Consider the following 72,089-nt stretch of genomic DNA (forward strand, 5'->3'; position numbering starts at 1 on the left):
ATAACTATTGAATGAAGCCTTTCCAGGGATGTGGATTGGTCTTGGTGGTCCAACTTTCTGGCCTCCACATTCCCCGGACCTTTAGCCACTAGATTTTTATTTGTGGGGGAGAATTAAAGAAACAAGTTGATAGTACTCTACCCATTGATGTACACAGTCTGATAGCTCACCTGCATGCCGCTTCGGCAGTGGTGGACACTGGTGTTTTGTATTGGATCCAGATAAATGTGATCCAGCACGTGGCGAAGTGTTTGTAAATGGAGGGTGGTCGCTTTGAACATCCTCTCTGAAGTGAAAGTCGTTTGTAAAGTACGTACCAGCTCTATGAACACATGCGTGGACATCAGAATTACAAAACGGAATTATTGTGCGTAACACAATTTGGAATCTAGTGTAGCCTACCTATTGTGTTCGGACAAAACAAAATGGTCGTTTGGTTCATATGGCTCTGAGCACTATGGGACTCAACTTTTGAGGTCATTAGTCCCCTAGAACTTAGAACTAGTTAAACCTAAGGACATCACAAACATCCATGCCCGAGGCAGGATTCGAACCTGCGGCCGTAGCGGTCCTGCGGTTCCAGACTGCAGCGCCTTTAACCGCACGGCCACTTCGGCCGGAAAATGGTCGTTTGCGCCCGTAAGAAGATCATATTATGTCTTAACGTTTAAATAACGGTAACAGTAATAGAAAGAAATACATAACATACTGCATTCCCTTTGACATTCCCTAGTCTTACTGAACTAATGAGCTAGCTCAGGCACAGCGCAGAGTTCGTACTTCCTTATCTTGGCCATACTGCACGCAATTACAACATTGCCAGAGCCTCAGTTTTTAAGTCGTATTTCTGTTAAATCTATTGGTGGGACTAGGTTCTCCTAGAACTTGGGTGAAGACTAGCATACCGGCAATCAAGTGTGTCATTTTTTCTTCACCCTGCATACTTGCCTTACTGCGTCACGTGCCCACTGCGTTAGCAGGCGGCATACAGTCTCCCGCTGGGCAGTGGTCGTAATATTTCGGCTCATCACAGTATTCAGCAGTCCTTCATTATCATGTTTCACCATGTTCGATGTGTAACAGGCCATTGTTGACTGTTTTTCTACATACATGCTTGTCCTTACCCACTTGCCTCATTAAAATTGGCTATCCTCTTCTTTACGAAGGTCATCGCATCTGCAAAGTTTGGTGTGTGGTGGAAAGGCCTAGCTCGGTGGGTCGCATCTACACGTAACTTCTATCCTGAGAGCAGACCAGAGCAGAGAGAGAGAGAGAGAGAGAGAGAGAGAGAGTTGGGAAGAGCACGCTAATGGCCACATAATTGTTAGTTCTTCGATGTATCACACGCCAAAAAGCGGTTCGCCTCATATGGTGCCCCATATCGGTGATTGATACAATCTGATTTCAAATACCATGATACCGTTTAAGTGTAGATCATCCCATTTGCATTCTCTCCATAGCTAGAAAATTTGATCGAGATTTGGTCTTCATTTATTTTGTGTTCCTTTCAGATTAATGCCACTTTGACGCATGGGGTGTCTTTCTGTTCGTTTCAGTAACGCGTCATCTTCCTCACGAAAGTGCATTGTTACGAGCTTTGCCTAATCTGCTAATTAACTCTGTGATCTTACGCGTATAGCACAGGCCTCGTATCTTGGAAATTGAGTTATGGGAGATCTCACTTCACGTGGTCATCCATGGGGTTACTAAACAGTTAATTATAGCGTATCAAGCGTCATTCATTATCAAAACAAACTCCAAACAGCCCTTGAAGGCCCAACGGTATCGACCGGCCGCCATGTCGTATTTAGCCCTTAGGCGTCACTGGATGTGCATTAGGAGGGGCATTTGGTCAGAATACTTCTCGCCAGTCTGTTGTCAATTTTAGTGATCAATGCCACTACTTCTCAGTCAGGTAGCTCCTCAATTTGCCTGACAAGGGGTAAGTGCACCCCGCTTGCCAACAACACTCACAAGACTTGGGCGGTGACTCATCCAAGTGCTAACCAAACCCGACGACGATCTGACGACGAGAATTGGTGTTATCACTGTGGCAAGGTCATTAGCTGTTGCTGATTACGGGTTTTTATAATTCTTCCCGTGCTCTGTGTTGTATATAGATTAGTACATAAAGGGTCGCCCGCCCGGTTAGCCGTGCGATCTAACGCTCTGCTTTCCGGGCGGGAAGGCGTGCAGGTCCCCAGCACGAATCCGCCCGGCGGATTAGAGTCGAGGTCCTGTGTGCCGGCCAGTCTGTGAATGGTTTTTAAGGCGGTTTTCCATCTGCCTCGGCGAATGCGGGCTGGTTCCCCTTATTCCACCTCAGTTACACGATGTCGGCGATTGCTGCGGAAACACTGTCTCCCTCACAATACCCCTGGGTTCGGTGTAGAGCGGCGGTGGGGTGAGTAGACTGCTGTAGCCTGTTGTGGGGTTGTAAACCACTGAAGGCTACGGCGGGGACGAAGCTTCACCGTTGTTTCTAGGTCCCCAGTTCAATACAATATAGAGGCTGCTACAAATTTTTTCAAATGACCTTGTCCACATCACCTACCCAGACTGCCACAGTGCATAATGTTCATTATGTCGTAATCTTTATTTTGTGTCAGTCATATAATTTTCTTGTGTACCAGTTTTTCAGAAAATGGTTAAGTTAATTTCAATATAGAGAGTCAGTCATTGCAGAGCTCAAAAACAGTCGCAACCGTTGCGTGTAAACTAATAGACCAGTTCATTTCTTTTCATTTATCAAACTAAACTGGTGCCCAAAATTAAGGTAACAAACCGCTATTTCCCCGTCTCGTGTCTAATTCACGATATAATTATACATATTGTCAACCACAAAAAATGGTTCAAATGGCTCTGAGCACGATGGGACTTAACATCTGAGGTCATCAGTCCCCTAGAACGTAGAACTACTTAAACCTAACTAACCTAAGGACATCACACACATCCATGCCAGAGGCAGGATTCGAACCTGCGACCGTAGCGGTCGCGTGGTTCCAGACTGAAGCGCCTAGAACCGCTTGGCCACTAGGCCGGCGTCAACCGCAAGTCCGTACGATCGTGTTCTGCACGGAAGATGGCATTCCGGACAACCATGCCAACGATGACGTCAGGGCGCCTATGAGGCGAGGTAGTGTTCGCCGGATCGCTCCAGATCAATAATCGATGTGTACACAGTCACAGGCGGTGCAGTATGGCACTTACTTACCAGACACTCTGCGGTGGAGAGCCATGGAAAGAAAGGAAGCAGGACAGTCGCAAACTGATTTGGCTTGATGGCTTAATGTGAATCGTTCTGTCGTTTCTCGTATATGGCGACAGTTTATAGAAACCGAAACTGAATACCGATGACCAGAGCAGGGCCGACCGGGTGTAACTTCTGAATGGAGGACCGTTATTTGGCTGTAAGGGTACGACAGCACAGCAACTGGCATGTGTGCTCGCAGCACCCACTGGACGTGCTATGTCGAGGCAAACGGTGTGCAGAAGGCTTCGGCAGAATGGCCTTTAGTATCGGAGATCTGCTGTATGTATATTTCTGACCCGTCGTCTCAGAAGGGAGCGTATAGAGTGGAGTCATCAACATGCCACGTGGGCGGTCGAACAGTGGGCCAATGTTGTTTTCACAGATGAGTCCCGATTTAGTCTTGAGAGTGATTCTGGACGGATTCGCATCTTGAGGGAACGTGGAACACGATTTCGGGACCCAAACATTGTGGAAAGAGACCGACATTGAGGATTGCTTATAGTGTGGCAAGGGATTATGGTGACCACTCGCTCCATGAAATTGTACGGTTGAAACGGCAAGGTTGAACTGCTGTCAGGTATCGTGATGAGGTCTTGGGACCTTCTTCGCCGTTGCTGCGAGGTGCTCTGGGCCCAGACTTTGCTCTGATCGACGATAATGCTCGACATCATTGAGCACAGGAGGCTGATGTTTTTTTGGAAACGGAAGATATTGCACGCAATATATGGCCTCCACTCTCCCCACTATTTGAGTCCCATACAGCATGCCTGGAATGCAATAGGGAGACGGCTTGCATCACATCAGCATCCAGCAACCAATCTCCAAGACTGCGAGCAGCTCTGCAGGAAGAATGGGCGTTATTACCTCTACAAGAGACTGATGATACCATTCATTGCATTCGCCGTCATTGTGAGGCCTCTACTGCTATCAGAGGTGGTCACAACCCATACAGAGCACATGAACCAGTTGTCTGAATGTGGGTGCAGATCCGGTAAGTTGGAAAAAACCGCAGAAAATTTTTGTCTACTTTTATGGAAGTTGCAGTTGTTTACGTTCTGTATTTTTTACATTGTTTCTACTTTACTATCACCTGTTTAAATTGTTTTCTGGGAAAATAAACGCTACCTTGCAAAATTTCCGTTTGTTGTTTTAATTCTGAAGAGCAGTGTAGTATGGACCACACCAGCAGTCATGCCGATGGACTTATAGTAATTCAAAGATTTTTTTTAAACTAATTGGTTTCCGGGGAATCACAGATTTAGTGGCACATAGCACATGCACATGCGCATTTACGTTCACTAGATCTAACGATATAACTTTCACAATAGTGCATTGCAACGTGATTTTAAAAAATGGCGAGAAATGGCGTGTGGAGCCGAGAAACATCGAAGAAGATGCGTGTCTTTCTAGTTCACGTATATAGAATGGAAACTGTGTCAAAGAACCTTCAAACACATCTGAAACGGAAAGGAAGCTTTTAGTGGTGTTATACATTTGATTCGACAGTCAACCAACAGTAATTGATCTGTTGTAATATGTGGTGGCACGCATTGGCCGACTATATGTGACGTCTAAGTCTATGGACTGGGACTTACCAAGGACAGTGTTAACATCGTCAGTTACAAAGATACGGGTGAGCAGGAGGTATAATTCCTACATCTGCTGCGTTAATTGGGCGACGAACAGATGATACCACTGATATGTGTGACTGACATATAATCCACCTGCAAAATATTATCACTGGGGACGAGGACTAGTCCAATATGTCGGATGGACGTAGGGTAAGAAACATCGGGGTCGCAAGTACTGAGCTGCAATGTACGACACATAAAATCAAATCTTCGTGAACACAGTAATTTAGTAACAAATACTGACAGGTTTGTACTATACCCAGTAGAGATTACTTCGAAGGCGAATAAAGATGATTTGTTGGTATCTTCTAGTTTCGCTCTGTGATATGTTATAGATGCATCTACACTACTGGCCATTAAAATTGCTACACCACGAAGATCGGTGATACAGACGCGACATTTAACCGGCAGGAAGAAGATGCTGTAATATGCAAATGATTGGCTTTACAGAGCATTCACACAAGGTTGGCGCCGGTGGCGACACCTACAACGTGCTGATATGCGGAAAGTTTCCAACCGATTTCTCATACACACACAGCAGTTGAGCGGCGTTGCCTGCTGATACGTTGTTGTGATGCTTCGTGTAAGGAGGAGAAATGCGTACCATCACGTTTCCGCATTTGATATAGGTCGGATTATAGCCTTTCGCGATTGCGGTTTAACGCATCGCGGCATTGCTGCTCGCGTTGGTCGAGATCCAATGACTGTTAGCAGAATATGGAATCGGTGGGTTCAGGAGGGTAATACGGAACGCCGTGCTGGATCCCAACGGCCTCGTATCACTAGCAGTCGAGATAACAGACATCTTATCCGCATGGCTGTAACGGATCGTGCAGCCACGTCTCGATCCCTGAGTCAACAAATGGGGACGTTTGCGAGACAACAACCATCTGTACAAACAGTTCGACGACGTTTGCAGCAGCATGGACTATCAGCTCAGAGACCATGGCTGCGGTTACCCTTGACGCTGCATCACAGGCAGGAGCGCGTGCGATGCTGTACTCAAAGACGAACCTGGGTGCACAAATGGCAAAACGTCATTTTTTCGGATGAATCCAGGTTCTGTTTACAGCATCATGATGGTCGCATCCATGTTTGGCGACATCGCGGTGAACGCACATTAGAAGCGTGTATTCGTCATTGCCATACTGGCGTATCACCCGGCGTGATGGTATGGGGTGCCATTGGTTGCACGTCGCGGTCACCTCTTGTTCGCATTGACGGCACTTTGAACAGTGGACGTTATGTTTCAGATGTGTTACGACCAGTGGCTCTAACCTTTATTCGATCCCTGAGAAACCCTACATGTCAGCAGCATAATGCACAACCGCATATTGCAGGTCCTGTACGGGCCTTTCTGGATACCGAAAATGTTCGACTGCTGCCCTGGCCAGTACATTCTCCAGATCTCTCACCAATTGAAAACGTCTGGTCAATGGTGGTCGAGTAACTGGCTCGTCACAATACGCCAGTCACTGCTCTTGATGAACTGCATGGGCTGCATGGGCAGCTGTACCTGTACACGCCATCCAAGCTCTGACTCAATGCCCAGGCGTATCAAGGCCGTTATAACGGCCAGAGGTGGTTGTTCTGGGTATTGATTTCTCAGGATCTATGCACCCAAATAGCGTGAAAATGTAATCACATGTCAGTTCCAGTATAATATATTTGTCCAATGAATACCCATCTATCATCTACATTTCTTCTTGGTGTAGCAATTTTAATGGCCAGTAGTGTGGTATAGCGTGCCCTACAATGGACGCTTGTAACTATAACCTAGAAAAGTCGGCAACTTGTAGACCTATTGGTCATTGCAAACTAATCATCACCTGTTCTGTCATTGTACCTACTTGAACAATGAGGACTCTCTCCTAGTTACACAGCTTAACGTTATTAACATTAATTACAAATACATCAAATGTGTTCGCAATTGTGAACTGACAACGAGCAGCTGTAGAATGGAATGATGACGGTGAAAATTTGATGCGGATTGTGACTCGAACCCGGATATCCCGCTAATCGCAAGTGGTCCCCTTACCATTTCGCTATCCGTGAACGACTGATGGTCAGACCGGAACTTCCGTATGAAGGGCTTATTTCAATAGTGGTACAAGCCCATTTTTGTTCATATTGAGATCCAGAGTCCGTATGTTAAATGGGCGTTGAAAAATCTGCTGTTGAGACACTAGAAATATTCAAACATATGGCTTCTTGCTAGAGATGAAACGTTCTTTCTGTTTGTTTGGCTCATTAATTTCAGAAGGATTATAGACAGGAAAGTCGACGTAATGGACTTGTACCACTATTGAAATAAACGCTTCATATGTCATGAACCATGCGTCTACAACCTGTAGTCGTACATCCATTATGTATATTCCTGCGCAGGTGAGACATCAACAGCTCATGGTTGCCCACATTCGCAGCTGCGAATGAATTTAATGAACTTCATAAGGTCTTTAGTCGCAGTGTCTGTTCCTTTGGACATGCGTGCATGTAATTCAGAAATACACAGTTACTGCAACACCGTATTACTTGTAAATTGATGAATCTGTTTGTATCTTTAAGTTATTACAAGAGCTTCGCTTCCTGTTCACTTTGCGATTATTTCTTGCCGCACTGCATTGTAGAAAAACCGGTGGAGATGGATCACTTTTATTTCCAGAAGTAGAGATGGTTTTTCATGAGATACCGCAAATGGGTCACATGATTTATGCGGTAGAGGAAACGGAATACATCGTTGTATATGAGCAGTGTACGCTTAAAGCGATTGTACAAGCACAGGAACATACAGCGAAAGCGATGTATGGGCCGTGAATATCGTAACACAAGCCAACAACATTTGATGGAAAACGCATCGTCCATTTTGGGATTGTAAGGACCATGTGGCGAAACAGTCCAAAATGTTAAAATGTCAACCAGAGCAGAAGTTAGAGTAATAGATAGCTGTCGATAATGACAGGACAAGGTAGGAAATATAGAGATTGCAGCGTCCAGAAACTGGGGATCCAAACAGCTGATGAAAGTTTGTAGTGGAACACATAATTGTGCACAGTGGTTTAATTATTTGCTAAATTTTGCTTGCAGTCGTGGTCGTGCCCCCATTGAAATTTCTACTGGCAATCAGTGTTCCCATGCTGGAATTATCATCAATACACTGGTAGGTACCTCATCAGTGGCTGTAGAGGAATCAGGATGCCTCTTCGCCTCTAACTGGCTATGTACACTCGCAAACACTTCAGTGTGAACCTACTCCTTTGAGAAGGAAGCTGCCAGGGTGCTGAGTCCAACAGAGGCCACTTTTCCAGGTCGTCCACTAAAAGCATTGGCTGGGTCCGATGACATTCTAATCTATCGACCTCGAGAATGTCAGTACTAACGCACTGCAGGAGGCGATTGGATGATACTTGCAGCGGCGGCCGAAGACCTCGGACAAAATTAAGATAGTTCATGATGTGTTGACTGCAGCCAGCAGAGGCATGCCCATTTTCATAGTAACGTCAAGGATCTTGTCACACAAAGACAATGTGTAGACGGTGACGATGCATGTAAATAACTATCTGTTCACCGTCTGTAGGCCCACGTCGAGACAGTTTTTCTTCCATAATGTTTACTGTTGTACTACGCTGTTCAGGTGCTGTTGCTAGCGCAATACTCCAGAAGGATTCGAGAATGAGAATTCAAGGTGTCACTGAGTTGCGGCTAAATGGAATTTGTGTCATTAGAATGAAACTTTCACTCCGCAGCGGAGTGTGCTCTCATATGAAACTTCCCGGCAGATTATAACTGTGTCCCGACCGAGATTCGAACTCGAGACCTTGGCCTTTCGCGGGTAAGTGCTCTACCAACTGAGCTACCCAAGCACGGCTAACGACCCGTTCTTCCAACTTTGTAAGGTAGAAGACTAGGTACTGTCGGAATTAAAAGCTGTGAGGACGGGTCGTGAGTCGTGTTTAGGTAGCTCAGTTGCCTGCTGAAGGCAGAGATCCCGAGTTAGAGTCTGGATCCGGGACACAGTTTTAATCTGCCAGGAACTTTCACCTGTGTCTGTGATTTCTATAAAGTCAATAAAGTCAACTCCCTCATTATGCACATCGTCCCCCCCTTCCCCCTCTGTGATTCAGATGTGATGTGACACACTGTGCGTAATGGAAGCGATTGGGAAATTAATGTTCCTGATAGATGAGTCGTAGTTATGATGTTTATCAGAATCAGTAGTAACGAATGGAGCTGTAGGGGTTCAGCTAAATACTGGAATCAATTATAGGTCCTCTCTGAGAGACATTTATCGTTATAAAATTCAAAGAGAAAATCGAAACGTGATTTATAAACGAAATAATAACTTCTCCAACTTAACAGATGTAAGTGAAAATGGGATGTCAGCATTTGTATGATGCATACAAATAGTATATAATAAACACTGAGCAACAAAGTCAGCGTTAAAGGGAAGGAGAATGCATGTGGCATTGACTCGCAGTACACCGGAATAAATTAAGCACACGATTTCGAACAGGACGTGATGAGCAAGCCATCGAGCACAGTGTAACTCAATATTGGAACAAATCATGCCTGACACTGACTCGATAGCTTTATTCCGCAATTCCACTGGCAGTGTGAACTCACCATGATGCTGCGGTCTGAGAAGGACTGCGCAATAAGTACCTGCAGAGGCCGAAGTAGAAGTCATAGCCACAGTAGAAGCGCCTGCAGGAGAGTCACTCGAAGAATCCGCAGAAAAGTAAGCCGAAGATGTTTCGAAGAAGAGTCTCGAAGGAAGTCCACTCCTCAGACCTCTACACAGAGAAGCCGCCAAAACTATCTGCCAGTATAGTCCATGTAGCCATCCCGCAAGCACAGACACACTGGAGTACATTTGGCAGCGTCTTGTCAATGCGTTCATGGTGTAACACTTTCCATTTCTGTCAGTGTGTAAGGCTACTGAATATACCGGTCGGTACACTTAGGGGACAAAAGTCGTGGAATAGCGACACACACATACAGGGTGCGGCGCTTAAGTCTGGACAAATGAAACTTTTTTTAAAAAGCAATTTTATTAAAACAAAATAAAAGTGAAAATATTAACCGTTTTACATATAAATAGTCGTATCTTTCAAGCGTAACATTACTCAATGTAACCCCCTTCAGCCACAATGACCGCCTCCAGTCTTGTCCTGAAGCGATCGCATGCACTCTTTAAAATGGGCGTGCTGCTTCGATAGCGAGGATGCGTAGGGATGCACATTAGGGTGCCTCGTCTTATTGTTAACTCTTTCGACTACGCTCCAAACATAGTAGTCGAGGTGGTTCAAATCCAGCCTGTTCTGGGGCCATAACTCTTTGATCAGAACTTTCAGCGTTATCAGCGAGGCAGTTTTGGACTAAATGGCTCGTATGAGGTTCTCTTCTGCCAACTGACGTATTGTTGGCTCGCTGACATACAATACTGACGGAAATTTCCCCGGCGATTGCTCCGGGTCCTCCGAAATCACCTCCTAAGCCTTTTCCATGACTGCCGCAGTTCGTGGCACGCTTTACCTCGAGTGAGGTTTCCTGACGGAGTTAGCGAAACCTTCTCCAGACTTCTTCGAAGCGCTGTACTAGCCACTATAACGCTGAATCGAACTATTTCAGTGCGAGAACGTCCAGCGCGAACACTAGCGATGACCGCGGCTCTTAGGTTGTACTCCTCACTTGTCCGTAACGTCTTGGCCATTTCGACTTTCTGACTCTTTACTAGATGCCTATGGATTTCAAGAACGTCAGTAGCGATCTCCGGTGGAACTAGAACGTGGCGGGAAATTCAAATTGAAATTTGTCCGGATTTAAGCGCCACACATCTGTATACAGATGTGGTAGTACCGCGTACACAAGGTATAAAAGGACACTGCTTTGGCAGAGGTATCATTTGTACTCAGGTGATTTGTTTTGAAAGGTTTTGGACGTTATTATGGCCGCACGTCGAGAACTAAGAGACTTTGAACGCGGAATGGTAGTTGGAACGATATGCATGGGATATTCCGTTTCGAAAATCGTTTGGAAATTCAGTATTCCGAGATCCATAGTGTCAAGAGTGTGCCGAGAATAACCCTTCTCAGGCATTAACTCTCTTTACTGACGACACTGTGTCTCACTGCCCTCACTTAACGACCGCGATCAGCGCCGTTTGCATGGAGTTGTCAGTGCTAACAGACAAGCAATGCCGTGTGAAATAACCGTAGAAATCAGTGTGGGGTGTACGACCAACGCGTCCGTTAGGACAGTGCTACGGCAGCAGACGACCTACGGAATTGCTTTTGCTAACAGCACGACATCACTTGCAGCTCCTCTCCTAGGCTCATGACCACATCGTTTGGACCCTAGGCTACCGTAAAACTGTGGCCTGGTCATGTGAGTCCCAATTTCAGTTGGTAAGAGCTGATGGTAAGCTTCGAGTGTAGTGCAGGCTCCACGAAATCATGGACTCAAGTTGGAAACAAGGCACTGTGCAACTTGGTGAGTAGCTCATAACGATGTGCGTCGTGTTTACCAGGGTCCACCGGCCCAACTGTAGCAGTTATTGACTGCAAATGGCTATGTTCGGCTTCTGGGAGACCATCTCCAGCCAAACGACGACAGGATTTTTGTGGATGACAATGCGCCATGTCACAGGGTCACAGTTGCTCATGATTGGCTTGAAAAACGTTCTGGACAGTTAGAGAGAACGATTTGTCCATCCGGATTGCCCGACATGAATTAGATCGAACATTTGTGGCACATAATCGAGAGGTGAGTTCGTGCACAAAATCCTGCACCGACAACACTTTCGCAGTTATGGACGGCTACAGAGGCAGCATGGCTCAATATTTTTGCAGTGGACCTCCAACGATTTGTTGAGTCGATGCCACGTTGAGGTACTGCACTAAGCCGGCGAAAAGTTTCAAATGGTTCAAATGGCTCTGAGCACTATGGGACTTAGCCGACCGGAGCGGCCGAGCGGTTCTAGGAGCTTCAGTCTGGAACCGCACGACTGCTACGGTCGCAGGTTCGAATCCTGCGTCGGGCATGGATGTGTGTGATGTCCTTAGGTTAGTTAGGTTTAAGTAGTTCTAAGTTCTAGGGGACTGATGACCTCAGCAATCAAGTCCAATAATGCTCAGAGCCATTTGAACCAACTATGGAACTTAACTTCCGAGGTCATCAGTCCCCTAAACTTAGAACTACTTAAACTTAACTAACCTAAGGGCATCACACACACCCATGCCCGAGGCAGGATTCGAACCTGCGACCGTAGCAGTCGCGCGGTTCCAGACTGAAGCGCCCAGAACCGCTCGGCCACAACGGCCGGCTGGCGAAAAGGAGATCTTACAGGGTATTAGGAGGTGTCCCACGACTTATGTCACCTCATTGTACTTTGATACTAAAATACAACCTAACGATGTTGGAGGTTTAGAATGCACTTTAAATATATTCTCTGGCCCACTACCCTAACTTGAGTGGAAGCGTTATCCATATCCCCTCTTGGACGTCCTGAATAATTTGCTATGCTGCAGACAATTTAGTTGACATCGGCTGACTTTGAAGGCACAAGCGTAATGGTCTCCAGGGCAGAGCAGCGGCCAGAGCGCTGCGCCAGCCAGTCTCCGGTCCGTGGCGCCCTCCCTGTGGGACTGCGCTCACAGTAGCCAGAAACACCCGCTGCCTCTCTGCCACTGCGACGCCAGCGTAATCCGGCCCCCACTAATGCAATCACACGCCGGATTTTGGGACGTGACGAGACGCCTCGCTGACGCCCTGGCGTCTCTTGTGCGCCCGCAGGCACACCAAGGAAGACGACGCAGACACTTGTTAGATTCGGCTTCGTCTCTGTAGTGTAAACGCACCCAGGGAAGCAAACTACGATGCTGTACAGGCTTCCACCAGTGCGAATACAACTGCATTATATCCATGCTTGAGGCTGTACACTGAGGCGACAAAAGTCGTGGGATAGAGTTATGAACATACACAAATGGCGGTTGTTTCGCGTACACAGAGAACAAAAGGGCAGTGCATTGGCGGAGCTGTCATCTTTACTGAGGTGATTTGTGTGCACAGGTTGCCGACGTCATTATGGGCGCGCGACACAAATTAACATACCGGGTGATCAAAAACTCAGTATAAATTTGAGAACTGAATAAATCACGGAATAATGGAGATCGAGAGGTACACATTGTCACACATGCTTGGAATGACATGGGGTTTTATTAGAACCAAACAAATACAAAAGTTCAAAAAATGTCCGACAGGTGGCGCTTCATCTGATGAGAATAGCAATAATTAGTTTAACAAAGTAAGACAAAGGAAAGATGATGTTCTTTACAGTGTAAGACGTGTATATTCCTGTTGTCTATTGTCAAACCACAATTTATGATAGATGTTTATATTTTATTAATAGGATTAAGTAGGAATAATTAATATTTGTCATGTTCGAAATAATTGTGGTAGCAGGTAATGTCTGCACCAAAGTATTGTTGACAAGAGAGACCGCAAATTGATATAATTTTAAAAAGGGCGGGAGAGACTGCGTATGGATACATTTTAAGAAAAGAGCGGGAAAGACCGCGCATTGATACATTTTGTAATGGTAGCAGGGATTGTCTGCAGCAGAAAGCATTCTTGGCAGGAGAGACCGCACTTTAGCGTTCGTAGGAAGTCAGTAGTTAGCGAGAAGTGAAGCGAGTCGGTAGCAGGTCTGAAGCGAGAGGTTAAGAGGAGCGGTGTGCCTGCCAGCCACTAGTTATGATTTACAAGAGACTATAAACGGATGTACAGGGACATCAGATAACTATTATAATAAGAGGAACTAATATTATTGAATAAATTTTTTGAGAAACTCAAGACTACTGAAGGTATGTTTGCGCGTTGCTAGTTGTAAGATTATTGTAAAAAGTAAGTCCCATTTGAACGTTTGTAAACTCATTTCATTCTGAATATAGTTAACTTTTGCCAGTAATATTGCATTTCTAATTATAATCCATCCCAAAATGCATCAACATAAAACTTTGAAAAAATTTTATTGTTGTCAAGAAAAAGTGTAACTATGAATTACGTATCTTCAGTCAAATTAATTACAGAATAACGTCAACTTTGCTATTAGAGAATAACGTCAGCTTTGGTAATAAATACAGCCACTTATTATGATAGCTCACTAGCGGTTAATAGAGTATAGTAAACCAGAGTAAGTATATTCATGTCTCAGTTCGATGTAGCAGTCAGATGGCGATCCAGTAACAGTAAAAAAGGTAAGGAACAGTTTTGGGTTATTGCAGATAACGACTGAGGGTCACACGACGACGACACATTCTATGTTTCGTCGAAATAATCGGAAAATCAGTTTTAAAAAGCAGCAATTGAATTTGTATGCGAACATTGAGAAAGAGAATAAATTTCAAAGGGAAAATTTCATTTGTTATTATTAAGCAAGAGATAGAAATCCTAAGGTAAGGTTACATAGGTTATTGTAAAAGGGAAGGTTATCATTAACAAAAGAGGTATAGAGGAGACGGGAAGGTTTCAACAGGAAATGCTCAATATGTCCACCATCATTCCTCGACAATAGCTGTAGTTGAGGAATAATGTTGTGAACAGCACTGTAAAGCATGTCCGGAGTTATGGTGAGGCATTGCCGTCGGATGTTGTCTTTCAGCATCCCTAGAGATGTCGGTCGATCACGATACACTTGCGACTTCAGGTAACCCCAAAGCCAATAATCGCACGGACTGATGTCTGGGGACCTGGGAGGCCAAGCATGACGAAAGTGGCGGCTGAGCACACGATCACCACCAAACGACGCGCGCAAGAGATCTTTCACGCGTCTAGCAATATGGGGCGGAGCGCTTGGTTCCAAGAAAACCCCATGTTATTCCGAGCATGTGTGTCAATTTTTACCTCTCTATCTACATTATTCCGTGGTTTATTATGTTTTCAAAATTATACTGACTTTTTGATCACCCGGTACTTTGAATGCAGAATGGTATTTGGAGCTAGACACGTGCGACATTCCATTTCGGAAATCGTTAGGGAATTTAATGTTCCTGGATCCGCAGTATCAAGACTGTGCCGAGATACTAAATTTCACGCATTTCCTCTGACCGAGGACAACGCCGAGGCCGGCGGCCTTCACTTAACGACCGAGAACAGCGGCGTTTTCGTAGACTTCAGTGCTGACAAGCAAAACTGCGTGAAATAACCGTAGAAATCAATGTGGAACTTACGACGAACGTGTCCATTACGACAGTGCGACGAAATGTGCTGTTACTGGCAATGGCAGCAAACGACCGACGCAAATGCATTTGCTGACAGCACGACTTTGCCTACGGTGCCTCTCCTGGGTCGTAACCATATCGGTTGGGCACTAGACGACTGGGGAAACTGTGGCCTGGTCAAACGACTCCATATTTCTGTTGGTAACAGGTGATGATAGGGTTAGAGTGCGGTGCAGAACCCACGGAGCCATGGACCAAAATTGTCAGCAAGGCCCCTTGGGTGGGGCGAGAGGCCACTTTTAAATCTTAAATGGAAACACCCATTTTTTATTGCAGGCTCGGATTCTCCATTAAAAACGTCATCAAGTTTGGTCTGAAACATTTTTTTAAACCATAGACATATGGCGCTGAAATCGAGAAAAAAATTAAATTGGGCAAGAAATCTGATTTACTTAGAATTATCGGAGAAAGACGCATCACACCGACAAAAAATGTGCAGCAATTCTATCGTTACGCCAAATTAAGCTATTTTTGTTCAAAATGTACTGTATCCCACTTTGAGCGCTACCCAGGAACAACGACATGGACGTAATAGAATGATGTACCCATGGGTTGCTTCATTACTGTGAGTCCCCTTACGTCTCACATGTTGGAATGCTTCATTAGTGTGAGTCCAATTGCCTCTCACAATCTGGGGTGCTTAATTAATGCAGTTAGCCACGAAGAAATTGTTAAAAAATATCCCCATTTGCTTCATTGCATATAGTCTATTGTCTGTGAAAGTTGTCCACAGTTTTGAGCAGCACATCCCGTGGTATGGCTGCACACGCTCTTCGAATGCGTTGCTCCATATCGTTTCGAGTTGGGGCTGTCTTTCATAATCAATATTTTTTCAGTAACCCCACAAGACAAAATCAGGAAATGTTAGGTCCGGTGAACGTGGAGGCCACTGAATTGGTCCGCCGCGTCTTGTTCACCGACCAGGGTACCGTAAATTTGAAACGTTCCGCACATTTTTAGCATAATGGGAAGCTGCTCCGTCCTGTTGCAAGCACATTCGTTGCCTAGTTTCTAAATCAACATCTTCCATTAGCTCCAACAAATCATCACGGAGAAGTTGAAATAAGATTCCGCAGTAACGTTTCGCTCAAAAATATATGGTCCTATCAAGTAACTGTTTAAAATTCCACACCAGACCATTAACAACTATTTGTGTTGATTGTCAACGGGTCTGTGTCAGTGTGGATTGACAGGCGACCAATAATGACAATCAAGACGATTTAAATCGCCATTGGTTTTGAATGTGAATTCATCCGAGAACATAACGTATCTAAAAAAATCATTGTCCCCTCTTATTATTTCCAAGGCCCATTCGAAGAAATGCACGCGTATTTGCGTATCTTTCGGCGTTAATGCCTGTGCCAGTGTGATATGAAACGCATGAAATTTATGTGCCTTCAAAATTCTCAAAACAGTTGATTCCGGTATTCCAGTTTGTCTCTGAATCATACGACTATTCATTTCGGGAGCCAGTTGAACACAAGCGATAACGGTAACGATGCGAGCGTCATTTTCATTGTATTCGCGATGACGAGGTGGTCGGTGCATGTATCCATTTCGAGCTCGTTGAGTGCAATTTCGAATAATGTTTTCGCTTGGATGTCGTCTAGTTGGAAAACGATCCGCATACAATTGCGCAGCTGCAGCGTGATTGTTATGGCGTTCACCTAAAATTAACATAATGTCAACAATCTCTGTAGGAGGATAGTGAGCCATGTTTTGCTAAAGAATGACTTACTTTCGTCAGTTAATGTCTACAGTTCACAATCTGAAAGCGAAGTGACGTCTGATGGCATTGAACTGACCTTTATAGTGAGCCATAGTTCGCAGTTTGGCCACGATAGAGCCACAGTCGTGTGAGTAATGTAATTGGAACAGTTCCCTAACGAGATTTTAATACCATTCCACCTCCCTCCATCAAAAACTGTGGAGGGTAGGATACATTTTGTAAAAAAAAAATAGCTTAATTTGACGTAAAGAAAAAATTGGTGCAAATTTTGTATTGATTTGATGTGTCCTTCTCGGATCATTCTAAATAAATCGGAGTTTTTCCCCAATTTAAATTTTTCTCGATTTCAGCGCCATCTGTCAATGGTTTAAAAAATGTTTCAGACAAAACTTGACTACCTTTTTATGAAGAATCCAAATCTGCAATAAAAAATTGGGATTTCCATTAAGATTTAATAGCTGCCCCCCGCCCTCCCAAGGGGGTGGGGTTGGGGGTCAGGTGTAGTATCATTTGATGTCCCCCTTTGAGCCTACGAACTTGTCTTATCCACTATTTTTACCCGATGCTAGTTTTCGGAATAATCTCACCCGAATTTTCAAATGGACCACCCTGTATTCAGCGTCACCGTGGCTCTGCACGCCTACAATGGAGCCAAAACAAAATGTCGCAGCCTGCTACTAAAGTGGAGTTAGTGTGAAAGAGAATAACGCTTCATGCTGAAAAGAAATGATTCGCAAATTGCAATCATGATACCGTAACAGCTGTAAAACATTTGAGAGCAAATGAAAACTTGTGCCAGAAGGGGACCCGAACCTTGATTTCCCACTTCCCGCGAGTGGTCGCATTAAATAGTTTTTTTTTTAAATCTCATTTTGTTCCTTATTAATCGTTGCATTTGTTAGGTGCAGACGTCCAATGACACCCGTTGAAGATCATCGTTGATCCATTCACTCAGTTGCCCTATCACAGAAGGCAACTAACCCTCTGACCGATATCACTTAGACTATACGAGGACGCCTTCAGAAGTGGCCCAAGCCTGCTGTTCTTCTGGTGTCTGCATTTTCTGGTGTTATCACTATACTGGCGTAATTCCTGAACCGGTTGACAGTCATACTGCTCTACTAAGGCATGAAATACTATGTTATAGTGCACTGTCTGTGTTGTACTACATGATCCGAAGCAGTAGAGGTGTGCTCGAATAGCCATAGTGGTTAGGGTAACAGCTGCGACAGGCGGGAAATTCGGGCGTGGATCATGGTCCGCCACAAATTTTCAAATGTTCTGAAACATTCTGCTCCTGAGACAGAACCATAATCGCTATTTTCGAATAAATTCTTAATTGAAATGTATACACATATAAAGGAACGTTGGAATCCTAAGACAAGTAGAGGGTCTGGTGGTTGAAGAGCCGAGGTGATAGTGATAAAAGCGAAAATCTGCGTGGATCACAATTCGGCACCTTCTACGACAAGTCGAACATGTCAAAGGCCGCTGCCCATTGGTATCCGCGACTGCTCGTACCCATTTATAAATTTCGCCCAGCCGAAGCAGCAGCAGAAACATTACATCTTTTGCATGCCAATTCAGATTACTTCTTCAGGCACCTGATCGCCATAGACGAGTGTTGTGAGCTTAATTGTGATCCCCGAGACAAAGCAGCAAGGCAGTGTGTGGAAAGATGTGGATTCACCATCTCTGAGAAAGGAAAAGAGCCAAGCATCGCTGGACAAGGCGTTTTGCCGCTGATCGATGTTAACTGATTATGATGCTAAGGGGCCAAACGTCACAAAATTACTGATTCAAAATCTCCTGACGAGGCTACTCTATCTGTTGAGAGCAAGCATAGCGGGAAGGCATCGAAGAGTGTGGTTCGCTCCACGACGAAGCGTCATCTGATTCTGTGTAGGACACAATCACACATGCTGCTCCTTCGGGCTGTTCTCCTGACACCACAGCCCAAGGCTTCCTGCCTCTTTCCTGGGGTGAAGAGAGCATTGGTTGGGAAGCGTTCAGCCTCTCAATACCAACAATAGTTTTCGTACAAAAAATTCGTTAGTCACTCTACTAAATAACAAAACAACACTGACAAACTGGCATAATGTGAAATGTATAAAATCAGATTTTATACATTTCACATTATGCCAGTTTGTCAAAACTCCACCCATTCGTGTAACAGGTAAAGGCGGCATGAATTTTAGAGTGAGTTTTAATGAACACCTTTAAGCTTCCTGTTTTCCACAACCAAATGAATCAGCACGAGCTATCCATTTGCTTGAAACAGGTCAAACTGATCACAAAACTGAAAACAACTCGAGAATTCTGTTTCTTGAGGGAAATAGACAAATAGAGGCTATTCTAGGGAACTAAAAATTTTCAGACACAAAATTACGCGACCATCTACGTCTACATGATTAGTCTGCAATTCACAATTAAGTTTCTGAAAGTGTGTCTGTTAACCACCTTCAGGCTACTTCTCTACAGTTTCACTCTCGTACAGCTCTCGGGAAATTCAAACACATCAAAAAGTTACTGAAAGAATAGTTGGGAGTTCTCAAAAGTTTTAGGTAACTTTGGCCTAAAGAATCCCAACTAATGTAGGATCTTTTTTTCATTTCTTTCATACCTTCTACTGCTCCTTCTAAAATCATCTTGTCATCATTGTTGGGTAAGCATTTAGATAATAAAACTTCATTCTTTCGTTTCATTTTTAACGTTACTCGTAGGTGTGTGGAAATAGTAACGTTTTTTATATGAATCCACTTTTCCCATGTCAGTATTGACTAGAAATATGTGAAGCACATATATTTGAAACTAATCAGCCCATGTAGCCCATGTTCGTACTTTATTTCTTTAGATTATATCAGCACAATCAGTTTCATACTGGCGCTCAGTTCCATTTATTTAACAATAAATCCTTCCTCAGGGGCAAATGCTTCGCCGGACCACAAAGTCTCGTTGGAAAATTGTCAAAACTGAAGATGAAATTTCAGGTCCTGAAATGAAATGAAATGTGCTTGTGGCTAGGGCCTCCCGTGAGGTAGACCGATCGCCTGGTACATGCCTTTATAGTTGGTGCCACGTAGGCGACTTGAGTGTCGATGATCATGAAATGACGAGGAGGACAACTCAACACCCAGTCGCTAAGCGAAGAAAATCTCCGACCCAGCCGGGAATTGGACACGAGTCTCTCGCGTTGTATTCTGATTTGCTGACCACTCGTCTGTGGAGGCGGACGTTTTAGCTCCTAAATACGTACAGGCAAATGAAAAGTCGGAATGGTGGCACTAGACAAGATTTTCATTCATACATCTACTTTTATGTCTTTATCATGTGCTGCGACGTAGTGGCAGGATACGTTAATGGAGGGCAAACTCCACCCACCACCTATTCGTTTTAAAATTTGTCTTTAAATCAGTGTACGAATTTTCTCTGCCATACAGTCGTCAATGTCCATATGCCTCACATTGGTGTGAACTTCCTTCCATGTATGTTCATATTTCAGGAACTCGTATTCTGCATTTCTGAGATGTGAGGGAAACCAGCCTTGTCTTAACATAGACAGATGTGGGAAGCCGCCAGAAATTCCTGACCGACGGTTGTCTCGGGCACACGGATCTAATGAGTTTCTTAATCATCAATCCATTTGTAGACGAGAGCGCAGTGCATCAATAAGTCGGTGGATCGAAAAGTAATGTCTGTTTCGATGTAAAAAATCCAGCAGTGAACATAGAAGAGTGGGATTAGCACATATAGTAGGTTGAAGTCTCCGCTACACAACACTAACCGTTCAACATAATCATCATGCATTTTCACACTTTTGCGTCATCGTTGAATGCAGGCATCGAAACTGGTTTGGAAAAAATCATGTTTTTGCTTCTTGAAACATTTTTCCGAGAATGACAGCGTAATGTTGACTGTAAACTATAACGCGCCTGACTGCACGTATGACGTCATCAGCTCGTCCTCTACTGGTATTTGTGACAGACGTTGGCCAGCTGCAGTGCGGTTCATCTGTAACGTTCATTTCTCCGTTACCAAACTTCCTCACCCAAGGCTGCCCAATGCTGACGTTCATTACAGCGTCTTCATATACTTTCTTCATTGTTGGGATACAACAGCTTTAGAATAATGGGTCAAGAAACAAAAACCCTAAATTTTTCCAAACTGGTTTTAATGCCTGGGCTGAACGATGGTGAAAATGTGTGCAAATGCATGGTAAGTTTGTTAAACAGTAGTATTGTTCAGAGGACAGTTCAGGCTATGATCTGCACTAGATCGCTGTTATATCTTCATCACAGATTTTTTTTTATAGCACAGAGGCCATTACTTTTTGATTCATCCTCATATGTATTAGCAATTCCTCTATCGGCAAGGCTACATGAGTCATAAAATCTCAACGCATACTATTTTCAGTACATGATTAGCTGGTCATATGAACATTGATGTCAGTAACTGATGAAACCGCAGCAAATAACAAACCAGAAGTTTATATAATATATGTAGATGCTTGATACACGAAAGTAGTTTTTTGGTAGTTCCCATATTTACCTGTCTGTGATGTACGTATATAGTGTTTTGAAACTAACGAGCCTTTGTTTGACATCATAGTCAATAATATCTAAGCACTGAACCCCAATTTATGTTGATTTAATTGTTGCAGAGGTCGATGTAGGAGGTGAAGTGTTAAAGCTTCTTTGGGTTTGCTTGAAGTTAGTTAGTTCATTATGTGCCCTGTATATCATAGTCATTATAAATCTTATCGAATGGGGCAGGCAAATAGAACACAGGTTTTTCAGACTAAAACATGTTTACACTACATGGCATCTGTTTTTGCTTTTTAAACACTCTTAGTTTAATGCTTCATTCTGTTTAAGAGATAGTTTAAAGTATAGAAGGAATTTTTAAAGCGAAAAACAAAAAAACAATTTGCATTTGAATAACCCATTGGGGGCTGTTAGGTACTTTATTTCCATCAGTGTATGTTCAAAGAGCTCTATGATTGTGTATTTCGCTCCTTTACGAGTTATAATTAGATTCAGTAAAATGTAGTACACATTATTATTATCTGCAGTATTATATGTATGAATTTATATATTATTCAACCACGTATCACTAATGTAAAAGAATTTTAGTAGTGATTAAGTATACTGTGAGTCTGTACATAAACATAGACTTTCAACATTTGCATCTGCCGATCCCACATAATTCTCATTCATATCTTTCGCGCAATGTCTACTTATTTTCTTGTAAACCTATTATGAACACTTTCGCCCTGTGAATAAGCACCTATTAAAAATTCGATTGTCCATTAAAGCTTCAAACGATGCTATCAGTTCTTCAGATACTGTTTTAGTCCCATGAACTTTTCCTTTCGATATTCCTGTGTGTATAGACGCTCACTCACGGAAATAATGATTTCAAATTCCACAGACAATTCGTTTTTGTTTTATTTGTTCGTACGGTCTTCTCTCCACTGTACACAAGATTGAAACAATTATATTTGATATCCTGAAAAAGATACAGAAAGTGTCCTGTAGCCACCTTTCATTAGTCTGGTAGCCCATTTTCACTAGCATTTCTTCTTCTTTTCCTTGATTCTCTTTCCTCATAACTCTCATAATGGTGCGATTGAATGAATGTGGTTGTGTGTCACGTTGCTAGACGGTGGTGTAGTCTGCTGCAGAAAGTCTGCGATAGTCATACAGATTCAGCAGCAGTTGTACAGAATAGCCAACTCTCGTAGTGGTCAAATAGGCAAAGAGGTTTGCGCTACTTGTGAGAAATCCACCTGCGTTAGGCTGGTGGCGGAAATGGCATCTTTGGGTTTTCCGGGCCACGCAGATCGTGGAAGAGGCTGGAGAAGTAAAAGGGAGGCAGTCTGCCGCCGGTACTGGAAGCGTCCACAGCTGTGCTCAAGTCGAAGAAGGGTGAGTTAGACTGACCACGTGGCGCGTTGTTACTTGGCGAGGGGAGAGCTGTTAGCTTTTGGCCTCGCTTTTCAACTACGAAAGATTGCTTTGCCTTGTCGCAGGAAGTAATGCAAAACTTTGGCAGATTTTTCTTTTAGTAAATTTCTATAGCAGACTTGGATCCACCGGAAGAGCGCCACACAAGGGTGTCGATAAGAAGTGAGCACTCGCTTCTGTGTGAATGTCTGTTAGCCTTCAGCTGTGCCTGTATAAGCTTTCATTTTTCTAAATATTTATAGCTTTGCCTTCTCGTAAATTTTCCTTGCTTTATGTATCTTTCGTCCGTGGGGAGCCAACCACGTGGTTGAACTTTAGAGTTTGTTGAGCTACCATCATCACTAACTGTCCGATCTCATGTTTGTCTTAAAGAATGTTCGTGATTGTGTGATGAGATATTGTTGCAACTTGGCCACGATACCTAGAAATTGCGTCTCCACAAACCACGTGGGCACGCGGGTGTACTGCGAAACGTGTACCGTTTCACGAATTATTGTGATCAGTTATCAGGCAACAGCAGTTGTATGAATGATACACACCAATGATTTTAGGTGTAGATTATAACGGTGTATGTTTCGATGCCTTTATTTAATGTTTTAGGAATTAATGGCATCAGGAATTGTGTACATGCCTCACATCCATATCTTAGGAATAAATGATTTTATACACAATTTTCTCTTGCATTCCGAGGTTACGTTTCTGCACCTAAGCCACTCACCTCGTAGCTTTCCTGTTAGCACATCCAACGCGTTTCCTTACGCACAGATCCAGTGATTAGTTTCCCTCTTTTATTTTAAAACTAATGCTTTAGATTAAGTCTTATTTTCAGGTGTGTTGCTGGGAGCTGATCTTCTGCACAGTGTTCACGCATCTACTGTTTTATTTTAAATGGTTGATTCTCGTGGACAGTGCACGGGAAATACTATTAATTGCATCGCATCTCCTATGAGCGATATCACGACGTACGTATTTTTATGAGTTTTTGGTCTGTGATCAAATTAATTTATTTTCCGACTCGGCCAAACCTTTGATTAGTTGTATGGTTAGAGTCGGTGGCTGTCCTAATCTTCTCACGTTAATTTCACAATCAATAAGCATTTCCATTCCCACTCTTAACGTAATAACCCGTAGAAACAGGTTAGTTACAATACTGCTGTCGGAGATGCTTCAAAAATGGAAGTAGCTTTAGCTAAATGTTCCACAGATGTATACAGCAGCAAAGGTCTTTAGAACTAAATCCAATTTTACCTATCGTTTAATGAACGTAACTGTTTATAAAACAATATGGAATAATGCATAACTTTTACATGTGCGATTATTTATTTCCAAACATACAAAACGTTAAAGTACTGCTTGTACCCTAATAACACACACTTTTGAACCGCTCTGGTATAGCATAAATAAGGTGACAATTGAAATTAAGAATGGTGTATGAGATTTTGTTGCACTGTGGGTTCTCGGTACGTAAATAAATAACGCAACAGAACGTGTATAGGAATTGTAATACTGCACATTTTAATAATTTTGGTTGTCTAGCTGTTAACTGTGGCGTAATACCTAACAGGTTTAGTAGGACATGCTGATAGCTTATCACAAACATTTCTTATTTTTCTGTTGCACTTTTCGTTCCCTGCGAGGGATTAAAATAAACGCATCCACTTTCTTTTAATTCCCTGCTCGAAGTCAGGCAGTGCTGTTCGAGACCCAGCCCGTTTCAGGTTTGGTTGTTTTCTTCGAAATATCAGGCGAGGTAGGAGTGAGGAAGAGGCGGTCTTAATTTGGAATATTTGGGATAGGGATTTCCAGATACGACATTTGTCTTAGATTCAAAGAATCTCCCATTTTTGAGCCGGAGGACCAGAGCTATGTTTGAACTATATTTGAGACAGTATGTTCCTCCAACAATATGACTGCCTAGAGTTGCGGATTCGTGTATGCAAAACGATTCAGCTAGCATTGAGAACTACTGATACTTCGTTGAATGCTACGTTTAATTAATTTCAAAGCATACACATACAGGAGAGTCATACAAAGTCAAAGAACCACTTACTAATCACGGATGTTATCACTTCTTTATCCTCCCCACCTTGTTCGACCTCTAACAGGATGAACAGCTGAAGGGCACGTGTTACTGTGTTCCAAATAAGAATGTGCAGCATCGGACGCGTATTTTTCCGTGTCGCACGTTCAGCAGCTTCTCAGTACCATCTCGTTTCCACATCTGCCGTGGATGGACATCCTCTAGCTGCAGAGCCGTTTTATCGGTTTAAATACACTGTTACAAAAAATTTGTACATCTTTTAGAGGTCACCAGTTCATTCAGGATTTATTGTTACAACAGTGCATATGGAGTACATGAAATGATTACATTTACAGATCAATAGCACAAACGGTTCTAAGGTACCAGGTAGCGACCCATGCTGAAACACCCATATTCGTGCGTGGTGTAGCCTCCACGGGTGGCGATACAGGTGCTGACTCTTCCATCCAGTCAACCATACAGATAGCGAATACTGTCCTGGGTTACGTTATAACTCGCCTGCTCGACCTGTTCACGTATTTCTGTAAGAGCTGTTGGTTGACAAGTCGTACGAGTTCTTCTAGTCCCATCAGATTCCAAACGTGCTTCCCCCTGCGGGTTCGGGGGTTAGACTAGGCCCGCGGTATTCCTGCCTGTCGTAAGAGGCGACTAAAATGAGTCTCCAATGTTTCGGCCTTATGTGATGGTCCCCTCTCGGGTTTGACCTCCATCTTTCTAAATTATTCCGAAGAGCGAGCCAATTGGGGAAGGGCGCCTTACATGGTGCACTGTATCCGTCGTGCAATTAGACCTTTAGCCGGCTTTCTCGTCGTTGCAATGGTGTCCCGCTCGTTTTCGATCTCTTGGGCGGGGATACGTCCCTGGGTGCGATTACCACGCTGCACTCTGGAGTGTTTCTTTTAACTGCGACGACGACCTTGGACATTTTTGCACCTAAGATCCAGCACGGTAGCCAGTCCGTTGTGGTGGGGCCGCCATGTACCCTCTTGGTTGTAGCCCCCTGACAACACAGGGATCGCTCTACTGATGCCTGCGCCGTTAACTCTCCACGTATGCCAAGGAGTAGATGCCTATCCTCCTGGGGTATCGGGACTCCCGGCAACGGCCATCCTGCCAGGTGGCCTTTGCTGTGGCTGGGTGGCGCCCGTGGGGAGGGCCCTTGGTCGGAGTAGGTGGCATCAGGGCGGATGACCCGCAATGAAGCGTGGTACATCATCTCGCGCTGGCGGCCAGCCGCCAGCAGTCTCTAAGCGTTCTCGGGCTCAATTTAATGCTCAGAAGTACGATCCGAAAACGTTCCCCTCCCTGGCCAGGCCGTGGGAAGAGCGTAAGTCTCAGGATGGAGGTAACAGTTATTCGCCCCGATTCTTAGTTTGCACGAGAGCTGATGGGGAGTCTTTTCTCTCCGCAAAGCCTCAGTTCTTCGTCGAGCATTTAGAGGACAAGTTTGGGGAGGTGGAGGGCTTGTCTAAAATGCGCTCTGGGTCAGTACTGATACAAACGGTCTCCTCCGCCCAGTCACGCCGGTTACTTGCTTGTGACAAGTTGGGGGATGTTAACGTTACTATTACACCACATAAGAGTTTAAATATGGTCCAGCGTGTTATTTTCCATAGGGACCTCCTTTTGCAGTCTGATGACGAGCTGCGCGCCAACTTAGAACGTAGAGGTGTTCGTTTCGTCCAGCGCGTCCATCGGGGTCCGAGGGACAATCAGGTTGCTACCGGTGCCTTCATCTTGGCCTTCGAGGGTGATACGTTACCGGAAAAGGTCAAGGTGATGGTCTACCGATGTGACGTCAAGCCCTATATCCCTCCCCCGATGCGGTGCTTCAAGTGCTGGAAGTTCGGCCATATATCTCTTCCCGCTGCACTTCCAGCCTCACATGTCGAGATTGCGGACGCCCATCTCATCCCGATACTCCATGTGCCCCGCCTCCCATCTGCGTCAACTGCGGGGAGCACCATTCACCTTGCTCGCCAGACTGCAGAGTGTTCCAGAAAGAGCGCAAAATCATGGAATATAAGACCCTGGACCGACTGACTTATACTGAGGCCAAAAGGAAATACGACCGATTACATCCAGTGAGAATGACATCTTCCTACGCCGCTGCTACAACACCTGTGTTCGCCCCATCAGTTTCGCGACTACCGGCCGGATCGACGAATGGTACAATTCCTCCTGCCCCCTTGCCAGTGGGGCGCTCTACCCACCGGGTTGCTCCTGTGCCACCTCCCTCAGGAGCAACACCATCCCCCCCATCGGGGACGTCGGTCCCCGCTTCTAAGCCGGCGAAGTTTATAACTTCTTCGGCTTCCCACGCTCGCAAGGGGTCCCTTGGGTCCCTCCCTTCCCAGGTTTCCACCAGCGGGAAGGCTGACGACCGACAGTGGCGTAAGTGCCCACAATCAGCTGGTCGACGGGCTTCACGATCCTCCTCAGTCCCGGAGACTGAATCAGTGAAGCCCTCCCAGCCAGTTAAACCCAAGGAGCAGCGTGAGAAATCAAAGAAGAAGAGCACTAAGCCCAAGGAACTCGCGGTGGCAGCCACCCCGCCGCAACCTTCCAGCTCTGCGTCTGAGGACGAGGTGGAGATTCTGGCGTCCACTGAGGACCCCGATCTCGCCAGTCCCTCAGACGCCATGAATAGCACTAGCGCAGGTGCTCAATCGGAGGCAGCAGGTGACCCAGTGGCGTAATCTGCCTTCCCTGTCCTGTCACGCCTTTCCCAGCCATGGACAACACCATCCTCCAGTGGAACTGCTGCGGTTTCTTCCACCATCTAGCTGAGCTCCGCCAACTTATCAGCCTTCATCCTTTCCTTTGCATTGCTCTGCAGGAAACTTGGTTTCCAGCAATGCGAACCCCCGCCCTCCGTGGCTATCGGGGTTATTTTAAGGACCGGGCAGCTTATGAAATGGTGTCTGGTGGCGTCTGCATATATGTCCTTAACTCTCTTCACAGCGAGTTTGTACCTCTACAAACAGCTTTAGAGGCTGTCACTGTTCGGGTGTGGACGCCACAGGCTATTACCGTCTGTAGTATTTACCTTCCACCGGATGGTGCTGTCGCGCAGCGTGTCCTTGCTGCTCTGATAGCCCAACTGCCGCCACCTTTCTTGTTGCTGGGCGATTCAATGCCCACAACCCTGCATGGGGTGGGACTGTCTCCGATGACCACGGTCATGCCATGGAGCATTTGTTGGCTCAGCTCGACCTTAGCCTCTTGAACACCGGTGCTCCCACGCACTTCAGTGTAGCCCATGGCTCGTTCTCGGCCATCGATCTCTCTCTTTGCAGCCCCGGACTTGTCCCGTCCCTTCACTGGAGAGTGCATCCTGACCTGTGCGGTAGTGACCATTTTCCCATCTATTTGTCACTGCCCCAGTGTCATTCTTCTGGGCGCCTGCCCCGCTGGGCTCTCCACAGGGCTGACTCGCCGGGTTTTACTTCCGCGGCAACCATTGAGTGTCCCCCGCAGGGTGACATTGACGAGGTGGTCCGTGTGTTAACCACGTCAATCATTTCGCCGGCCGAGGCTGCCATCCCCCGCTCTTCTGGACTCCTTCGGAGGAAGGCTGTACCCTGGTGGATTGCTGAGGCTATTCGCGATTGCTGAGGCTATTCGCTGAGATTGCTGAGGCTATTCGCGACCGTAGGCGGGCCCTCCAGCGTCATAGGCGGCACCCGTCTCTCGAGACCCTCATCGCCTTTAAGAGGCTCCATGCCTTCGCCCGTCGTCTTATGACACGGCGTAAGCAGGAGTGCTGGGAGCGGTATGTCTCATCCTTGGGCTCCCGTGCCTCCCCCTCGCTCGTGTGGTCCCGGATACGGCGGATTTATGGACACCAGACCCCTATGGGTGTCCCTGGGATCTCCTTGGACGGCGCGGTCTGCACGGACGCTGCCGCCATTGCTGAACACCTTGCTGCGCACTTTGCTAAGAGCTCTGCGACTGCAACTTATCCCCCCGCCTTTCGTTCTCTCAAGGAGCGAGCCGAGCAGACGCCGTTATCGTTCCGCACGCGTCATTCTGAAAAATACAATGCTCCTTTCAGCGAGAGGGAACTCCTCGCTGCCCTTGCCGATTGCCCTGATACAGCACCAGGACCGGACTGCATCCACGCACAGATGCTGAAGCATCTCTCCAGGGACTGCCAGAGACACATCCTCACCATCTTTAACCACATTTGGAGCGAGAGCGTGTTCCCGTCGCAATGGCGAGAGCGTCTTATTGTCCCCATCTTGAAGCCCGGTGCGGACCCACTGGCGGTGGACAGCTATCGTCCCATTACCCTCACCAACGTTTTGTGCAAATTGCTCGAACGTATGGTGGGGCAGCGTTTGTGTTGGGTCCTTGAGTCGCGCGGTCTCCTCGCTCCATCCCAGGGTGGCTTCCGTCAGGGCCGGTCTGCCACGGACAATTTGGTGCAGCTGGAATCTGCTATTCGTACGGCCTTTGCCCGACGTCAGCATCTCGTTGCTGTATTTTTCGATCTGCGGAAGGCGTATGACACCACATGGAGGCATCACATTTTCGCCACGTTGCATGAGTGGGGTCTTCGTGGTCGGCTCCCGGCTTTTCTTCAAAGCTTTTTATTGCGCCGCTCTTTCTGGGTGCAAGTCGGTGCCGCCTCTAGTTCATCTTATATACAGGAAAATGGGGTCCAGCAGGGCTCGGTGTTGAGTGTCTCCTTATTCCTAGTGGCCATTAATGGTCTGGCTGCTGCAGTGGGGTCGTCAGTGTCTCCTTCTTTGTATGCCGACGACTTCTGCATCTCGTTTAGCTCCACGACTACGGGAGTCGCCGAACGCAGGCTGCAAGTCGCCGTTCGCAAGGCAGCATCATGGGCTCTGACTCATGGTTTTCAGTTCTCTGCTGCCAAGACTCGTGTTATGCACTTCTGCAGGCGTCGGACCGTCCACCCTCATCCTGAACTTTACCTCGCCGGCCACCTGCTTGAAGTGGTGGACACTTGCCGCTTCTTGGGACTCGTGTTTGATGCCCGGCTCACATGGGTTCTTCATATTACTCAGCTGAAGCGCAAATGCTGGCGGCACCTCAACGCCCTCCGCTGCCTTAGCCACACGTCTTGAGGTGCAGATCGCTGCATGCTGCTGCAAGTGTACAGAGCCCTTGTGCAATCCCGGCTTGATTATGGGAGCCTGGCCTATGGGTCTGCATCACCCTCAGTGTTGAAGTTGTTAGACCCCATACACCACTGTGGGGTTCGGCTTGCAACTGGCGCTTTCCGTACGAGCCCCGTGGATAGTCTACTGGTGGAGGCCGGGGTTCCCCCGCTGCGGATTCGCCGCCGTCGACTGCTCGCCGACTATGCTGTCCACGTGCATTGCTCGCCTGGCCATCCCAATTATCGCCTGCTTTTCCCTGCCGTGGTCCTCCATCTGCCCGAACGGCGACCTAGGTCTGGGCTTTCCATCGCTGTCCACATACAGTCCCTGCTGTCGGAACTGGGCTCATTCCCTCTTCTGCCTCCCTTCCGGGTCCGTGCACCTACGCCTCCCTGGTGTTTGCCCCAGCCGTCCGTCCGTCTGGACTTGGCACAGGGACCCAAGGACTCAGTTCCGCCTATGGCCCTCCGTCGCCGTTTTCTTGCGCTCCTCGCCTCATTTCCGGACTGTGAGCCTGTCTACACTGATGGTTCCCTGGTTGATGGTCGCACTGCCTACGCTTTTGCTCACGCTGCCCATGTTGAACAGCACTCCTTGCCGGCTGGTTGCAGTATTTTTACTGCAGAGCTGGTGGCCATATTGCGCGCTCTTGAGCATATGCATTCCTGCTCAGGTACGTCCATCGTCATCTGCAGTGACTCCCTGAGCAGCCTCCAGGCCATCGACCGCTGCTATCCCTCTTCTCCCCTGGTGTCCTCTATTCGGGAGTCTGTTTCCACCATTGCCCGCTCTGGTCGTTCGGTGGTCTTTGTTTGGACGCCAGGTCACGTTGGCATCCCGGGGAACGAACGTGTTGACAGGCTGGCCAAAGGGGCGATCGACGCCCCAGCTTTGGAGATCGGCCTCACGGCTCGCGATCAGCAGCTGGTGTTGCGCTGTAAGGTGCTTGGGATGTGGTCTGCTGAGTGGCGAGGCAAGACAGCCACTAATAAACTGCGGGCTGTCAAGGAGACGACCGATGTGTGGCGCTCCTCCCTGCGGTCTTCTCGCAGGGACTCTGTCATCCTGTGTCGGCTCCGCATCGGCCATACCTACCTGACGCACGGCCATCTTTTGCGTCAGGAGGATCCCCCCCTGTGTCGGTGTGGGTCCCGGCTGACGGTCGCCCACATCTTGTTAGAGTGTCCCCGACTGCGCACCCTCCGGCAGTCTTTTAATCTCCCGGGCACTTTGTCTTTGGTTTTATGTGACAATGCTTCCATGGCTGACGATGTTTTAAATTTTATGCGTGCTAGTCTTTTTTATGGTTCCATTTAGGGAGGTCCTGCACCTTTCCCTTTAAGTGTCTCTTGTCCTCGAGTCTCTCATATTTGGATGCAGATTTTAGTGTGTTGTCGGTTGGTTGACTCTTTCCCTTTTTTGTTCTCGTGGTCAGTCAATCAGTCTCCGGTCTTCTTCTTTTGTTCTGTTTCTTTTTGTCTGGTGTCTTCGTGTCTGTAGTGTTCGTTACCGCATTTGTGTTCTTTTAGGGCCTGGGGGGGAGTCTCCTTCCCCTTGGTGTTTTACCTGCTTCGTGCATTTATGTCTCGCCTGTTTTGGAATGGGGGACTGATGACCTTAGCTGTTTAGTCCCCCTTAAACATCCCAACAACCACCACCACCACCACACGTGCTAGATTGCAGTCCAGAGATCGTATTGGCCAGGGAAGTTGCTACATGTATTTCGGAGCAAGTTGAGTTTCACGGGCAGTGTGTTGGCGAGCATTACGCTGTTCGAACAACACAGAACGCCAAAAGAACGGTTCTAACAACATTCTGCACGTACCGAGCGCTGGTAAGCGTGCCCTCCAGAAACACCAAATGTGAACGAGAGTTGTAGGTTATCGCACCCTAGACCATAAAGGACTGGGATGGGACTTGGAAGAATGCTCTCTATGAGGCAGTGCTCAACAGGTCTACGCTGTATTCGCAAATGACCATCACTAATGTGCAGGCAGAATCTGCTTTCATCGCTGAAGATCACGGGACGCAATTCAATCTTCCAAGTGGTTCTCTGTCGGCACCAGTCGAGTCGTGGACGTCGATACTGTAGCGTGTGTGTGTCCATAGTCCCACAGGTAGTAACAGGTTCTCAACAGTTCGTGCTGACACGTCTGGGCTCACAAGCCCTCTTTGCTGTGGTAGCTGTACGATCTGCTACTGCTGGCCTCGCAATACGATAATCCTGACGGGCGTCTGTGCTGCGTGGACGTCCAGAACCTCGTCTACGGGTGTGAGAATGTTCACGTGGCCACCGTTACCAGCATCGTTGCACAACTGACCCAGCACCACCCAAATGTTTGGCAGTTCCCGGAATGAACTGTCCGCCACTCCGAAGGCTCCAATTTGACCCATTCCAAACTGGCCTAGTTGGCTGTTGGAAGCACGAGTGATTCTTCGTGGTATGGTTGCCTGCTTTCTTCACACGTTTGCACCACACTGAGCCTTCCAGCTGTGAGCCCTATTACAGGCCACACACCGATAACCTCTGGTAGCTATGCCACTATGCTATCTGTTGGCGGTCGACTTTGGAACAATTACCAATACGTCCACTATGCCACAAGTGGCATATGCTGTCATCGTATCAAAATCGACACCGTCTTTCCAGGTGTATTTTTGCCGGCTGTGTATACTACGTAACGCTAGCTCTCTCTGTGACCTAACAAAAGGATCACGATCACCTGTCTGTGTGTGTTGAGGTATGTTGTTTACTTTACTCATACACGTGGATATAACACTTATTATAATCTCACGTTGTCTAAGTCTCTTTTACTTCTTGGCCCAATAAAAATATTACGTCCGTTACTCGTACTAAAGATGTTCCTCACAGCTATTGAGATGCTGTGGTAAGCGTAGTGTGAAGATGTTTAAATTCCTGGTGTGATCATTTCAGCGTTTCACAGCTTCATTTGCAGCCAGTAGGAGCCAGGCCAAGTACACGGCTACCAATAATAGTGGACGCAGTTCTTTTGGTGCAGTTCGCTCGTGGCTGTTTGGTGGTGGAAGTATGGCTCAGCAGACTGTTTGACCTGCAGTTATTCAGAACTACTTACCCAGTATTCACTGCCTGTCAGAGTACAGACACTGATGCGACTCAATTGCGAAGACAGCGTCTTCAACTGGGTGGCGACAGGCAGTCTGTCTGGGAGCTTGTGACGAGACACTGCAAGACCTAATAACAGCGAGTAGAGGGAAGCACTACGGAAGGAACTGCACGGATAGACTAGTCGAAGGGGGATTGTCCTACATTAGGATATTGCGACATGAAAGAATGAGAGAGAGGGAGAGAGACAGAGAGAGAGAGAGAGAGAGAGAGAGAGAGAGAGAAGAGTGAGAGGGCGAACGAGCAGGGAGAGAGGGAGGAACGGAGAGAGATGTAGGGGCAGTTAAAGATATCTAGGGAAACGTAGGGTGGGAGAGGTTGGGAGGGAAAGAGGGTGGGAGGGAGAGAAGGAGAGATCTAGTTTAATTGCATAATGTGTGACAGTTTGTTGTGTATTTATCTAGTTATTGAAAAATGCTCGATTCCCTTAAAAATGTAACTAAACTGAGAGGCGTAAACTCATTGCATTGTGGTTTTCCTAGAGATTGGAGTGAACTGCGGTATCCATATTAAATTCTGAAGGTGGCTGGTGACGGCCGAAGTCGGTAATTTCATTTAAAATTTGTGTGTGATATTGCAGGAAAATAAGCTATTTTCCAAACAAGGATTGTCCAATTTGAAGGTATGGCATATACGACGTCCGATGGTTGCGGCTAGATGCTAGCGAGTGTACACACGATATTTGAGCAGTCTGTTACAGGCATGTGTGAAATGGCCATGGAAGCACGTAGCGGACTGTCCTACTTTGAATTTGGGATGATAATCCATGCAGGATTTCGAGATCATAGCGTACCGAAGTTAACTCGGTGTTTCCAAGATAAACAGTATCGAGGATGGATCGCAAGGACTGTGTTTCCAGACACGTAGATTGCCGGACAGAAAGACCGCAGGTGTTCGACGAACGAACGGATCGTCGCTTCCGCATAGCCATACGGGGCAATAGACTGTCTACTGTGTATCAAATCGAGGTCGATTAGAATGTGAGACGTCAGGGACCCATGCCTGCGAGGAATGTATGGAGACAAACGCACCACACAGCCTTAGGCAGCCTACAAGACTAGCGCCCGTTTGTCCTTCCATGAATTTTGCCCACTCATTGTAATTTAAAATGTAAAGTGATCATTGCAAGATGGCAATATCGTACGTAGCACAAAGTGGGTTCGTATTGAATCAATAATATCAGTAATAATAAAGACAGCCAACAGGTTTTCGGATTAGTGTTTTCTAGCAAAGACACTTTAACAGTTGCTCACTGAGCAAGAGATCGCCGCTGCCTTTTCAGTAGTCGCTTTCTTTCGATCGCCATAGTTCTTATCATTGTGTCCAGCCAATAAGAAATATAGAATCGCAGTTCGAGCTTGTGGAATTCCTCTTTTGGTATCATGTATTTTAACTATATATCTTTTATATGTAGACATAAAGGCAACCCTAGTCTTGGCTGCAGACCTTTCAATATCTTAGTACATATTTGGAACTAGGTAACATGCGCTATAAAATTCTTATGAGTGGATTTCATTCCCGAAGAGTTTGGAAGAGGATGTCAGTGAGCTCTGCCCTTCTTCCTTATAAAGGGGTTCAGCCGTCCACTTATAACAGGGTGTTATAGAACTGTTATTCAGCTGAATCTTCTATGGTTAAGTAGCATATGAATTCAGGAGCAGTACATCATGTGTATCTTCGTGTTATCGCGATGCAATGGCTGACCCATTAAATTTCTGGAATGCAATCAATAGTGGAGCAGGGTACATACGGGGATCAAATTCAAGGTCACAATGTAATCTAATATCTTGGCCACATCTCTCGGACAACTGCGTCAGTTAAATTTAATGTCGCTATGTAAACTGACACCTGTCGCATGCTAACATAACCCATTTCTGTCGCCCACACCTCTTGGAAAATTGTGTGACAAGAAATGCGTGGGTAAATGAAGATCACCTATCACGTGTGCCGATGATTTAAAAATGACGGGCGAAGAAGTGGTCTCCCCACCCCCCCACCCCCTTTCTCTCTCTAGGCCAATTGCGCGGGCATCGTCACTCGAGGTCTGCATTACCCTGGTTAACGGATCATCAGAGAGATCAGCCACCAGCCCTCACAGGCATACACACAAATTCTACTGTGAAATGTAAATATTACTAACCCCATCCTCTAGTTACAAAAACTGTGTTAAAATCAATGTCAGTTTCTGAAAACTTTCGAATGTATGACACCTTCTATTGCTATCTATAATTTCGAGATAATTTGTTAAATTTTTTATCAGTTTTCTCCTACTTTTTAAGAGCACTATCCTAAGAAACAAACAAACCTTACAAGAGAATGGCCCACTGCATTGTGTCGAAACCCACCCTGATATTTTTTACGCTGGAACAATACCACGAGAGGAATGCACTGTCTAAATTTTAGCTGCTAAGGTGAACTGCAAGTACTTTTTAAAAATTGTTGAAGATACCAGTCTTTATCTCAGAACCATCTCCTTATAGCAGCATTTTGTACAGTCCTTCCCGCCTAGCTCGCTATTGGCCTTGACATGAGGATGTAGCATCGTATAATACAAATATCTGGAGTGACAAAAGTGAATCTGAAGTACCTAAACGATAAAAAATATACGATTAATGTTTTGATTAAGAGACATTTCACATCCAGAGATAAACTTTTGCATATGCCATTGTTACAGAGGTGGCTAGCAAAGAAAAATGCACTGAAGAGCCAAAGAAACTGGTACATGTGTCTAATATCGTGGAGGGCTCCAGTGAGTATGCGAAAGTGCTGCAGCACGACGTGCCATAGACTCGGCTAATGTCTGAAGTAGTGCTGGAGGGAACTGACACCACGAATCCTGCAAGGCTGTCCATAAATCCGTAAGAGTACGAGAGGGTGGAGGTCTCTTCTGTACAACACGTTGCAAGGCATCCGAGATATGCTCAATAATGTTCACGTCTGGGGAGTTTGGTGGCCAGCTGAAACGTTAAAAGTCAGAAGAGTGTTCCTGTAGGAACTCTGTAGCAATTCTGCACGTTTGGGGTGTCGCGTTGTCCTGTTGTAAATGCCCAAATCTGTCGGAATGCACAATGGACATGAATAGATGCAAGCGATCAGACAGGATGCTTACGGACGTGTCACACGACAGAGTAGTATCTAGACGTAATAGGGGTCCCATCCTAGTCCAACTGCACATGCCCCATACCATTACACAGCCTCCGCCAGCTTGAACAGTTCGCTGCTGACGTGCAGTGTCCATGGATTCATGAGGTTGTCCCAAACCCGTACACGTCCATCCGCTCGATACAATTTGAAACGAGACTCGTCCGAGCAGGCAACATGTTTCCAGTCATCAACGGTCTAATGTTGCTTTTGACGAGCGCAGGCAAGGCGGAAAGCTTTATATCGTGCAGTCATCAAGGGTACACTAAGGGCCCTTCGACTCCGAAAGCCCATGTCGATGATGTTTCGTTGAAGGGTTCGCACGCTGACACTTCTTGATGGTCCAACATTGAAATCTGCAGCAATTCGCGGTAGTCTTTCACTTCTATCACGTTGAACGACTGTCTTCATTCGTCGTCGGTCCCGCTCTTGCAGGATCTTTTTCTTGCCGCAGCGATGTCGGAGATTTGATGTTTTACAGGATTCCTGGTATTCGCGGTTCACTCGTGTGACGGTCGTACGGTAAAATCCCCACTTCATCGCTGTCTCGGAAATGTTGTGTCCCATCGTTCGTGCGCCGAGTATAACACCACGTTCAAACTCACTTAATTCTTGATAATATGCCATTGTAGCAGCAGTAACCGATCTAAGAACTGTGCCACACACTGTTGTCTTACGTAAACGTTGCTGACCGCAGCGACGTATTCTGCCTGTTTACATATCTCTGTATTTGAATGCTCATGCTTATACCACTTTCTTTGGCGGTTCAGTGAAATTCAAAGCAGTGCTTGATGTTAGATAATAGACGATGTCCATCAATAGTGACTTTAATGTAGTGACTGAAATATTTCTAACACATACATCATTTTATAAGGATTCCTGTAACAGAGTTCTCATAATTTTTAAATAATGTGTATTTTACTAACAATGAGCTGCTTGTTTATTCCCTATAGTCATCACAATGAAGTGAAGTGTCATTTAAATGACAAAAACAAACGTTTTCATTTGACTACGCACACCTGACGAAATAAAAATTGATGGTTTGAGGCACTTCACTGTAGTTATTGACTTCATTTGAGTATAATTGCGGTGGAGTAAGAAATGGTCTTAGCCGTTGCTCTTCTTATTGTGCAGCATACTAGGCATACTTACAGCAATTCGTAAAACATGACGATGCTGCCTGATAGTGCACAAACGAATGAAATTTAAAAACACTGTTCTCGTGATAAGCCTAAAATGATACGGAGCTACCGGAAATTGTATTCCCCGTCACAATTTCCTTAATTATAATTAAGGAAATTGTGACATTGGAAAAAATTCTTTATCAAGAGCCACACTGATTGTTCGTTGGAATCTGAATTGTACAAGCAGTCTTTTCGTCGCCCTGCTGAAGGACAGAGGTATCGCTATGTCCAGGCGAATAATCCAACAAAAACAATGAATAACGTGAATTAAATTCTGCAACTGGTCAGAAACTGTTTCGAATAAAATTTTAAAATTTATTCGTTCCATTTTTCCAGAGTATGGTAAATCAATTATAAGATTTTTGCCGCTAAACAGTACGCTCCCTGTTTTTGGTTCTAATATGCATTGAGGACCTGAAGACAAATATAAACCTGCGGGAATAACAATCCACGCTTACTTGTCACTGCCATTGTTGTATATGAATGTGCCACAGCATTAATCGATTGCCCAACAGAATGTGTCTTTTTCAGCTCCAAATAGTTAAGTGCGGTTTGCTGCAAATTATTTCACAAAATCTGACTGATTACCGTTAGACACAGCTGATGTAGGGATAACGGTACGCTTCGTTTTTCCGTAAGCAACAAGTTAGTGGCATCTCCTGTACACGTATGTTCAGTTTTGCAACTTCCTATGTTGTATGACTTTTTGAATCTCCAAAACAGGTCGAAGAACACTAGAAATCAGCAGTGTGCATCTCAGTTACGACTTTTAGTACCCAGTCTCATAGATCTCCATCGGCAATGAAGCGTTTCCTCTCACGTGCAGCGCTACGTGGTTCATATATCAAAAAACTCTTCTAAAGAACTACTGTTCATGTTAGTTATGTTTAGGGCTTGATGTTGGTTCTCAGTGGGAGTAACGGGGCTTTTGTGGCTACCCTGTACAGAAAATCTTTTAGACAGAAAATTTTTGAGACAGGTATTTTTTCAATTTTAGCTTGTAAATATTACTTCGAGCAAATCTTTCTTACAATTATACAGTTACAGTCACATTTTACGAAGCAAGATCAGATTTTCACACTTCATAACATTAAGCTTTACACACAGTTTTATCTCCATTTTTAACATTTGCACTACTGAAAAAGCAAATAGGTATTACTATGGATATTATGTGAGCTGCGACTTTGAGCGAACAGTATTTGCAGACAATTGTTTCAGAGAAACTAGCAATGAAAACTGCAAGTCGCTTTACAAATTACAGTCGCACCAAATCGTCTTCTCTGTTTGCCGATGCGCTGGCAACCATAGATGTGCTTCTGCCATGTTGCACGTGCGCAGTCTGCTACACTTCCTGTAGAGGTATACATTTCTCCATCCGTCTTGCGAGCTGTAAATATGGCTATTTTCAATATTTTGTTTGAAATACTTGTTTTAATCAACTTCCATTGTGCGATATTTTAACAAATTCACCGGTATCCCACGTTACACAAATAGCATAGTGCGATATTTCAACAAATACGTTGATACTCAACTTTAAGCTATTAGCAGACTGCGACAACTACACTCTTTCTATGTATGTAGTCTGTGAGAACCTTATCCCTGCACTATTAGTGGGTTAGCCCAATGATGTCATTAATAGGATGTCCTACACAGGAGTGAGACACTACAATGCTATAGTAGACTTGTAAGTAAAGGTGATGAATCTGAAATTGGAAATTTGTGGTAAGGTCTCATGGGACCAAACTGCTGAAGTTATCGGTCCGTAAGTCTGCACACTACTTAATCTAACTTAAACTTAGGCGAAAGACGACACACACACACACACACACACACACACACACACACACACACACACACATCCATGCCCGAGGGAGGACTAGAACTTCCGACGGGGAGAGCCGCGCGGAGAAAAATCTGAGCAGGAGCATTTGTACAGATATTTATTTTGCATTAGAAGAACACTCTAAATTGCACTGTAAACAATTTTCTACACAAGTACTGTTACTGCCAATGCTGCCATTTTGCAGGAATGGTAGAGGAGGTCACTTTATTTGAAACAAGCAAATGAAATCTTTTGATACGTGCTCCGCAAGTGTACATGGTCTTGGCGCTACCCCTGCCTGCATATCTAGCGCTGTTGGGATCGTGGACCTTCCACTGCAATGCTAATTACAACTTGAGTGTGGATGAGGTGGGGAATTGGCGCTCTCTACTACAGAGGCGGGAGTGTCCCACATACGTGACAGGCATAATGGTACTGGAGAGAAGGAGTGAGATGTAGAACAGCCTCTGGGCACTCTCTGTAATATGGCCAATTGCCATAAGCTTCCCATACACTTGAGGTAAATTACCAAGGATATTTATAGTAGTGACTCATTATTAACATTAAATCGTTTTGACATACTACTACCAATAGCAGAGTTATCCTTTACAGTAACCATTTAATACATTATATGAAAAGTAATTGTATACTAGATGAGAGAGATTTAATTTTCCCTTGTTTTCCCACATTTTCCCAGCTATAGAAGCCAAGTTACTACCATAATCCATGACGTTGTGCTCCATAATACAACGAAAAATTTGAATATTGCCAAATTGGGCCTATCTCCTTTCCAGTATAAATAAAAAATGTGGTACCATTGTTGTTCTACAACTTGTATACTGGGGTAATAAGAACACACGAAGGTTAACCCGTGTAGAAGTGTTCATTCCAAACAATCAGGACTGGGATGGTTCTGTAAACTTTGCTCTGCATGTATATAGTATTAATTATTTCTCATAAACTATGTAGAAGACTATTTTAGACATCTGATTCCGTTCTCTGCCGCAGTACTGGCTATTCTTCTTAAGCAAATGTATTTCAAAATCAAGAGGACAGAAATTTAGAGTATATATGCTGTAGAAGGCTGTGCTGAATAAACACATAAAATATTCTACTCCATTACGTAACAATTACCTGTACCATGAAAATAATATAAGCTTATATTTTTAATTATGTACCTATAAACTAGGAGGAGATTGTTACCAAAATGACATAGGTATTATCCACATGTGCTACATTAACAATGGAGAAACACATTTTTTTCAATACATGAGCTTGTCACATGGTATCCTGCGTTACAATACAGTACAATGTATCAAAATTCGGTGTTGAGTTGGAAAGTACCTAAAGGAACCAATGTCTCAAGCAAACTTAAATCATTCCCTATTAAAGATTTGCCTGCAGAGAAGGAGTAAGGGTAATATGGAAACAGGAAAGTTGACTAGTGTAGAGATCCACCTTCCAGACAAACAAGACCAAGAAAGGTTATACACTAGTTTTAGTCAGCCTGTGGCTTTAATTCCTCTCCTCTAAACTACATGCAGGTTGTTAACACAGACTCATACAAACATGATGATACATGTATTATACGTGAGTGGACCAAACATATTGTTCTCAGTCTAGGACAGCGTTGTCTGATAGATATTCAGATGTAGATGTTATTGAATTAGGGTTGATTTCTACAAATAATGTTATTACACAGGTCCTGAGAAGAGAAGAAAAGTATGCAACACACTTTATAAGATAACCTATCAAAGAAATTTCACCTCCGAGTAAAGTTAATATATGTACAAAAAAGAAAACTGTAATTGGAGGTGCTCAAATTAAATAAAAGGAAAGTGGGATATGTAGTGTAAAGAGTTGCCATGAAGGAGGAATAAATATAAATTATTATTGGAAAAATAAGTGGCTCTTGCAAGGCCCACAATAACTTTAAACACAGTGTATCCGAATGTGAGTGGGGTGAACAAAATATTGATACGAGTATTTACTGTAAATACCCACTGAATGTGGTCATACATTACAATGCTTGCAGAAATCAATATGTCGATGGACATGTACTGTATTAAAAGATACACGAATTTTTTACAAATATCCATTGGTGTTTGAGTCAGCTTAGGATAGTTACAATTTATCCAAATTTAGTGGACTGCTTGTTGTATATCTTGCACAGAAGAGTATTTCGCAGATTTATAAACCGGTGGAATAACTACATTTTATAGGCATCAATTTGCAAAAATTGTAAACTCAAAATTTTTATGGAAATTCAACAAGAAGGTGGGGTTGAATGGCTGTCAACATACACCCAGGAAGATTTGGCATGTTTTAAGATCAGTGTAATGCAGGAAATATAAGGCATAATTAAAATTCTTAAATGCTCTCAGCTAGAATACTTGCAAAAAAGAAAATAGGTAATTCATATAGCCATAAAAGTGACATCCCACAGGAGGAAAGTTAGAAATGTATTCGAACTAAATATTTCAGAAACTGCACCAAGCAAAAAAGAAAACAAAATACCGATGTGTTGTACTCTGTGTAAATATACATGCAAAACTGTATCCAGACATTTGCTTTCTTATTCGCAACACTGCCAAAAGAACAAATCCTAAAAAATCTTCTACATACGGTAGTATGTATGTGTCTTTGGATGATGATATTAAACAGTAGTCGAACTTCAGTTCTTACTATCAAATGAAACTATTTAATTTGTCTCGGTGAAACATGGCGTTACGGTAAAAACTGCTTTTATTGTACAGGAGAGAACAATGTGTGAGACAGTGGGAGGAAATCAACCAGTGTGTAATCATAAGTTCAGCAGTAAAGCTTGTTCAATCTCTGGAGAACTGCTGGTCCAAACCCCCCTATGTTCTCACCTTAAAGAACTACTGTCTTCGAGATAAGCAGCACTTTTACCCCTTTAATTTTTACATTACAGTTTGGTGATCGTCCATCAGTGCACCTGACTTGTACTCTGTGAAAGATACTCAAAATTCGACATGACATGCTGGTAGCCATAACATCAGAGTAACTATTAGCAAGTAATCCGTTTTCAAAAAAAAGTGGAGCATTATAAGATGGTATATGAAATGCATTTGTTGTAAAGCAGGAATAAGCGTGGTGGGGGTGCTGCAGAATCACGATCGAATTGGGAGACACATGGACAGGTTAGCGCTTTTCTGTGTTGAAGTTCTGGCTCTTCTTGATGTTTTTAATGTTTCTGTTAATACATACTGATTAAATAAATAGTGAGTAACCACATAAAATTCCATTTTAATATAATTTTGCCCATAACAGAAAACAGTGTAGTGCAGTCAGTCGTATTATAGATGTGATAATATTTGTTTGGGCTGGCTACAGCTACAAATTGGGAATATCTACCTAAACGACTATTTTACAAAGGACACACTGTATTTCCGAATGCTTCGATAGTGGTAGGTGTCCACATTATTCTCATCAGAAATGTATGGTGCTGTAGTTACGGAATATTAGAAGCATTACATAACGTTCCTCCAGCACAATACGGGGAAGCACTGGGAAGCATACTGCCATCCCGAGTCTGACATCATATATTCCTGGCACACTCTCATCTAATGTCGGATTACTTTTGATTACTTACTGTCTGTAGCTAGAGAATGAAGAGGTTTAGTATATAATACAGTTGACACATTAATGGATACTGCACAGGATAGCTCTGCTAGCAATATTAGTATGTCAAGGTGTTTGAATGTTAGCAATAACTAGTTACTGGCAATATCCCAGGAATTAGCGAAGCATGCCACCCACAACTGAATGCTAGCTTTCTGTTAATCTTATCTCATGTGTGTGGGGTGCTAATTGTTATATCCGTGTGACAGAGAGCACACAAGATGCCTTTCTTCATCTCATTTCTTCTCTCCATCATTGATCAGGTGTGTGAGACTCTTATGCTTGTGTGACAGAGAACCACCATTTCTCATCTCATTCACATTCCAGTAGTGTAACAAGCATTGCAGTGGAAGGATCGCGACACTTGCAGTACAGCATGATGTAGGCAGACTGTGGAAAGGTCACATGGACTTCTGGAACAGATAACTGAAGCTATTTTTTGTTGTTTGAAATAAAGTGGATACCTGTACCATTAATATTGAGAGTCAGTGCTAAGGGTAACAGTATAGAGAGAGTAAATAGTATAAAGTGCAATTTAGAGGCTTTTCTACGAGGGTTATTCCAAAAGTAAGGTCCGATCGGTCGCGAAATGGAAACGACTATGAAAAACCGATAAAGCTTTGCATAGATGTGTTGGGTAGTGTCTCTAGTATAACCCCAGTTAGCATCACGTCGCTCTTCTCATTTCTGAGCTCGCAGTGAGTGCGTAAAGATGTCTAGAAAATAGTGTCTGCCGCCAAGTACGAGGGCCTGGTGAGAAATTTCGCCTGAAGCTATGCAGCCAACATTACATAACTGTCGTGCTGTTTCGTCTTCACGACAATTCTCAGCCGCATTCTGCAGGGTCAATGAAGATGCTCCTGCATCGTTTTCAAATGGAAATGTTAGATTACCCACAATACAGTCCGCAATTGTCTCCCCCTGAGTTTCATCTCTGGTCACATGAACCGCTGTCTTTGACGACAACATTTTGACACAGACAACGAGGTGTAGGCCAGCGTGGAGAATTGGCGGAAAGCACTGGCGGCTGCCTTCTATGATGAGGCTATTGAAAAGTTGGTACAACGCTATGACAAAAGTCTAAGTCAGAACGGCGACTACGTAGAGAAGTAGCTGAAAGGTGTAGCTAATTGTTACAAGTAAAACATTTCTGATGTTCACTGTGGTTTCAATTTGGCAATCAATCGGATCTTACTTTTGGAATAACCCTCGTACATACAGTACTTGTCTGTAGACATGCTCTCACTCAGATTTCCTGCCGTCAGTTCCAAGCTGACGATCATCTTAAAGTGTTATACTCAGCTAAGGCATCCTGTTTGTGATTTCGTCGTTTCTAACCTACTAATATTGCAGGGATATTCTCGGCATAGTCTTGGTCGGTAGCATGAGCTTATTGTTACAGTGAGCTAATTGTTAATTTGACATATCAGTGCATTTGTTAAATGGTGCACTGTGTTAATTGTTTAACTAGGGATAATAGTGTATTTATTAAAATATCAAACTGTGAAAATTGTTTAAAACAAAAAGCCTAGTCTTTATGTGTATCTCGGGATCACGATCTCGAGAAGTTGGAGAAAATCAGTCAAAAATAGAACAAATTATCCCAAAATTACAAATAGCAATGGTGTTATGTTGGACTTTTACCACTATTTTTAGGTCGTCATTGTTGGTCTAGGTTATTTTTGGGGGGTGGAGGGCGACTTTGGCTTTGGGGTAGGAACCAGTACACTGGATGGTTGACCTTAATTTTCTCATTACTTTTTAGTCTCACAACTGCTAATAAGGGGTGGGCAGTGGAAGAAAGTTATCGTGACACATGATAAGTGTTAGGTTTCTTCTTAACCTTTAATACAACCTCACGCAGTTTCCTGAGAGATGTAGGTTGTGTAATAGATAACATTGTGACCTTGAATTTGGTCCCTGCTCCACTACTTCAAACTTACAAACTCTGTTTCTGCTTCTGATAGTTCAGATATATTTATTTTGCCTATCTTCAGTGTGAGTCGACAGACTCTGACAGTTCACTATGAAGATGACTGACATGTTAACGACGGAAAAACCAGGCGAAAAATTGTATTTTTGGAATTGCACACCCGAAATTTAATGGATCACGACAAGTATAGTTTTCCTCAAATACGAAGAAGCTAGTGTGAAGGGAGACACTAATTGAACCACCCATCACCGAAATATTGAGCTGAATGTGTTAAGCGTCATAGTTCAGTGTATTAGTTCCTAGAAAACCGTTGCTGCAGTCACGCTTGTGGAGGACAGACATCGTTAAACCACGAGATATGTATATTGATAATCACTAATGGCGCTGTGGACTATGGTGTTGAGAGTGCACCAGCACTAGAAAGTTCTCAATCTTGAGATTCACAACCCTGCTACAGTACTCTTCTTCAACAGTCCCTCGCCTACGGATTACAGGATCTTGACAGAGTAATTTCTAACCATGGTCTTGATATAATTAGACAGTACTGTACCTGTTATAAGGCCATTGGCATGTGTTACTCGATGCGCGATGAATTTAAGCAGTATTTATTTATCAGCTACTGCTTCGTAAGCTACAGCGGAAAGGAGAAAACGACTGATTGGATATTTGTCGCATGTGCTGTTGTGTTTTGTTTCACCACAGTGGTCTTTATGTCAGTGACAGAAACGCCGTCTTCGTGACAAATTCGGACGGCCATTTCTACCTTTCCCTCTTGAACAGCGTGCAGAGCGGCTGTTGACAGGGGCTCGCCTGTCAGTTGCAGCGCGCTGCCGCCGCGGCGGCGTTCGCTTCCCATTAATTCGCCCGCGTCTGCACCTGCCTGAGGATTAATGAGCGACCTGAGACGTGCTGACACCATGTCCACAAGCCTCGCGGCCGCCTCTGATATTTTAAACATCTCAGCGTAATCCACAGAGGTGGCCTTTCTACGCGATGATGCACAATTTTCTCTCATTACTTCGACTCACCCCGTTGTAACACATTCTGCGGAATCCTGTAACAAACACATTTGGCGCACGTTTATAAATGTTACACCTGTCGTCCCTGGCTTTGAAACGCAAAAGCGCAGTTTCAAGCGAAGAAAATGTCTCTCCGAAGGCATAAGATATCTTTTAACTTTATCTGAACATAGTGCATAAATGGCGCCGTAATTACGTAGTGTATCTTATCTGTCCTCTTTAATCCCCTGTCACTCCCACAATTTTTACCTGAGTCTGTAACGATACAGGTTACGTGGGGAGACAGTGATATTTTGCTGGGGCGAAAATTTTCACCATAGAGCAGAGATTATTTGATTTAAACAAAAAAACCTCAAAAATTTGTTGTTATTCTTGTGTTACATAGACATCAAGAAACGTGTGAAAATGGGGGTGTTTATTATTGATCACATTGGACTCCACAACTCAAAGAATTACTTTGAGACAAATGCAGATGTTTACTGCTAGAACAGTTTCCAAAACATTACACTTTGGTAATTAACTCTGCAGTGACACACATACAGTTCAGTTGATTTCTTATACGTATCTTAGTTCGGTGTAACTCGGAGTAATCTGCTTTCTGCTGCTGCCGCTGAAGTAGTCGTTGCCTGGGTCCATTTCATCTGCTAATTGGATCAAGTTACGTGAATTACATGAAATAATCGAGGTACCAAGTCGTTTTATAGTGGTTTATTTATGACAAGCTGCACCATTTCTTCTTAGTAGGAGCCCACTCCACGTAACATGCTACGAAGTCACAATACTCTATTACAACAATTAGATTTTTGAACAGACGTGCGGCACAGTGGTAGCGTCTCGAAACTGTCTCCAACTGTACATTCTTCAACCTTGTGCTCCACCTATTTATACTTTTTTTAACAGTCAAGTCAACAAAACTACAGTGTTAATTTATTAAATTAACAATTAAAAGATTAAAATTTTTATGAGTAAACTATCTACAAAACCCTGCTTGTTTTATGCTGAAACTGGCGTATACAATAAAAAAGACTTTTACGTAGGATATACATTATATTATATAAAGTACTGAAAGATAACAATGGTAAGCTAAATTTTCTTAATTATGACTTCATTTGTAAATGCAAAATATTGGGAATATAATTCGGACAAGCTTGACCTACTAGTAACCAAATGGAATAATAAATTTTATGAGATTTAGTGTACTACGTGAAATCACTTCTTAGATACAATTGGAATTACGGAACTTTCAAAACTTACGGAACTTTTAACTGTGGCAATGTTCGTAAATGTTGAAAGAACCTAGTTGTCCCCCGCTTCGGAATCCACTTCAAACTGTAGACCCTCCGTTTAACTTACCGGGTAAGATCAGAGGCAAGCAGTGTCAGTCTGTCGCCAGCACGAAGTCCCAGACGAGTGGAAGAAAGCGCAGCTGTCTCCTGTATATAAGAAAGGTGAAAGGAGGACCCGCATAATTAGAGACCAAATATCCTTAACGTAGTTTTGCTGCAGAGTTCTTGAACATATTTTAAGTTCTAATGTAATAAATTTGTTTGAGACGGAAAATTCTCAACACAAATATCAGCACGGAATTAGAAAGCATCGCTCGTGCGAAATTCAGCTTGCCGTTTTCTCACATGATATCCTGCGACCCGTGGACGAAGGAAACAGGGAGATTCCATGTTCCTAGACTTTCATAAAGCATTTGATACGGTGCCAAGCTACCGGCTGTTAACGAAGGGGCAAGCATACGGATTAGGTTAGGTTAGGTTAGGTTAGTGGTGTTTAACGTCCCGTCGACAACGAGGTCATTAGAGACGGAGCGCAAGCTCGGGTTAGGGAAGGATGGGGTAGGAAATCGGCCGTGCCCTTTCAAAGGAACCATCCCGGCATTTGCCTGAAACGATTTAGGGAAATCACGGAAAACCTAAATCAGGATGGCCGGAGACGGGATTGAACCGTCGTCCTCCCGAATGCGAGTCCAGTGTGCTAACCACTGCGCCACTTCGCTCGGTTACGGATTAGGTTCCCAGGAATGTGAGTGGCTTGAAAACTTCGTAAGTAACAGCGCCCAGTACGTTGTCGTCGACGGCGACTGTTTGTCAGACACAAGGGTATCCCGAATGCGAGTCCAGTGTGCTAACCACTGCGCCACCTGGCTCGGTTACGGATTAGGTTCCCAGGAATGTGAGTGGCTTGAAAACTTCGTAAGTAACAGCGCCCAGTACGTTGTCGTCGACGGCGACTGTTTGTCAGACACAAGGGTATCTTGAGGAGTGATCCAGAGAGGTGTCACAGCACTGCTATTATTATCTTTGTACATAAAGGATGTGAAGGCGAGGATGACTAGCAATCTACGGCCGGTTGCTGATGATGTTGTCGTTTACGGGAATGTGTTGTCGTTCGACATCTGCATCCACACTCACGCTCATAAATTAAGGATAATGCTGATACATTGTGAAACAACGCTCTGGTGCAGGGTCTGCGGGTTTAAATCACCTCGGGATATGACCATGCGGTGCATTTGACCTGCAGTCGTCGCACGGTGGCACTGGCAGTAGTCCACATACGCAGAGGTGTGTTGGTGCATGTCAGAGTACGGTGCAGTGAGTAAGTGTGCAGATGTTTTCAGACTTGCTAATGGTGACTGTGTGTTGAAAATGGCTCAAAGAACGCTTATTGATGACGTTATGACGGGTAGAATACTAGGGCGACACGAAGCTGTTGAAACACAGCAGTTCGTAGCACGGGCCCTCCGTGTGCCACAAAGCGTGATCTCAAGATTATGGCAACGATTCCAGCAGACAGGAAACGTCCAGGCGGTACAGTATGGGACGTCCACAGTGTACAACACCACAAGAAGACAGATATATCACCATCAGTGCTCGCAGACGGCCACGGAGTAATGCAGGTAGCCTTGCTCGGGGCCTTACCGCAGCCACTGGAACAGTTGTGTCCAGACACACAGTCTACAGACGATTGAACAGACATGGTTTACTCGCCCGGAGACCTTCAAGGTGCATTTCACTGAGCCCTGGTGACAGGAGAGCCCGTAAAACCTGGTGTCAAGACCACAGTACATCGTAATTGGAACACTGGTCCCTGGTTATGTTCGCGGACGAGTCCAGGTATAGTGTGAACACTGATTCTCGTCGGGTTTTCATCTGGAACCAGATACCAACCCCTTAATGGTTCAAATGGCTCTGAACACTATGGGACTAACTTCTAAGGTCATCAGTCCCCTATAACTTAGAACTACTTAAACCTAACTAACCTAAGGACATCACACACATCCATGCCCGACGCAGGATTCGAACCTGCGACCGTAACGGTCGCGCGGTTCCAGACTGTAGCGCCTAGAACTGCTCGACCACGCCGGCCGGCCCAACCCCTTAATGTCCTTGAAAGGGACCTGTATGGAGGTCGTGGTTTGATGGTGTGGGGTTGTATTACGATTGGTGCACGTACACCTCTGCATGTCTCTGACAGAGGAACTGTAACAGGTCAGGTGTATCGGGACGTCATTTTGCACCAGCATGTCCGCCTTTTCAGGGGTGCAGTGGATCCCACCTTCCCGCCTGATGGATGACAACGCACGGCCCCAAACGAGCTGCCATCGTGGAGGAGTAGCTTGAAACAGAAGGTATCAGGCGAATGGAGTGGCCTGCCTGTGCTCCAGACCTAAACTCCATTATCGCTGCACGCCTTCAAACCCCTCCGACACTTCAGGAGGTCCGACAGGCACTGGTGCAAGAATGGGAGGCTATACCCCAGCAGCTGCTCGACCACCCGATCCAGAGTATGCCAGCCCATTGTGCGGCCTGTGTACGTGTGCATGGTGATCATATCCCGTATAGATGTCGGGGTACATGCGCAGGAAACAGTGGTGTTTTATAGCAAATTTGTTTTTGGACGGTTTTCTTAACTTACCACCAATACCGTAGACTTACAGGTCTGTGTCGTGTGTGTTCCCTATGTGCCTATGCTATTTGCGCCACTTTTGTGTAGTGCCACATTGTGTGGCACCCCATTCTGCAATTATCCTTAATTTAAGAACATTAGTGTATACAGGTATTCTATAAATCACACTTAAGTGCCTGGCACACGGTTCATCGTACCACTTTCACAATAGTTCTCTACTGTTCCAATCTAGGACAGCGCGCGTAAAAAACGAGCACCTATATTGTTCCGTGCGAGCTCTGATTTCCCTTATTTTATTATGTTGATCGTTTCTCCCTGTGTAAGTCGCCGTCAACAAAATATTTTCGCAGTGGAAGTAGAAAGTTGGTGTTGGAAATTTCGTGAAAAGATTCCACTGCAACGAAAAACACCTCTGTTTCAATAGTGACCACTCCAAATCCTGTATCATGGTCACAATCTCTCTTGAGTAACTGTAGGAAGATACAAGATGAATTAGACAAAATGTGTAGTTTTTGTGACGAATGGTAGCTTGCTCTAAGTGTAGAAAAAATAAGTTAATGCATATGAATAACAAAACACCCTGTTGTTCGAATGCAGTGCTATTAGTAATGTGCTGCTTGGTACAGTGAAGTCGAGTAATTATCTAGACGTGATGTTGCAAACCGACATGGAATGGAACGAGCACGTAAGGACGGTAATACGAAAGGCTAACGGTAGACTTCGGTTTGCTGATAGAATTTTAATAAAGTGTAGCTAGTCCATGGAGGAGACATCGTATAGAACATTATTACGTCCCCTTCTCTATTGCTGCTCGAGTGTTTGGGGCCCTATCAAGCCGCGTTAAAGAAAGACATCGAAGCAACTCAGGGACATGCTACTAGATTTGTTACCAGTAGATTAGATACACACACGAGTATTATGGAGATGATTCGTGAGCTCAAATGGGAATTCCTAGAGGAAAGACTACGTTCTTTTTGTGAAACAATATTCATACAATTTGGACAAATGGCATTTAAAGCTGACTGTAGAACGATTCTACTACCACCAACGTACATTTCGCGTACGTTCAATAAAAATAAGTTACAGGAAATCAGGACACGTACGGAGGCTTGTAAACGGTTGCTTTCCCCTCGCTGTATTTCCGAATGTGGCAGGAAAAGAAATGGCTTATAGTGGTACAAGGTACTCTAGACGATACACCGTAGTGTGGTATGCGGGATGTGAATGTAAACAGATGTACACATGGGGCCTACCTCCGATGGGATTAGTCGTGACGAAACCATGTGGTTCGAAAGAAATATCATCTTACCCGTATATCACACTTTGCACATTCGTTGATCCATTTCTCCAAGTACAATTTTCTCATAGCGGCTTTATGGTAGATTCATAACACACATAACGATGGCAGAAATTCTTCATGCTTCAGCACTTAGAAACAAGTTTTGTACGTTTTTCCTCGATTGTTTTGAATCTGGAAACAACAAACGCTCTGAATCTTGATAAGCAGGTCAAGTTCTCCTTATTATGTAGTAACTGTTCATATGAGAGTTTTCAGCGGCCAACAAGCTAACGAATTTTAGTTTGGAAGGCCTCTCAAATTTGAAATGAATTTTATCGATAATCTCTTCAGTTAATATCAAGCAAGAGTCTTCTCACGCTTTCCAATCAATTTTGGAGGTAATATCTTCAAAGTTAATGTCAACCAAACGTCTTGAACGTGCCAAACGTGCTGTACTCCTGCGTTTTTACCTTTCAGCCATCACGGGCTACTTCACTACTTTGAAGCTATTTTCAGACAAGCAGGGATAATTACGGTAACAATCCAAATAAATCACAATTACGTTATTACATTGTAAAGAGCCGTCAGAGTCCTTGGCTCCCTTATACCAGAATATTCAGAAGGTATTGTGATGAAGCCATGCATCCCACTTAATACGAGTATTACTACAGCAAGTAACTTCTTACAGGTTTTGATGACTCCCGGCTCTCTCGTGACAAATGTACGGTTTTTTCAATAGAGCAGATGCTAAGAGTTACGGCTACATCCGAGCGATATCACTGTTGTAGAGACAATGAAATCATAAGCAATCAAATCAACGAAATTTTGTAAACAGGTGTTATCTGCTGCTAATATAATGTCTTGTATTACTTATTGCTGATTTAGTACGTTTAATTATCAGTATGAATGAAATTCAAGGTTTTATGACAAAGGAATATGTACCAACTGTGTATGTGGAAACGTGAGATTTGTATCTACGAAGGAAGAGAGAAAATTTGATATGCGCAATTCGCCTGTTTACGGTACTGGGGAAACAGGAAACAAGTTCATATAATTGAGTTAGGTACAGAGGGGATAATTTTGATGTTTGCATGTTTTGTAAATTTGTTCGTGAAAAAACTTCGTCTGGAAAGATACTTCATAGTGAATAGTCCGTAGTAGTAGAGGCATGGCAGTGTGGTTTAATACTGTTAGCTGATTGTATGTGATGTTTCTCAGATAATCAGAAAATACAAGTCCTCGCGTACTTTTTTGGGCTAGAGAAGTGCGTTATGGAGCCTAGAGGGGACTGGGGGCACAACTATCATCGCGATCGGATTTTTTTACTTGAGCACTGAAAAGATGATGTAGTTTTGCGAAATTAGTGTCTTATATCGATTGTGGAGTGCTGCAAAGTGTTAGTGGGCGAACGATAACACTGACTGTGCGAATTCCGAATTTTCTCTGTAAGTTAATAACTAAAATCCGTATCGCGTCCTATATGAGTCGTGACTGAGGACTGTGTTCAAAGCTACCGATTTGTGCAGTATAGAGTGAGTAATAAGATGCCTTCCATAATTTAGCTATTAAGAGTGACTGTTGATAACGTGTGAATGACGAAACTGTAACTTCAGACAAGCACGAACTTGGCGGTAAAATTGTTACAACGAAGTGGCGATACATCGTAATATTCATTCCAAGACTCTCTCTCATTTAATACTGTAACTAGTTAAAAAATCCGTAACTTGGAAAGAATTTCTGATGCATCCTTTAGATACGAGTAATGCGACTGGTTCTACTATGGCTCGTGCAGTGTAGAAACGTTATGCGTTTTCTGACAGGGCAGGCGTGGTTGCGGAAGGAGAGATCACCGGAAGGTGAGCCAACATTTTCTGTAGATGAACCGAAGCATCGAAGCACTATGCCGCCGCAGTATCTCTGAACTAAAGCTGATAGTTTGTCGTTGGAGTTCACCACAACCCCCCACCCCCCCCCCCCCCACCCCCCACCCCCCCACCTTCCGCCGACGAACTTACCGCTCACTACCTCCACCATTCCCCATTCCCAACTGCAGGTTCTTCAGCTTCATAGTGAAAGTGAGGCCCTTTTTTAGTGTACGTCACCGTCCTTTTCAACGTGTTCTAAATAACTGTTTTTTACACTTTACTTTTTAGCTTTTTAGATTTTAATTTAAAAATGCTAGAAAACAATACTGAATTTCAAGTAGATAGCAACATCATGCAATCATCTTAATACAGATTTTAAAAGCGTTTTCAAACTTGTATCCTTAAATCTTGTTGTAATGTCTGTACTTCTATTGTGAAAGTTTTTGTCTGAAGAGCGGGATATTGTATCAGTGGCAGCTCACACTCTGGCTATATGGGGTCAGCGGGATGAAATAACAGTAAAGAAAAAGAATGATTAACATAGGATATTTCCAGACAAAGCAAAGTAGCCACTGTACACACTACCTGGCTCTTACATCTTGCTTTTATAGACATCAGGCTCTACCAACGAACTGAGAGCTCGACTTCTTGGATTGTTGTTGGGTTGTTTTTGGAGGAGGAGACCAAACAGCGGGGTTATCGGTCTCATCAGGATGGGGAAGTAAGTCGGCCGTGCCCTTTCAAGGGATCCATCCCGGCATTTGGCTGGAGCGATTTAGGGAAATCACGAAAACCCTAAATCAGTGTGGCTGGACGCGGGATTGAACCGTCGTCCTCTCGAATCCGAGTCCAGTGTGCTAACCACTGCGCCATTTCGCTCGGTCGACTTCTTGGTTATATGTGGATAGTGCGCGTACCATTTTCAAATGATCCTCATAGTACGGCCTGTCTCTGCTCAGCAAAAGCCCAAGACAGTTTCGTTACGTAGTTGTAAATGCTTCTTGCACCTTGCATTGAATGAGTGGCCAGTTTCGACGATAATGTACTTGTCATAATTGTTGCAGTCCGCCCGATACACCCCAGAACCATCAGATTTGACATATTCAATTCTCAAACTATCATTTATACGAGGGATATACAGATTTTCTAGGACAACGGATCGTAAACCTCTCAGAAAAGAGGAAAGCATACATAATTACTTCACAACATTTGTTTAACAAAAAAAAATCACTTTATTTAATAAATATAGCTGGCCGGAGTGGCCGTGCGGTTCTAGCCGCCACAGTCTGGAGCCAAGCGACCGCTACGGTCGCAGGTTCGAATCCTGCCTGGGGCATGGATGTGTGTGATGTCCTTAGGTTAGTTAGGTTTAATTAGTTCTAAGTTCTAGGCGACTGATGACCTCAGCAGTTAAGTCGCATAGTGCTCAGAGCCATTTTTTTTGTGAGGGACGGGCTCCGGTCAGATCAGTGGCGGCTGAATGCGGACGGCTAACCGTGTGGTCTGTGCGTCCCAGCTTTACACGAAGCTTTGTTTGTATCTCTGAACGATGTCACTCTGGGTTTATTATATTTGAATAGGTTTTAAACACATATACTTCATCAGATTTTCAGGCTCGTGTAGTCTATATGTATGAAACCAATACGTTTAATTATGTCGTTACTTATTGTTTGCAAGATACAGACTGATCAGCAGTAGCGTCTTGTTTTTCCTTTTACAACAGGTCTGAAGATAGTCACCACTGACCGAAAACGATAGTCTGAGGATAAATTTATTGTGACCATAGACTACAACAAAAGAAACAACATATACACTTTATGGATCACTGTTTATTTTCACAGCTTTGAAGATTATTCTTTATCCTGTGTGCAAATTTAATTAATTATCAAACATTGAAGTTATTATTTTGTGACCCTGTAAGTCAGTATCTACGAATTCTGCAGTTCATAAACTTCTTTCGCCGTCATCAGTCGGTTGCCTTCCACTGGGTAGAGGCCTCTTCTGCAGTTACTCTTGCGTTGCTCCTCCACGTTCTCTTGCGTTGTCAGCCCACCTTATAGTAGGGCGTCGTCTTGTTCAATCTTTTGTAATACAGCAACGAATTTCAGTGGTACATCTGCCATATATGCCCCTAATCGCATGTACCGCTGACCTCAATTGCACTTTCACTGCTATGGTTATGTCTTCAATCTATTTCCTGATCCATCTATTTGTTTTTCTGTTTTCTATAATGACTACCTACATGTACCTTTCCATTTTTAGTTAAGTAACAATCACGTATTAAAAATCGGTATTTCAATGCCATAAATCAAATATGATAACGTAAACAGATCTTTAGTGTTTCAATTCAGAAACATAAGAACATAGTTTTCGAAACGCTGTTTTTTCCAAAAGCACTTTGAGCCATTTGTCCTTCAGTGTATTTCTTTTCTTGTTCTTCCAGTCGTCTTCGTCAACACTTATAAATGCAAAAAACTTAAGAACTGATTCTATGGGTTTAGCAAAATGTTATTATGAAAACGAAGTTGGTTTTCATATGTTCCATTATCCCGTTGTGCCAGATCAAGGATCCGAAAACTTCCTCTTGAAAGCTTGTGAATAGTTTTGGTTACACGGAATCTTTATGACGCTAATCATTTTGCAGTATTTCAACGCCGTTAACCACGGTAATGGATTGAAGTCTGGTATATTTCAACGACGTTTTGCGAGATTTCGTTAAGCCGCATGCATGTTGGTAAGCGGATTCTTGTAACGATTTTATTCAAATTTATGTTTTCAAATTTCTCAGCGGATAACGAAACTAAACGGGTTAGGGTGTGTGTTGTTAGGATTTCTCAACAGAGTGTCAAATCAACAAAGATTTGAATGATACTTTTCAAACATTTGAGATACATTTTTTTAAAGTTAGCCTCACGTTTTCAAGACTTAGATAAACACATGTCTTATGCTGTTACAGCTAAGGTTGTTGTGTTATTCAATTCGAAAACTGCTCTGATTGCAGCTCTCCAAGTAAATCTATTTTATGAATATCCTTAGAACATTATTTGTGTTTTCGATGGCAACATTGCCCTGAGTAGTCTCCTGCCGTAGATGCGAATATACTGTTTCTCATCTGTAATATTATCCCCCAAGCCGATGGCATATTCATCAAGCCATACAGTACATTTCATTTCCTTGGAAAATGTAATGAATGTTGTTTCCCCTTACTTCATCTCTTCATAGTATGAAAAGAGCATGATCGTCTTGGTTAATGTTCGAAGGCCATATCGATTAATGCAACTACTGAAAAGGTAACTGTCCCTCTTTGTGAACCATATATTGCTCTGACTTATTCGTACATATCCCTTCATTCTGGATTATGAACAACTTAAATTGGAAAGAACACGCAGAAAATGTTGTGGGGAAGATGAACCAAAGACTGCGTTTTATTGGCAGAACACTTAGAAAAGATATAACAGATCTACTGTAGAGACTGCCTACACTACGCCTGTCCGTCCTCGTTTGGAATATTGCTGCGCAGTGTGGGATCCTTACCAGATGTGATTAATGAGGTGCATCGAGAAAGTGCAAAGAAGAGCAGCACATTTCGTATCATCGAGAAACAGGGGTGAGAGTTCCACTGACGGGATACAGGATTTGAGGTGGTCAACATTAAAACACAGGCATTTTTCGTTGCGGCGGAGCCTTCTCACGAAATTTCAGTCACCAATTTTCTCTTCCGAATGCGAAAATATTTTTTTGATGCCTACATAGGGAGACCCGATCATCATAATAAAAGAAGGGAAATCAGAGCTCACATGGAGAGATAGTGGTGTTCGTTTCTTCCGCGCGATGTTCGGGATTGGAATAATAGAGAATTATTGTGAAGGTTGTTCGATGAACCCGCTGCCAAGTACTTAAATGTGATTTGTAGAGAATCCATGTAGATGTAGATGTAGATGTATATTTGTATAGTTGAGGCACGCAAACTATCCCGCCACAGCAAGGCCATGGTTCGTAGACGCTGGGTGGTGAGTACAAAAATAGACTGAAAGAAGTTGATCGATGACTTCACTCAGCACTCTAGATTGTTTGTTGTTGCATCAAATCGTTTTACGAGGGCTATTCAGAAAGTAGGGAACGTTTCCGTCTGATACCGCCAGGCGCGCGCCGATCGCGCATGTTTTGGTATGTGCGTGCTTGGCAGCTCAGTCGGCATCCATTCGTGACAGCGGGAACGTCTCTGTGCGTCTGGTTCTTTAGATATTTGAATTTGAAATGTGCGCTGCAATCGAAAATTCCGGCAGTTGCGAGGTGCGGTCTGTGATACGGTTTTTGTTGGCAAAAAACCTAAAACCTACAGAAATTTATCATGAAGTGTGTGAAGTGTAATAAGCGTAATAAGTGAATGTTCCGTCCGAAAATGGTGCATTCGGTTTAAAAATGGCCGAACCAACGTTCACGATGAAGAGAAGAGTGGACGCCCGAGCATTGTGACAGACGATCTTGTCGCAAAAGTTGATGAAACGATTCGTGAAAACCGTCGCTTCACTATAAACGAGCTTTCGATTTCTTTACCACAAGTTTCTCTGACTTTGTTTTTTGAAATTGTCACTCAAAAGCTAGGCTACCACACATTTTGTGAACAATGGGTGGCCAAAATGCTTACAGAACAACATAAAGAACAGCGAGTGGGGGCCACGTTGACATTTCTGGAGGCCGTCCAAAAACGTGGTGATTCATTAGTGGATCGAATCGTAACCGGTGACGAGACTTGGATGAAACACGTCAATTGCGAGAAAGACTTACAGTCCATGGAGTGAGGGCACACAAGGTCCCCCCAAAAACCAATAAAATGTTTGCAAACCTTGTCAGCAAGGAGTCTGATGGCCACAGTGTTTTTGGGATAGGCAGGTTGTGCCTCTTTTTGATTTTCTCGAACGTGGAGCAACCATAAATTCTGCCTGGTACTGTCAAACATTGCACAGCCTTAGAAGAGTAGTTCAAAGCAAACACCGAGGAAATTTGACGTCCAAAATTTTGTTTTTGCACGACAATGTCCGACCTCACACGGCAAACCGCACTAAAGAACTCCTTAATTCATTCAAATGCGAATTTTCCCTCATTCGCTCTACAGCCCCGATCTTGCACCAAGCGACTTTCACTTGTTTTCCAAGATGAAGAAGTGGCTTGCAACGCAGTGCTTTGATGACGACGCGGAACTCCAGGCGGGCGTGACTCACTGACTGAAGTCTCAGACGACAGAATTTTACCACGAAGGTCTTCCGAAGAAGTTTTCCACCGCTATGATAAGTGCCTCAATGTGTTTGATGACTATGTGGAAAAGTAGTATGTCAGTCGTCTTTCAGATGTATATATAGTAAAATGTATTTCTTGTACTTAGTTTTTTCTTTTAGTGCCAAAACGTTCCCTGCTTTGTGAAATGCCCTGATTTATATCACGAAGTGTCCGCAAAAGTGCCGCGAAGTGGATGCCGTCGGTGGAAGAACAACTCAATACAGCGCCGTTGTGCTGCCATTTCGTTGCATTCTGCGAATCTATAAACGAGGTGCACATCGACCAACTCTTAAACAGTACATCTGTCCGTAGTACTGCTGTGTATCACTGTTAAAGCACAACATAGACCACCAGAAAACAAAACCCTAGACACAATTAAACAATAATGAATTCACACAACAACTTAACAGGGCATTACTGTTATCACCAGCAGGTACCGTGACCGAATGAAACCAAGACACACAGCGCATACCGTCTACTTTTGCACTGTTTTGCATTACTTTCACTGCAGGACAGATACAAAGTTAATTGAGGCAAGGAACCAAACGAAACACAATAACTCCGTAATAAGCTGACAGAGACTGTGCGACTTTCATACCAAAATACTCAGGAGGTATCCCTGAACAGCCTGTGAAAGTTCGTCGGTGTCGTTCTGGTTTATCCTGTATATAGATACACTCCTGGAAATGGAAAAAAGAACACATTGACACCGGTGTGTCAGACCCACCATACTTGCTCAGGACACTGCGAGAGGGCAGTACAAGCAATGATCACACGCACGGCACAGCGGACACACCAGGAACCGCGGTGTTGGCCGTCGAATGGCGCTAGCTGCGCAGCATTTGTGCACAGCCGCCGTCAGTGTCAGCCAGTTTGCCGTGGCATACGGAGCTCCATCGCAGTCTTTAACACTGGTAGCATGCCACGACAGCGTGGACGTGAACCGTATGTGCAGTTGACGGACTTTGAGCGAGGGCGTTTAGTGGGCATGCGGGAGGCCGGGTGGACGTACCGCCGAATTGCTCAACTCGTGGGGCGTGAGGTCTCCACAGTACATCTATGTTGTCGCCAGTGGTCGGCGGAAGGTGCACGTGCCCGTCGACCTGGGACCGGACCGCAGCGACGCACAGATGCACGCCAAGACCGTAGGATCCTACGCAGTGCCGTAGGGGACCGCACCGCCACTTCCCAGCAAATTAGGGACACTGTTGCTCCTGGGGTATCGGCGAGGACCATTCGCAACCGTCTCCATGAAGCTGGGCTACGGTCCCGCACACCGTTAGGCCGTCTTCCGCTCACGCCCCAACATCGTGCAGCCCGCCTCCAGTGGTGTCGCGACAGGCGTGAATGGAGGGACGAATGGAGACGTGTCGTCTTCAGCGATGAGAGTCGCTTCTGCCTTGGTGCCAATGATGGTCGTATGCGTGTTTGGCGCCGTGCAGGTGAGCGCCACAATCAGGACTGCATACGACCGAGGCACACAGGGCCAACACCCGGCATCATGGTGTGGGGAGCGATCTCCTACACTGGCCGTACACCATTGGTGATCGTCGAGGGGACACTGAATAGTGCACGGTACATCCAAACCGTCATCGAACCCATTGTTCTACCATTCCTAGACCGGCAAGGGAACTTGCTGTTCCAACAGGACAGTGCACGTCCGCATGTATCCCGTGCCACCCAACGTGCTCTAGAAGGTGTAAGTCAACTACCCTGGCCAGCAAGATCTCCGGATCTGTCCCCCACTGAGCGTGTTTGGGACTGGATGAAGCGTCGTCTCACGCGGTCTGCACGTCCAGCACGAACGCTGGTCCAACTGAGGTGCCAGGTGGAGATGGCATGGCATGTCGTTCCACAGGACTGCATCCAGCATCTCTACGATCGTCTCCATGGGAGAATAGCAGCCTGCATTGCTGCGAAAGGTGGATATACACTGTACTAGTGCCGACATTGTGCATGCTCTGTTGCCTGTGTCTATGTGCCTGTGGTTCTGTCAGTGTGATCATGTGATGTATCTGACCCCAGGAATGTGTCAATAAAGTTTCCCCTTCCTGGGACAATGAATTCACGGTGTTCTTATTTCAATTTCCAGGAGTGTAGTTCAATACATATGGAAATCAAGGTCGGTGATAGAGTGGACATCGGGTAGACGGGGACAGGTAGGAAGCGTTTGGTGGGTGAGCATGGTTGTGGTATGAATAGGAAACGACGGATAAATATCAGAGGAATTTCATTGTTATATTAACCATTTTTTTCGTAATTTCATCCACATCCCATCTTCCAATATGGGTGGGGAGGGGGGTTTGGCTGTCAGCGGTATGTTCAACCCACTCTTCATCCAAAGGACAAGTAAAACTAAATGAGACGAAAGAGAGATTTTTACAGGCAAATTAAACATTTGTAAAAGTGAAGTTAATAGGCCTTCTTATACACAAAAAATATGATTTTCTTCGTTTTTAATACAAAGCAGAAATGATAAAAATGTAACGTGGATAACAATAAGAGTACATTTAAAACAATTAAAATATGATGTAATTCATTGATCTTCACTGTACACTGGGAAAAGTTGTCTGTTGTTGAAAGGTAGAAGGTTGGGCGCTGAGGAGGATAGGAGGATGGGGCTATATGGAAGAAGGACTGATATGTCGTATCGATGGAGTAGGAGTGGATGTTGGGAGATACGAAGAATAGGTAGGAGGGGGTACGGAAAACGCCATAATTTTGAAGGGTAAAAGGGAATAGTAACTGAAGGGGTGAACAGGAAAACGGGTGCAGAAATATGGAGATTGAAGGAAAAAGGTGCCTTGGTAATGTGAAATGGGCGGAGTGAATTTATAATTGTTAGGGTTGGTAAATGTCTGGACGGATTTTATGGTGTGGAAGAGAGAATTGGTTGGAATTTTGTTGAAAGAGGGTGTGTAGGGCGCATAGACGTACCGGTGAGTTGTGTCGTTAGAGGTGCGGCCGCGTATTCTGATTGGATATTAGAACGAATACGGCCAGCCGGAGTGACCGACCGGTTATAGGCGTTTCAGCCTGGAACCGCGCGATCGCTACGGCCGGAGGTTCGAATCATGCCTCGGGCATGGATGTGTGTGGTGTCCTTAGGTTAGTTAGGTTTAAGTAATTCTAAGTTCTAGGGGGCTGATGATCTCAGAAGTTAAGTCCCATAGTGCTCAGAGTCATTTGAACCATTTAGAACGAATAAAATACGATTATTGGAGTCCAGTTTGAGGATAATGTAGGTTGTGCGAAAGTGTTCAGTGGGAGTGAGGAGTGGTGAGCACTTGATGAGCTGGTAGAAGTTCTATATGGGGATGGTAAACAGATTCGGAAAGTTAGGTGGAGTACATGAGTGTCAAGCACCTGCACGCTGGTGGAAGATAGGGTAATTGATGTTGTTAATTGTGACAAAAGGTGGGAAATTAGATAGAAAGGATGCAAAAAGGCAGACATAGTTGAATGGAAGTGTGTAAATTTGGAATTTGAAAAGGAGACCAGAATACCTAGCATGGTCATAGCATTTTATAGGTCGAGGGAAACAAAGTAGCGACTTTACAGTGTAGAGCTGTTGGAATGGAAGATGGGTGAGATGCAGTAGCAGGTCATCAAAAGGGACGTTGGGACAGTAGCCACATTGGTTAACGGGAAGAAGGTGGTGTTGGTTCTGGTGTTGATGGGAGTGCCAGGAATGGATGGATTCGAAGACCTTGTTAAACATTAAGGTGAGCAGACGGGATGGTGGGAGAGGTATCAGTAGAGGATTAGTGTGCTTTGCAGAATATAAGAATTTTAGAGGTTTTCCGCAGTTTATGACAGTAAGTTGCAAGGATGACTAGAGAGAAGAGGGATCATTCTTTGAGGTGTCAGTAGATAATACAATAGTGACAAGGGAAGTGTTGCGTTTTTTATGAAGTACTTCTTTTTTATTGTGTGCTGTGATTGGTGTATTCAACGTTGTTTGTGCTATGTTGACCAAGCACTGGAAGCTGGAAGCCAGGGAGGGAGAAATGCTGTTTGTGTGTTCAAGGACTGTGGGGATCAGAGAGTAATCGAAATGGTGGTCGTCACGGACTGACAAGATGTCAGAGAGACATTATGCAATGTGGCCACATTTGCTAAGGTTCTCAGGTAGAGGATGGTTGTTGTGGAGCTGTGAGAGATGGAATAACTGACAGTGAATTGGTGGAATGCTTTCCAGTAATTACAAGTGTTAATGGAGAGTGTAGCGTTTAGTCTGGTGCACTTAATAAATTACTGATGCTTGTTTGTATTTGCGATGGTCTGTTAGTGTATCTCGATCATCAGTCCATAGGAAATAGCGATATCAGTGACAGGATTCTCGGAGGAGTACGGCTTGTGGGGTGAAAGTGGGGCGATGAGGATATACGGCTTTGGTATGGATGTGGACAGAGACAGCATCTTACAACAACTTCTGAAGAAAGTATGTGGCATTTGGGATATAGTCAGGTTGCTGTAAGGTAAGAGAGTGGCTATTAAGATAGCTATTTATGAATTTCCAGTAGGCATTCCTGCAGGTATAGGAGCAGTTTTGACAATTTTTTTATGTGGTTTTGGAAGGGGTGCATGGGGATGGTGTAGTGTATTGGAGATGGTCAGGAGAATAGGTAGGCGGTCATTTTCAGCAGGAACAGACGCTTCTGCAATGACGTGTCCAAGAAGGTTGGGAGATGCTGGGATAACATATAGAGTAATTTTGCTTTCAGGATGGATGTCTTGTGGGGTAGGGACAAGGTCGCCTTGGGGAAAGCCTGTCAGCTGAAGCCAGCACTAGGGTTCCGCAGGAGACCTATAATGTTGAGCCCTGCGGCAATAAGGCAAGTCGAAAAGGTATCGACGTTATGGGTGAGGAATTCACAGGATTATTACGTCAGATGTAGACGGTAGCACTGGTAACAGTAAAGGTTTTGAAGAGGAGGGTAAGGATAAGGAGTTCAGTGGGAGTTTTGTACATGGGTTATTGACAAATGGGGATGTTCTCACGGTGGCCAAACACAATTAGAGCTCTGGCCAGGGAAAGGGTAGGGGATACAGGGAGAAGTTCAGATGGTGTGATAGGAATTGGAAAACGTTTTTTTATAGATGAAGGTATAAATGTTGTACTGGGAGAGAGTATGCATTAAGAGGGGTTTATTGGCGCATAGGGAGCGGATGTTGTGGTACAGGACCTACTGCTGTCGAGCAGTGATGATAGTGTAGGGAGTGGGTTAAGGGATGAGGGTTTAAATGTGGGTAGAGAGACAGAAGCAAACGAAGTGGACTTTGTTTTGGTGTTCGTGGCTTGGATGTTGACGTGAATATGGAGTGAATGACAAGGGAAACTTTCTGGAGAGTACACAGTCGTTGGAAGGGGAGGGCGTTTCAGAGAATGAGGTAAGGAATCTGATATCACCTTCGACAGTGGGAGGTGGGTGGGGAGTGCGCAAGTCCCTAAACATTGACAGCACATCGACTAGTGCAGCTCCGAAAAACGGCATTAAGAAGGCGCTGACCTATGCGTCAAAGGAAAGAGCAGGCAGTGCCATACCTTCAGGAAGTTCGCTGTCAACGCTGATTTAAGCAGCCGCCCATCGCTGCTCGTCCTAGTTCGGTCGCAGAATTCGAGAGTATCAGTACGGAGTTATAGGACGACCTTACATAGCCAGTGTTCTGTGAGTAGTATTACATTGTCATTGTAATTGCATGTAGGAGGCGCTGGAGGCACAGGAAGTTAAGTATTGCTTCTTTCCTTCAATTCTGTTATGTTTTGTATTAAGAAGAAAGTGTTTTGTACAGATTATTTTGGATTCCTGCGACCAACCACCTCAATTTCTCTCCTTCCTTGTTTGTGTTGGTACTGACTCCCACAGTAGCTGACACAACAGAGGGAGTTATTGGGATGGATAGGATGATCAACAGGATGGACGGAGATGGTTTATTCTAGTTTGACAAGTGATAACTTGGCTTTGCATTTGGCGGAGTAGGTAGGATGAGTATAGTAGCAATTTTGCTGGTAGGAGACAAGGTCAGGCTTGGACATTGTTTTTCTTTAAGTGCAAGGCTTTACAGTGAAGACAACTGGGTGGAGTTTTACGATCGGAAGTAACGAGGTCTTTATAAAGGAGGCGCTTTTGGCAGTGGTAAGACTGGGGAGCCATTTGGAGGCTGACTTTGTGATAGCGATTGTAAATCATGTGTCTCTGTGTGATGAGGCAGTCAGTGGTGGGCGCAGATTAAGTCAACACACCCATACAGATGGAGGGTCTGAGTCGTCGTAAATGCAGAAGGCTGTGAGGATTTCTAAGGCAGAATGAGAATTCAGTTTGGAGACCACATTATCTGCCATAATCTGAAGGCAAGCCTTCATTATCATGGCACTGAGATAGAGGAGGATGGAGGGGAGGTTGGGCTTGTTTGGATTAGGGAGTGGTGTTGAAGTGAGTGAGGGAGGCATGAAGACTGAAGATGACGTGTGCGATTTGAGATGGAGGTATGTGTGTAAGTTCGTATTCGTGGATTTCATAAGGACTGAATTTTTGTGGGGTATTATTTGGGCAATGGGAATGTGTGGAACATACTTCATGATTTGAAAAGTTAGGGATTTGGCATTTAGGAATTTGGTGTCAGAGTGGGATAGGAAAAGGTGTGAACAGCCAGGGAAGAAGGTGCATGGTAGGGAGCAGTACCCATTTACATCTACATGGGTACTCTGCAATTCACACTTAAGTGCCTAGCAGAGGGTTCATCGAACCATTTTGATACTACTTCTCTACCATTCCACTCTCGAACGGCGCATGGGAAAAAGGAACACCTAAATCTTTTCGTTCGAGCTCTGATTTCTCTTATTTTATTATGAAGATCATTTCTCCCTACGTACGTGGGTGTCAACAAAATATTTACTCATTCGGAAGAGAAAGTTGGTGATTGAAATTTCGTAAATAGATCTTGCCGCAAAGAAAACCGTCTTTGTTTCAGTGACTGCCCACGAAACGAGCTGCCCTTCTTTGCACTTTTTCGATGTCCTCCGTCAATCCTACCTGGTAAGGATCCCACAACGCGCAGCGTTTAATATTTTTTGTGGCATCTAAAATTTGAAAACCTCTCTCACACCGGCCTGATTTAGGTTCACTGATCAGGATAGTAAAAAAACATGCGTATATTAAGGGAATTTTCATTCACAAAGCAGGCTTATCACATTCACACAGTTCAATACTGTTCTATCCTGATTAAATTGAGCTTAACTTAAATTCCATAAGGCAGTGAAGCAATTTCGAAGTCTCGGTGCGACTAAAATTGTCAGTCGATCTCCTGAAAACATTTGTAATAATGACGCTCTCTATTAGATCAGGATTATTTGTGGCTAAGAGGTCAAGTGAGTTTGCAACCATTTACAATTCGTGTAGGCTCATGAACTAATTGTTCAAAGTAATTCTCAGAGAAAGCATTTAGTACAATTTCGGAAGATGTTTTCTGTCTACCACCGCCATTGAATATGTATTTTCGCCAACAAAGCGAGGGTAGATTGAAGTCTCCACCAATTATAACTGTATGAGTGGGGTATTTATTTGTAATAATATTCAAGTTTTCTTTGAAGCGTTCAGCTGTTATATCATCTGAGCCGGGTGGTCGGTAGAAGGAGCCAATTATTATTTTGGTACTGTTGTTGAATATAACCTCCCATGTATTCAGTGAAACGGGACTGGTTTGGACGTTATTTGGAACACTACCGATAGTGGAGTCTGTGTTATGGCGCTCCTATGGATTTTTTAGATGCTGCGGTGGAACAGTGGTTCGACAACTGGGGATGGTGGAAAATGTCAAGGTGCAGAGTCTTCCATATGGCTCGAGTTGGTGTAGTAGCTTGTTGACTGTGGAACATGTATTGCTATAACCATCTAACGCCTCTATTATATATACCTTTCCTGCTTGTGTTACACTGTTGTTTTATTATCTCTTCCGATTTTTGTAATATGTGTCACTGACTGTGTGATTTTATTAACTGAGTGGCACAATGGTTTGTGATCCTTTCGTTGTCACAATGTATCTTGAGGTACAAGGCCCCTCTAGTAGTTGTGTTTCTCCAGTGAGTATTCACCTATACTACATACCGACGGCTACGACAACAGAGGACGGTGATTAGTTACACGAGTCTTAAGTTCCACTCATCTGGCTTCATTCACTACTTATTTTTTCATTTTATGAAATTTTGTCACCTCCTTAAGCTTGATACTTCCGTATGTTTATTGCTGGTTATCTAAAATTATCACGGTAGTATTTAGGAATCACATAGTATCACTTACCAATTTCCTTTTTAATAATTTTAACATTTAATTTCGTTTGGGGTTTGAACGTAACTCAGGCTGGCCGGAGTGGCCGTGCGGTTCTAGGCTCTACAGTCTGGAGCCGAGCGACCGCTACGGTCGCAGGTTCGAATCCTGCCTCGGGCATGGATGTGTGTGATGTCCTTAGGTTAGTTAGGTTGAATTAGTTCTAGGCGACTGATGACCTCAGAAGTTAGGTCGCATAGTGCTCAGAACCATTTTAACGTAACTCATTTTATTACTGTAAATATTTATAGCGCTTTCTACTCCCAGAACAGTTTTTGCCTAATTGCACGTTTTTACGTAACTGATATTTGTGTTATATACTGATCAAATACGTGTATAGCAGCGACAGCTAGCATGTTTACGGCGCAAACACATTTTTGTAACAAATGTACCCCAGTTTTTTGTGAGCATTAGTACCGTTCATGTGAGGACTCTGGTGGCACTGTGGCCTAGATCGCACCATATTTTAGTTATGTTCGACTGTAACTGAGTAATTTTGTTTGTAACTGCTGACGATGACACAGTAGCTTTGTCACATTAATACTTTTCATTACGTCTTATTTGTTGTTTACAAAATATAGGCTGTCCATTAGTTGTATTCGGTTTCTCCTTTTTCTCCAGATCTGAAGACGTTCGCCACTGACTGAAACAAATAGACTGAGGAGAATTTCTGTAATCATAGCCTGAAATAAAGGAAGCAAACTGGAACGACGTCTCCATGCAATGTCACGAAATGAAGTCATTTAAATCGTAACCACCCACCCGGGCAATATTAGACGAAGACACTTTTAACTTGTCCGTTAAAGGGAGTGAATTAATTATAGCAGAAATTTATAAAAGTAACTTTAGACAAAAGCTTGAGTGTCGTCACCAAATGGCCAGCGATTCGTATAATTGAGTTGATGGCATTCGATCAGCAGTTGCGGACTACAAAAAGTACTGTGGGTTGTGCCAGAGCGAAGCACCAACAGCTTCTCAGGAGCATGCCGCCGGGTTAAGACGGCAGCGGGCTGGTAACTTGTTTTCAGGGCCACCGGGCGAATTACCCAAGTTGTAATGGGCTCGCCGTAGTACTCCGTAACCCCAGGTTGTTAGCGGCGCGACGCCACCAACTCTGTTGTTTCGTAACGACGATCGACCGACCTCCGGTGCCGCAAATGGAGGCATTTAGTTGCCGACTGTACTGAATAAAGGAGCCTTTAGCAGCACTTTACAATTTATCTTCATAAGTCTCTCCAACGGGGGAAATATTTCCGCCCTTACTTCAGCCGTTTTTAAATTCATCCGTACTCTCAAAGCCATTTCACGTTTCACTGTCGGTGCCATTAGGACGTGTATTATGGGGGAATGGATATCACAATCCCAACTATCCTAATTCAGGTTTTTCGTCGTTCCCTTAAATCACTTCAGATTGATTTGGATTCGGCCTACTTGATATGGTTGTAACCGGTTCCTTCTCCCAACATTCAACTGTTTTTAGTCAGCGCATCATTACCAAAGTGACTTTCGTTTCTCTTCCAGTCGTGTGAACCGTCCCTTGAGTGTGCCAAAGTCGAGAAATCGTGTACGTAGTAAACCGTTATTTCGGCATAATGACTGTGTAGCAACAACGTATATATTTCTCAAAGCATTGTTTTCTCCCATAGTTGCTGAAAGAGAGTAGCTGATTTACGAGAAACCTAACTTCAGCTGTACGTCACTGTCAGCACCAGCTTGTGTTGATCAGTTAGGTTCAAATGTGTGTGAAATCTTAGAGGACTTAACTGCTAAGGTCATCAGTCCCGAAGCTTACACACTACTTAACCTAAATTATCGTAAGGACCCATGCCCGAGCGAGGACTCCAACCTTCGTCGGGAGATCAGTTAGGTAATTGTTCAAAAATGGTTCAAATGGCTCTGAGCACTGTGGGACTCAACATCTCAGGTGATCAGTCCCCTACACTTAGAACTACATAAACCTAAGGACATCACACACATCCATGCCCGAGGCAGGATTCGAACCTGCGACCGTAACAGCAGCGCGGTTCCGGACTGGAGCGCCTAGAACCGCTCGGCCACAGCGGCCGGCTAGGTGATTGTGATACAGTCTTTGTCACCTACCCAGAATAGCAGTAAATTATCTGATTCTTACACTTAATCCTTAGTGGGACCCGCTGTTACAACATACCTGTTGTTGTTACAGTACCGCCGCATTTAAAGTGCAGGACAACGTATTAAGTCGTGTCTAAAGTTACTCCGCTTGTTCTTAGTGAGCGAAAAGGAACTATTAGTAGTAGTGTCAGCTCAAACACTACACTCACAGTCACCTTTTCTCTTGCTATCTATATCAGTACTCCGCAAATCAACTGACCGTGCATGGTAGTGTGTACTTAAACTGCGATGAATGATTATCGGTTAAGCTCTGTGTTGGCTCTCATTGCTAGAATTTTTTGTTGTGGTCATTTCGCGAGATGTATGTGGAGGTAAGTAAGGTATCTTCCGTCTCTTCCCGGAACGGTCTCTCTCGGAGACACATCTCTTCTCTTATGCTGTCTACTGTTGGAGTTTGTTGAACATTTCTGTAACGATCTTGCGCCGACTAAATTATTCCGTGACAAAACGCGCCGCTCTTCGTTGGATCTTGTCTGCTGTCAGTCATACCTGGTAAGAGACCCAGAGTGGCGAGCAATGGCTCAAATGGCTCTGAGCACTATGGGACTTAACATCTGAGGTCATCATTCCCCTAGACTGAGAACTACTTATATCTAAACAACCTGAGGACATCACACACAACAATGATCGAGGAAGGATTCGAACCTGCGACCGTAGCAGCCGCGTTGTCCTGGACTGAAGCGCCTAGAACGTCTCGGTCATATCGGTCGGCGACGAGCAATACTCAGTAATCGATCGAGTAGGTGTTTTGTAAGCCACATCTTTCGCAATCACTTACATTACTTTCAGGTTCTTTCTGTGAATCTCAGTCTGGCATCTGCTTCTTCTACTGTTTAGTTTTGGTCCTTCCACTGAAGGTAGCTCTGGGTGGTTACTCCTAGACGTTTTATGGTAGGTACTGTTTCCAGCAATTTGTTATCAATGGTATAGTTCTACAGACTTCTCATATCTATGTGCAATGTGGTACATTTTTTTACGTTCGGAGTCAACCGTCTCTCCACCCACCGTTCATCGCACCTGTGCAGACCGAGAAAAATCAAGACAAGTCGCATAAGAGGAGCAACAAAATTGCCCATTTCCGGTACCGGGAATCGAACTCGGGCCCCCTGGGTGAGAGTTAGGTATCGTAATCACTAGCCACACCGGATACTGACGCAAGTGCTCCTCCATGGAACGTAGTACACTTTCTCGTCAACTGACGACAACTGTAAAAATTCACTTTTTCACTTTGTAGAACGGCATGCTCCAGACCATGCAAAGTCGCGAAGCAAGGAAGGGAACAGCCGGAGCTTGCCAAGTAGGGAGGCTGCTTGCTCAAATCGCTACAGCCTTCTCATGGTGCTACCTTCTTGTGGACAACAGAATCATCTGCGAGCAGCATTACAGAGCTTCCCAAATTTTCTAGTGGATCATTTGTGTATTTGACTGTACGGGACAGCGATTCTATCCATACTTCCCTGGACAACCCATGAAATTATCTGTAAATCAGTCGATTTTGTTCGTTAAGAGCGGCGTTTTGAGTTTTGTGTGAAAAAAAGTCTTCCGTTACAAATGTGTGTTGGAATTAAGCACAAGTACGCTCACTGCAAAAAGAATGGGAAAGGAGAAACACTCACCACGTGGATCTCCAGCATATACTTTATTTGCACGATAAAGCTTTCAGATACATAACAATGACTGCACAGAATGAAAACAATACTCTGGTAGTGTCAACCTCATATAACAACAGGTTTTACTATGTGCCCACATTTTTTGAATTGTCCCCAGTCAAGGGAACTGTCCGTTACTTAACCGTATTTTTGCAGAGTGTGTGTGTGTGTGTGTGTGTGTGTGTGTGTGTGTGTGTGTGTGTTAAACACACTCATACACGCAGCCCATCTGAAGAACAATGCACAGTACACACGCACACACACACACACACACACACACAGAGAGAGAGAGAGAGAGAGAGAGAGAGAGAATACAACCTATCGAGTCAACAAAGCAGAGGGTTGACTCCATTGTAAATTTTCATTACTTTCGTAAGGTTCGCCCTCTACCGGGCTGGGAACCCCTGCTAAATCATCAGGCTGCAGATGGAGCATCTGTGCGGTGTCGTTAGACGCAATAAAACAGTATTCAAAGTTATTCTGTTTATTACTGAAAATACACACATCGAAAAATGTTTTGCATCCTCTCGGTTCCGAGAGTTACTGAACCTGTACTGAAAATTGGAATAGTGATCAACATAAACATCATATCCGCCCTTTTTGTTGTTCATGAAAACCACACAATCCATTTTGTACCACCATACAGCGAGATCCTCTGTCCAACTCCTCAACGGGCAATTCGGCGTAGACTCCTCAGTGAGGTTAGTGGGTCACGTCGTCCATAAACAGCCCTTTTCAATCTAGCCCAGGCATGTTCGATAGGGTTCACTTCTGGAGAACATGGTGGCCACTCTAGTCGATCGATGTCGTTATCCTGAAGGAAGTCATTCATAAGATGTGCACGATGAGGGCGCGAATTGTCGTACATGAAGACGAATGCCTCGCCAATATGCTGCACTACCGGTCGGAAGATGGCACTCACTTATAGTACAGCCGTTACGGCGACTTCCGTGACCACCAGCGAAGTAAGCCAGCCCCACATAATGCCACGCCAAAACAGCAGGGAACCCCCACCTTGCTGCACTCGCTGGACAGTGTGTCTAAGGCGTTCACCCTGACCGGGTTGCCTCCAAACACGTCTCCGACGATTGTCTGGTTGACGGCATATGCAACACTCATCGGCGAAGAGAACGTGATGCCAATCCTGAGCGGTCCATTCGGCCTGTTGTTGGGCCCACCTGTACCGCGCTGCATCGTGTCGTGATTGCAAAGATGGACCTTGCCATGGACGTCGGGAGGGAAGGTGCACATCGTGCAGCCTATTGTGCACAGTTTGAGTCGTAACACGACGTCCTGTGACTGCACAAAAAGCATTATTCAACATGGTGGCGTTGCTGTCTGGGTTCCTCTGAGCCATAATTCGAAGGCAGCGGTCATCCACTGCAGTAGTAGCCCTTAGGCGGCCTGAGCGAGGCATGTCATCGACAGTTCCTGTCTCTCTGTATCTCCTCCATGTCCGAGAAACATCGCTTTGGTTCACTCCGAGACGGATGGACACTTCCCTTGTTGAGAGGCCTTCCTGGCACAAAATAACAATGTGGACGCGATCGAACAGCGGTATTGACAGTCTAGGCATGGTTTAACTACAGACAACATGAGCCGTGTACCTCCTTCCTGGTAGAATGACTGGAACTGATCGGCTGTCGGACCCCCTCCGTCTATTAGGCGCTGCTCATGCTGTTTACATCTTTGGGTGGGTTTAGTGACGTCT

The sequence above is a fragment of the Schistocerca serialis genome, chromosome 2 (genome assembly GCF_023864345.2).
Source record: "Schistocerca serialis cubense isolate TAMUIC-IGC-003099 chromosome 2, iqSchSeri2.2, whole genome shotgun sequence".
Taxonomy (NCBI): Eukaryota; Metazoa; Arthropoda; class Insecta; order Orthoptera; family Acrididae; genus Schistocerca; species Schistocerca serialis.